Source organism: Canis lupus, chromosome 8 (genome assembly GCF_048164855.1).
Source record: "Canis lupus baileyi chromosome 8, mCanLup2.hap1, whole genome shotgun sequence".
Taxonomy (NCBI): Eukaryota; Metazoa; Chordata; class Mammalia; order Carnivora; family Canidae; genus Canis; species Canis lupus.
The window spans coordinates 62,011,812-62,082,328 of record NC_132845.1 but is presented as its reverse complement, the minus strand read 5'-3'; the positions used below and the strand labels follow the sequence as shown (position 1 = coordinate 62,082,328).

The 70,517-nt window shown below is 58.0% G+C and overlaps 1 long non-coding RNA gene across 1 annotated transcript; it reads right to left on the bottom strand.

The window, feature by feature from the left end:
* Positions 1 to 50,113: 50,113 nt before the first annotated feature.
* Positions 50,114 to 60,696, bottom strand: LOC140637662 (uncharacterized). Its single transcript, XR_012034724.1, has 3 exons — positions 60,561 to 60,696; positions 58,861 to 59,043; positions 50,114 to 50,236 (listed from the first exon to the last, which is right to left on the bottom strand). It is a non-coding gene; the product is annotated as an uncharacterized lncRNA (long non-coding RNA).
* Between the last annotated feature and the right edge of the window lie 9,821 nt (positions 60,697 to 70,517).

The following is a 70,517-nucleotide window of genomic DNA, read 5'->3' as shown; positions in this document are numbered from 1 at the left end:
ATAGGGGTGGTAGAGAGAGAGGGCCTGCCTTGCCTGGGCCCCTGACCCCAAGGAGCTGCAGGGTCCCCCCTGGGCCCTGCGCTGGAGGTGACCTGTTAGGGGGCACCCCCCCACCTCCCCACCCCTGCCTGAGCCTCTCCTCCCTGTCTCTGTCTTGCTCCCTCCATCCAGCTGCTCCCCACCCCTGCCCGGGGGCATCAGGCCCCTCTCAGGTCCTGACTGTCCCTCTCTGGGTCCCAAGGGCCCCGCGTGGAAGGTGGGAGTGACTGGCGCCGGGATGCCGCGGCTCCGTGCCAGGACCCAGCTCCTGCCCACTCCCACCCAGGCTGTGCTGCCCACCTCTGTCTGTCCTCATGGCAGCCCCGACAGGCAGAGGCAGAAACAGAGCAAGCCCATGGGGACCCCCTCCTCTGCTTCCTCTTCCCATCCCTCGCCACCTCCTCCTCGTGGCCCTGACCCACCAAGCTGCCGCCTTTCTGCACCCCGAGCCCTCGCCTTGCCCTCTGCCAGAAGCGTCCTCAGCAGGACTGCCCTTCCCCGGCCAGTGAGCACGGCCTGTCCTGCTCACCTCCACCATCACCTCCTCCAGCTGGAAGGTTCCCCAAGCTGACCAAACTGTGGTGCTTGGTGCACTCTGAGGCTGGGTCTCTGGGACCCTCGTCGCCTGCTCATGCCCTCATAGGGCAGGCTGGAAGGGAAGACCCTGCCTTCCGAGGCTCGCTCAGCCCTGCTAGTACTGCTGTGTGACTCAAGCAAGGCCCTTGGCCTCTCTGAGCACGTGGACACTGCACTGATGCTGCCCACAGCTCTTCTGGGCCAGCTGTTAGTGTCACCCCCACATCACGGCTGGGGAAACCGAGGCTCAACGCAAGGAAGCCACTCCCCGTCCTGTCCTCCTTCCCTGCCAGGGCCACCCACCGGTGCTTTCCAAGGGTGGATTTTAATTAAGCCAGTTTGTAATTACCTTGCTGCATCCCTACTTAATAAAACTCGAGGGAGTTTAAATTTTTTTGCCTTATTTAAAAATTTCATCACTGCCTGCCAACATGGGGGAGAGAGGTCCTCACTGAGTCGGCCCGTGTACCTGGCTGTGGGCTCAGGAGGGGCCTGGGGGGCCGGCTGGCAGAGAGGGGCAATGGGCAGTCCCCATGCCAGCCCATGTTAGGTGTCTTGCCCCACCTGGCTGTCACCCTGACTGGGGACTACCTGCCCCAGGGACAGTCCCCGGGGTCCCAGGCTCTCCCTCTCCCACCTGATAAGCCCTGCCTGCCTCCAGGAGACAGGGAGACAGGGAGACTCAAACTCAAGAATGCTGGTTCGGCTCACTTTGTCAGTGGAGACACAACACGTGCAAAGGTCCAGGGGCTTTTGGGGAGTGGGTGGCAGGGCGCTCAGTGAGAGTGGGGGTGTGGCCAGGCTCAGCCACAAAGGCAGGAAGGGGCTGGGTCGAGGTGGCTGCTCCTTGAGGTAGCGGTGTGTGCTCTCCTCTTGAGCCAGGTGTTCTGAGGACCCACATGCTAGGGCTGCTCACTCCCCACATGGGCTGTGGGCTCACCTAGCTTTTTAGAATGTGGAATCTGTTATTGAATTGAAAGACTAGGAGAGTTCCCGTGAAACTTGCTTTTCTTCTTCTTGTGAAAACCTGGCAGGCCCTGCAGAGGGTAACATCAGGCTAGTGCTGAGAGATGGCTGCCAGGTATGTTGTCCAGGTCGCATATTTGGTCTGGCAGGGCTTCCTGTCACAGCACGGTTCTGCTGGCCCAACCCCCAGCCACTCCTGGGGCCTCAGCATGGAGTTGCTCCCCAAATCTGGGGGCCCCTCATGCTCCTTCCCCCAGCAGGTTGCCCGAGCTAGATAAAGGCTAGTGAATGGTACTCAGGGCACCCTCTGCCCTCCAGCCCCCATTCACCCCAACTCAGGCTAAGAGACCTTAGGGCAGCCCCTAAACTCAGTCTTTAGTGCAGCCCAAGCTGGGGACACAGCATTCCTGGCCTTGGGAGTTGAGGGGGCTGCCCTAGTCCAGGGGGCTCCAGGAGCTGCTTCCCTAGAAGGCCGTCTGTCCAAGACCCATGGTGACAGATTGACATAGCAGGTTAATAAGTGCCTCCCTCCCTCCTAAAAGCTAATTAAATATTAATCGGCCTGGTGAGGTCAGCAGAAATCGCTCGGCGGCAGTGAGATGCTTTTAATTAATTCTCCTGCGGAGGGTCTGGCTGAGGGGCCCCGTACGCCCCCTAGCTGCCCTCCACACCCGCCTGGCCTCTGCGCCCCTCCCTGCTGCCTGGCACCCCCTCGTGGACTCTCACCTCACAATACCCGGAGGAGGTGAGCACACTGCCCAGCACCCATGAGTTTCTGCCTCCTACACTCCTTCCCGGTGTCCCTGACAGGGCATGAGGCCAGGCACTGCGGCCCCCACTGCAGTCAGGTGAGCCCGGCGGGGGGCTCAGGACGACCCACGGAGCTGGGGGACCTGCGATGTGCCTGAGCAGAGGTGGTCGGGCATGGCTGGCCAGGCAGGCCCCGGTCTCCCTGCCTGTCCACCATCTGGTTACTATCAGAGAAGCCTTATTGAGGGAAGACACCTGAGTCCCCAGCAGGGGTGCTCACTCAAGTGGGCTGGGCGGGAAGGAGGCTGGGGCCCACACATCTGCCCCCACACCGAGCCTGACACCCTGGCGCCCACAGGAGGGTGGGCAGCGTCTGCAGGCCAGCACCACTGGCAGAGATGCTATAATGTGACAGGTGGGTCCTGGGCCTGCGTCAGAGACCTGATGGGCAGCCAGCAGCTCCCCTGACTGCAGGCTTCCCCGTGGCACTACCCCACCCTGGCTCAGCACACCTCTGAGAGGCTGTGGGCAGCCCTGCCTTTGGGTCTCTGCTCCAGTCCACACTAATTTTTTATTTATTTGAAAGTGGGGCTGGAAGTGGTTTCAAAGTGAGTCTGGAGTAATTAGGAGCTCCTGCTGATGGATCGCACTGGAGGGACGCGGGGATTATTTATTACCGAGTCACTTGCCGGAAAGGTTAGAGGCTGAGAAGTAATTATTTTTCCTTCCTGTCTCCCCGACCCATCCTCTCTGCTGGAAGGGGATATTTTGCAGGGGAGAGCAGTTTGGAGGTCTGGGACCGGGCCCTACCCCCAACCTCCAGGAAAGCTGGGCCCACAGGAGAGCCTTTGCCAGGAAGTTCCAGGGGGTCACCCCAGCCCTGTCCTAAGGGCCCAGCCAGGGAAAGACACCAACTCACTGGATGCCCCACCCTGTGTGGGGTTCTGGGGCACACCAAGGTACATTGTGGAGCCATACAGACACCATGGGAAAGCAGCCCAGGCAGCTGGCATGCAAAGGCCCTGGGGTGGGAATGGATTAGCAGCCTGAGGGCTGGAGCAGGGTAATGAGGCTGAGAGGGCATTGTAGAAGCCTAATGGTGCCAGGCCATGCTAAGGACCCTGGGCTTTATTTCAAATGTTTTGAGACATTTTTGGAGGATTCAGAGTGGAGAACATGTGACCTATACCCACTCTCCTCACCTGATCAGGGTGGGTTTTCAAAACTGTAAAACTCAGTAACCCCATACCTGTTCCAGTCTGGCCTAGGCTTACACTCACTGCCACTGTCTCTTGGAGCATCTCTCACCTTCAGGGAACTGCCTTGTGCAGCAATGTTGGATCAGAAGCCAGCAGTAACAAGGGGGCAGACAGCGCAGCCCAGGTGGGTTAAACAGAAGAGGGAGTTTGTTATCTTCTAGAGTTGAACTATCTGGGATAGGTGTCTTGCTTCAGGCACGGCTTGATCCAGGGCTCACATGTCATCACCAGGATTCATGTCTGAACTCTGATTTTTCTGCAATGGTGATTCTACCCTTAGCCATCAAAAATTGACTGAGGATTTCCATTTCCATCCAAGATACAGTAACAGGGAGTAGATTTATGTTCCCATCTGAAACAATTATTTAAAAAAACATACAAAATCCAAGAAGCAATGACTGTCAAGATATTGTGCATCGGGTATCAAAGGACAGAGATTCCTGAGAGATGGGGGAGAAACAAGCCATGCCCTGCCACTGAGAGAATTTCCAGACCATGAGGAAGAAAGGGAGAACCCAGGTGTGTCCTGGCACACTCCTGGAGTTGACGAGACAGAGCTCAGAGTCTGGGGGCACTGAAGTGGAATCTGCAGGACAGTGTACCAGAAAGGAGAGACCTCCAGAGAGAGAAAGGACACCCTGGAGATCTGCAGAGGGTCTCTTGAGTATCCAGGAGAGTGCTGACTATTGCATGCCTATGAGGAAATTATCCAAGAAAGAACCATCTGAAAGGATAAGAGAATGATGCTGGAGCTCATGCAGGACTGGGGAAAGGCCTCTTCCTAACAGCTGGACTCCCGATGGAAAAACTCGTCATTCTCACGGCCTTGGAAAGAATATTTAGGAAGGTCTAGTCACAATGGTGGGGAGTAGCATAGAACAGCCCCAGAGGCACAGTCAACAAAGTCAGCAAGGCTGTTGCCCCCTGACTTCACTACAATCCCAAAACATAGGTCAAGTACATTTACAGAAACACAAACACAATCTGGAATCAAAAAGGCAAAATTCACAGTGTCTGGCATCCAATCAAAGATGATCAGGTGTGAAAAGAAGCAGAAAAACACGAGTCACTGTGAGAATAATACTCAATTACCTAACACTGACCCGATGCTGGAACTCACCCTACGCTGGAAGGAACAGACAAAGGCATTAGATTAGTTATAACTATATTCCATGTCTATTCCAACAGAGACATGGAAGCTACAAAGCAAACAAACAAGACCCAAACTGAACTTTTAGTCTTGAAGACTATGATGTTCCAGATGAAAAGCTCCCCAGATAATATTACTAACAGATTAGACACGATGGAGAAAAAGATTACTCAACTTGAAGACAGTCATGGAAACTACCCAGAATGAGAAAACAAAGCATTGTTTTTTGTTTTTTTGTTTTTTTAGTGAAAAAGGTATCTTCTGCAAGACCACTTACAGTGGCCCAATGCATGTGTCGCTGAAGTCCCAGACAAAGCGAGCAAGGACAGAAAAGCTATTTGAAGACCTTTGGCTAAAAATTTGCCAAAGTTGGGGAAAACTGTAAATGCATACATAAAAGTTCAACGAACCCCAAGCTTAGAAGGCATGAAGAAAATGACAACAAGGCATGTCGTGGTCAAACCGCTCAAAAGCTGTGACAGAGGCAGCCCCAGGGTGGTCGGGGGAGAGCCACACATCTCCAGGGCAATAAAGACAAAAGCACCAGCAGGCTTCTCCCGGGGATTGCAGAGCAAGAAGATGGTGGAGCAACGTCACCAAGCCAAGCTGGAATTCTATACCCAGCGAAGATAGCTTCCAAAACTGGAGGTGAAACAGAGGTGTTTGCAGGCAGGAGTTGAGAGAATTTGCCTCCAGCAGGCCTGCAGCACAGGAGTTGTGGAAGACATCCTTCCATCCTTCTGGCAGAAGGACAGCAGACAAGTGTGAATCCATGCAGGAATGACAAGCCCTGACATCTATAACCACGTGTGTAAACAGGAGATCTTTTTATCACCACCTGCATCTACTTAAACGATCATCGACTGCTCAAAGAGAAATAACCATATCTTGTGGAGTTTACACCACGTATATAAGGACCATGTGTAATAATAATAGCCTGAACACCATAAGGGTGAATGGAAGTAATTGTATGATCGCTATTGTAAGGTTCTTCTGTAAAAACTATCCAAGAGAGGGTATCGGTGTCAGCATTCTGCATTGCAGCTGAGGCCAGATGCCACTAGCAAGGAAAACCAGGTGTAAGGCACACTGTGCCATTTCCTGAAACTGCATATCAACCTACAATCATCGCTAAATTAAAAGCTCAATTTAAAAATTTCAAATTTAAAATTCTTAATTAAAAAATCAGTAAAAATGAATGGAAAAGGCTATGATGAACAAAATACCTAAGTGTTAAGTAAAGACAGGCTCGGGAGGGGAAGAACTGAGAGGGAGGGAGAGCGAGCGAGTCCAGGCCCTTCTCCCGACCACACCACTTCCAAGTATCTCCTGTCCTGACACTGTGAGCTCAGAGGACAACAGAAGCCTTGCTGGTGCCCAGCTTCTGTGTTTGTAAAATGAACATGAAAATCCCTGCTTCAAAAGATGGCTCATGTCTGCACAGCGGGACCCCATCGAGCCCCACACAGGAGGGGTGAGGCTCCAGACTGTGATCTCAGTGACACGGGAGACCACGTATGGGGCAATTCCATTTGTATGAGATGTCCAGAGTGGGCAGACCCAGAGACAGAATGCAGATCGGGCTGCGGGGGCTGGGGGAGGCAGTGGGGAGGTACTGGGTATTCCTGGGGGTGGGAACTGGGGCCAGGTGGTGGTTGTACAACACTGTAAACAGACTAAATCCCGCTGAACTGTTCACTCTGAAATGACTAGTGGTTCATTTTGCTACATAAATATTACCTCCGATAAAAAGAAATGGTGGTTGGGGGGTCGAAACGGAGGAGGGGACATGTGTGACCCCACCTGGCTGGCAGCAGCTGGGACTCCATCTACAGTGCCACTCACATTACTGTCCCACAAGGTAACTCCCTTCAGTTATCCAATGTCTCAGCTCGTGTTCCCCAGGACAATCCCATCACTGGGCACACACCCCCACCCTGTTCTCCAGATAAGCCATTGAGGCTTGCCCAAGGTCACACAGTGGGGCTGGGACCCGGGCCCAGGTTCCCCATTCCTGGTCCAGCTCCTCCCGCACACCCCACAAGGTGATTGAATTGCACTCTTATTTTGAAGGATAATTGTCATGCAGTGTCATACTGGTTTCAGGCGTCCGACATACTATCCAGCAATTCCATGCATTATTCACTGTTCACCACCGTGCGTGTGGTCACCCTGTTTGCCCTTCAAGGGCAAGGGGCTTTCAGTGTGTGACCCTCAAATCATCACGATCGTGGTGGATTCAGGCATGGCAATGTTGGTGAATGTACGCCGTCACCAAGGGCCAGCACAATGCTGGGGGAGGAGACTAATAAGAGGTCTATTCTCGGGACGCCTGGGTGGCTCAGTGGTTGAGCATCTGCCTTCAGCTCAGGATGTGATCCTGGAATTCCTGGATCAAGTCCCGGATTGGGCTCTCCTTAGGGAGCCTGCTTCTCCCTCTGCCTGTGTCTCTGCCTCTCTCTGTGTCTCTCATGAATAAATAAATAAAATCTTAAAAAGAAAAAAAAGAGGTCTGTTCTCTCAGGTGTGAGCACGACTGGGCAGCGTGAAGCGCTCAGGAGCCTTGCTAGGGCTGGCAAGGCAGGCAGGCTGCCTGGACCTAGAGCAGCAGGGAGAGGGCAGGCCCACCTGAGGAAACAAACCCCAAACCAGAGAGCAAAAACCAGGGGTGAAGCCAGCATCCTTCCTGGGGCCCCAAGCAGGCAGGGAAGGGTGGAGCCTGAGTGTGGAGGGGTGTGCTCAGCCCTCCCATCCACAGCACCCCTGCCTCTCACCTACACACCTGCATGTGGATTCCCCTCCACCCCCACCCAAGCCCCTTACAAAGGGTCCTTTAAAACATCGACCACACAGTGTCACACATTGTCCTCCGTGAGCCTCCTCAGTGGTTCCCACAGTTCTGAGGACAAAGCCTGCTGTCTCTGCTGCAGCACTATGCGTGCGAGGCCCCGACCCCTCTGCTCACTCGTGTCCATAACCCATCCTCCCACTCATTGCACCTCCAGGTAAGTTCTCCTGCCTTCTCTCCTGCCTCAGGGACTTTGCACTGGCTGTTCCAGTCACTGGGACTGCTTTTCCCTGCCCCCCCCTTCAGGTCCTGGCTCAAGCAGGGCAAAGCCCTCTCTGTGTCCTCCATACACGTGCCCGGCATGCCCTGAGGAAGTCAGTGGGGGCAGGAGTCAGGTGTGCTTTGTTCGCCGCCCCCAGCACAGAGCCTGGTGTGGCTGTAGAAGACATGAGTCAGCATGAGTGAGCGAGTGCTCAGTATCTGGGGCCACACTGGGCCTCAGCGGCAGACCACAGGTGCGGGGCCCTGGCTCCAGCTGGCCCTCCGCGGCCCTGGCTTCGTCCACTGATGGCCCACCTCCTGACGGTGGGCGAGGCCCCGGGAAGGGGAGCAGAGAGCTGGCCTGCCTCCTGAGGGCCCCAGGGGCTGGCGGGGCAGTGGGGGTGGCTTGGAGAACTGCCACCGCTCCAGGCTGCTTGGCTCTTCTGGCCTCATTCACCCTGCCTGTAAAATGGGCACAATCATGACCTCCCCTTGCATCGCTGACCCTTGTGCACTGAGCCCTTTGGGCCTGTGACCTCCCCCTGGAATCCCAGCTACCAGGCTCCCTGGGGGTGAGGAAGGGGAGGAGGAGGGTGGCCCTGCTGACCTGAGGACCTCCTTTGGCTCCAGGGAGACACAAGGCAGCCGGGGCAGGAGAGTTGGGCAGAGGCCCAGAGGCGCAGGCCCCTCCCGCCACCCAGCATCTGTACCCCAGCAGTGGCTGTCTGTCCGTCTGTCTGTCTGCACGGGGCGGCCTGCCCAACCGGGCTGGCGGGCGGCTGCAGGGCGCGCAGCTGCTTGCTGGGCCTTGTCGGGAACCAAACACGGTAACTGTTTAACGATTGAACCACACTAATGAATATTGGGCCAGATATTTTCGAGGCCTGTTCCGACTGATTACTTGGAGAGCTGAGTACGCCTCCCAATTACCCAGGCAATTAGGCGGCTAATTAAACACTTACCCTTCGCTTCATAAACAGGCGCGAGCGGGTGGGAGCAGCGCTGGCTCGGGCGCCTGCGGAATACTGGCTGTCGGAGCCCCATGCGCGCCCCCGGGTCTCAGCTGCCCTGCGGGCAGGCCGGCCCGTGGTCAGATGAGCGGCAGGACCGGCACCCAGGCTGGAGGGTGTGTCCTCGTTTCCCGGGCGGAGTCTGGCCTTCTCCACTCTGTGGCTGCCTCCCGCTCCAGGGACCCCTCCGCCTGTCCTGGCTCTGAGGCCCTCTGCTTGCTGACCCTGGGGGTCCTACTCCCGCCTCCTGGCCCTGACCACTGCCCGAGACCACCTCTCTCTTCCCCCGGCCACGCTTTGCTGCTCTGGCAAAGGCTGCTTCCATGTGCTCGGAGCCCAGCCAACAGGCCTCCCCGCCAGAGTGATTTTTCTGGAAAATCTGACCGTGTCAGGTATGGTGGTTGTAAAACATGGCCCCCCAGTTGTTTTCATATCCCTCTCGTCGAGGGGTTTCTATCGGCTCCCTGTAAATTGGGCCGGTTTGCGACAGCTTCAGGCAGTTGATGCTGTGTGCCTCCCCAGACCGGCTCGATAAGGCAGGCAGCTCGGCCCTGCTTCTGGAATGTGTGTGCCTGAGGCCTGGAGCCCACCACGCTGCACACACGTGCACGCATACACACGCACCTGCAGACACAGCCTGGGTCCACAGACCTCTCCTTCCGCTCTTTGTTCTTCTCAGGGCGCACCTTGTTCATTTGGTCGTGGCCTGTGTCGCCACCGGTTCACGGCCCAGCTGGGAAGGGCCCTGCAGCACCCAGCTCTGCCCAGGCTAGACACTGGGAGCTGCTCAGAGAGTGATGCCCACAGAGGAAAGAACGGGGGGTGGGGGAGTGGGGGGGCGCGTCCCAGAGGCCAGGGATCATGCCTCGCACTCACTGAGGCAATCACAGACGCATAGGGCCTCTGCTCCAGCCTGTGGCACATGCACACAGACACACCCCTTCCCATGGGAGCCTACCGAACAGGACGGGGTGCAGGGCAGGTATGGAGCAGTCTACTGTGGGGGGCAGCTTGGTGACCACTTCAGCTCCACCCAGGCCTGGAGGGAGGGTATGGGTACACATCATGGTCCCAGGAGCTCTGCTTTCCCTCCTGTCCCACAGACCCCGTTCCTGCCCCCGCATCTGACTCCCTTCTGGGGATACATCCCAGGCCTTGCAGGACACCGGAAGGACTCAGAATGCTGTCCCTACCTGGATCCCAATGCCACCTGGAAAGGCTGGGCAGGTGGGGGGATGTGTTCCCCAGCCTCACAGCCCCCTCACCCTGATTTACAACCAAGGCAGGAAGCCCCTGGAAGCTGGACTGAGCCCAGTCCCAGCAGGGACAGGCTGCCTGGCCCCCAGAGAGTGTGGCTCTCACCATGCCCAGAGACACCACGGGGCAGACAGGAGGGGACAAGGACAAACAGGCTGGGACCAGCATTCAGGGGCCCCTGCTGCCGGAACAGAGCGCCAGGTGGGGGCCTCAAACCAGCACACTCTGGATCCTCCCCCTGTTGTGGGGCCACTAGTGTGAACCCAAGATGTGCAGGTTGTGCTCCCTCGAGGGCTCCAGGGGAGGGTCCTTTCTGCCTCATCCAGCTCCTGGTGGTGATGCCAGGCTAGTGGCTATGTACCCTGCCTGTACCTCTGCCTCCATGACCTCTTGGTGGCCTCTTCCCTGCAAGTGTGTCCGCATTCCCCTCCTCCGTGAGGACCCCACGATGCTCCAGTGTGACCTCAACTTAACCATCACAGCCACAGAGTCCCTGCTCGCAAGTAAGGCCATGTTCGCGGGTACCAGGGCTTGGACATAGACTTATCTTTAGAGGCACATTTCAACCCCCAGTAGCCACCCTTGCATTGCACACCCTTGGGCCAGGGCCGGTCCCCGCTACATCTGTTTCCACACACATCAGGCTAGGGAAGCAGGGCCCTGGACCCTTTACTGGGCATGCCAGGAGCTCTGACCCCAGCCTTGATGTCATGGTCAGCCCTGGAGTCCCCAGCCAGTCTCTCCTGTCCTGAAAAACCTGTCCCTTAGCTTTAGAACTCCTCACCTGGACGCCAGCCTCACACACCAGCCCACAGCTGGTCTCCTATCCAGCTTGGGAAACAACTAGTTCCACATTTCCAAGAGGCTGAGTGGGGCATGGACCATGGAGAGGCCTCCCGAGGAGCCAAGGAACAGAGGGCTGGCTGCGCAGGGACTTACTACCACCTCCTCCTCCAGGAAGAATGCCTGGCTTTCCTCCACACCACCTTGACCCCATCGCATGTCCAGCCCACCCACAGGAGGCAGTTCTGGCCATCTCAACCTGGCATTCAGGGCCTCCAGAACCACAGCCAGGGCCCCAGCTCTCCTGCCTCTGGGCCTTTGCACAGCCAGGCCAACTGCCCAGGTGCCTCTGTGAGCTGCCACAGAGGGTGCTGGGGCCCTAGCAAGTAGCTGCCCTTGGGTGCCAGACCCGTAAGTTAACAGATATGGCAGAGAAAGGGAGGGAGGGAGGAAAAGCCGGTGTGTGAGTGACAGGAGCACATGGAGGAAGGCAGGGATGACAAGCACACGCATGGGTCAGCGGTGAACCTGCCCGGTGGGGGCCTCCCAACAGCTTGAGCACTGAACCTGTTTCCCCACCTCTAAATGGGGGCCACGCCGTCCCTGGCTCGGGGGTCTTTGCACATTACTGAGCCAAGGCTGGAGGGCTTGGCACAGAGCCTGGGGAGGGGCGCGGGGAGCAGGAGTGGCCCTGTCGTCCCGCTGGGGGTCACGCTGGCCACCTGCCACGGTGGGGTGCAGCTCCCAGGAGAGGGGTGTGGGCTCTGCCTTCCTTCTGGGTTTCCCTCTGGTCGGGGCTGGGCTGCGGGCCGGGCAGCCAGGCCACCCTGGGACGTGCCCCCACTCACAGGCGTCCGCAGGGCGCACCCCCGGACCCAGAGACCCGCCCTGCCCCAGCACAGGGGCCCGGGAAGCGGAGCCAGACAAAAGGCTCTGTGTGGCTGAGGCCGGCCGGTATTTATGGCGGCCGGGAGTTTAAGAAAACAGGGGCCTTCCAGGGCCTTCCGTCCACGGGCGAGCGCGGCCGGTGGGGGAAGCCCGGAGCTAATTAAATCTGCGCGGCCGGGGCCACAGAGGCCGATTGTGCAGCAAGAGGATGTTAATGCGCATTTTAAATATTTATTGTAACTGAGGTAGGTTATGAAAACAGACATCCCTCCTTTCAACACTCGGTGCGTCAGATTTAGGGCTTGTCTGGCCGCTGAGTGATTTCGCAGCAGTCGGCGAGGCCGGGAGCCCATCCATCAGGCCCGCGAGAGGCCGGCGGATGGTGAAAGATTAGCGCCTGATTTACAGCCAGCGGCCGGGTGGGGGGCGGCGCACACCTGTCTGGGTGCTGGGCGCCCAGGGTGCCCTGGGCCGGCCAGAGGCTCCGGGCCCAGCCTCCTGGGTCCTCCCCGGCCAGGCTGGGGGGCCCGGGCCCCCTGCTTCCCTCCGGGCCTCAGTGGTCTCATCCAGAATATGGGAACGGAGGAGCCGCGGACGGGTCCACGGCGTGAATACTCCACGCGGCCCCCGCGAGCTGCCGCCTCGGCGTCCCTGGAGGCAAGCGCAGGGCTGCGAACAATCAGCCCTTTGAGCGGTGCGGCCGAGCGGCCAGGGTAGAGCCTCCCGGGCACAGGCCTCAGTGGTGGCCGCCCCTCCCTTCCTTCTGTGCAACAGCTCCGGGCTCGCCCAAAGTGACTGGGCGTGGGGTGCAGAGGACCAGGCAGGCTGTGGGGACAGGGGCATGAGCCGTGGGGACGGGGCAGGAGGGCTGGGCTGGGGCCTGGGGGCAGTCAGTCCTGTCGTCCTCTGGACATTAATGTCCTCACCTGTGGCACAGGTTGTAGGGTGTCTGCTGTTGTTGGAGCCAGCACTGGGGGGTGGCCAGACTCCAGGGAGGGGGGGCTGAATTCTGGGATAAGGAGAGCCCCAGGCCAAACAGGCGATGAGTCTGCTACAGAATAAGGAGCCCAGCTGGGTCCTCCAACTTGCAGACCAATCTTTTGGGAGAGGTCTCCAGGGACACGGACCGAGCTTCCTGCATCCACCCTAGCACTGTGCTCAGCTGAGCAGATCCCTGACAGACATTTCTGAGGTCTAGCACATCTACCCTTAGAGCCTTCTTGCTTCATAATCCTCTCTCAGACTTCCCACTTGCACACCCCCAGTGATGGGCAGCTCACTACCTCCTAAGCAGCTCTAGTCCACCCGTCTCTTACTTGCCTAAGTGTGCAACAGCTCTCCAGGGGAAGCAGGCAAGACCTGAGCTCTTCCTGGGCAGAGAGAAAAGGTGATAAATGGAGTGGCCATCTTCCAGCACCTGCATCTACTGCCCCAATTGTGCCACTTCTGGGGCTTCCCTACCTTTTCGTGTCCTCTTTTGCCCTTCTGTACCAGGTTCCCAAGTCCCCTTACTACGTCCCTATTCCCCACTCTCCTTCCTGACCCTCCACCAACTGTGGGATGGTTCCAGGGTGCCTCTGAGCTCATGGCAGCATCCTTAGTGTGGGTCGGGACCAGAGACTCCCACGGGGTGCCCTGCTAATAGACCCCATCTGCCCACCAACATCCCTGCTGACTACCCTCCTCTGGGTGCTTCCTCTAGAAGCCAGCTGGCCTCTGACTGCAGCCCAAGGGACAGGATGCTGATGCTGGGTCCTAGCACTGCTCGAGCCAGGGTGGGCACAGTGGCTGGGCTCCCAGACAGGCACGCGTGGGCCCGTCCTGCCAATTAGGCCTGGCGGCACCATCAGATCTGCTTGTTAGTGGATCTCAGAGGGAGAGAGCTGGCGGTGCGGTGGGTCGATGGGGGACGTGTCGCTTGCCTGCATGCATGGCCCCCTGCCTTGAGGATCAATGCCCCCTTCCACGGGGCTGAGGGGACAGAGCAGAGGCTCCCTGAGGCTCAGGCCCAGAGGGAGGCAGCTCCCAGCCCCCACGCCTGATTCCAGGGTTCTCCAACCCTACAGGCCAGCCCTGAGTAGTAAGACAGGACTGTGTCCCTGATTTATGGAAACAGAACAAGGCTCAGAGCAGATGTCTTTCCTATGGTGAGGACAGAGGGACCATGCTGCTGGCAGGGGTAGGAGAGGGGAACGCCAGGGCGCTCAGTGGCCTGGGAAGATGGCATCTTACTGGCTGTGCACCCTTGGACAGGCCCACTGGCCTCTCTGGGCCTCTCACCCTCCTTCTGCTCCCCCCTACCAAGAATCTGGGGGAGGATGGCTTGAGGGATACTGGCCAGCGACCCCCAGCAAAGGCCATGCTGAGAACAGGCCAAACCCCAGCCCGACTGTCGTGGAGGGCAGAGGCCCAACTGCCCCCAAGCTGGGCTGCGGCACAGGGTCAGCAGCCTCCAGGGTTAGGATAGACTGGCTCTGTAGGGTCTCTCATGCCCACTGCCTCCCCCTTGCACACCACTGTACGTGAGCACATGTGTCCACACATATAGGCACATGTGCACTCAGATAGCACCTGAGCACCTCCCACCTTAGGAATTACCTGGGACTGCGTGTATACGAATGCACACCCCCGGGGGGTGGGGGTGCTCCTCACACCCAGGCCTACGTGTGCACACACACATACATGAACATCTGTGGGTCTGCACACAAGTACCTGCGCATGAATATTCACTCTCTCTTAGGCTCCTCCACACACACCCCCAGATGCCCAAGCTCCCTCCACAGTGTGGATATGGTCACAGACCACACATGTACAGAAACACTCACATGCGTGCACACACACGCTCTGGGGATGGCTCATTGTGTGCTCCCATACGTGCACACTGGGCACCCTTGCTCCCAGGCCGCCTGCCTGAGCCCCAGACTTGCACTTGCTGTGTTGATGGAAGACTGCCTGCTTGGGTGGGTGGCACCTCAATCTGCCTTTGGGACACTGTCCGGGCCATCTGCGAATCATGTCTGGGTGCAGCAGGAGCAGGGGCTGCAGGTGTGGACAGGAAGAGGCTGGCGTGACCCATGCCCACCATGGGGCCCTAGGCCCCTGTTCTGCTGGTATCTGCTAGGCCATCACTGGGTGACACTGACCTGCAGCCCCCAGCTCTCCTGGAGCAGCTACACCGGGGAGCATTGGGCCATCCTCGACCCTAAACTGTGGTTTCTAAGCCCCCTTTCTCCACAGAAGGGAACCAGAGATCTTTGAAGAAATGTTGGCATCGCAGGAACAGGAGGGGCTGAAATACTCACGCCAGGAAAGGGTGGGGAGATCAGGGGCCAAGCTGGGGCGACCTAAACACCAGCGTCATGGTGCCAGTAAAATTAGCAAATTTATTACAAACTGGAATAAATAAACACATGAATAGATGGGAACTTTGATGACAAACGGGATATTTACAGTCCCAAAATACCACCTCCCAAGAACGGGTGAATTACTGAAGGAAATGGCGTTATGGTGGAGCATCCTGGCGGATGCAGCATCGGTCAAATGATGGTCAAAGCAATGAGCACCAGCTTAGGGACAAGGACAAAATCAGGCCTCCCCAGGATCCACTGTGGATGAGCCAGCCCCACCTTGCCACACTCCTGGGGGATTGTCCTGTGCTGCTCCTGCCAAACCATGAAACTAGCTTTGGAGAAGCAGCAGACTTGAGTGCAGGGGAGCCCCACAAAATGGTCTGTGACTTCAAGTGTCATGGTCATGCCAAGGCAGGGAAAGGCTGCTCCAGAATGAAGGACATGGAACAGACCATGACAACAAAATGCAACTTGCAAGTCTGAACTGGGTCCTTCTGCTCTTTGGGGGCATCCCCGGGACCCCTGGTGGGGCCAGAAAGGAATGAAGTATCTGTGTGTTCCTGTCTCCTGTGCAACAAACCATCCCCAAACTTAACAGCTTGAAACAGTAACTGTTTTATGATCTCTCCCTATTTTGGGGTCAGGAATTCAAACAGGGCTCAGTCAGGTGACTCTCCTGTTTCTGTCACCCAAGATCACCAGCAATTCTCAACTCCCCAGGATGGGGCTGGGGCTGGTCCAGGGGCAGGTGCCCTGGGGCTGGGGCTGGTCTGGGGGTGCCCTGGGGCTGAGATGGTCGAGAGGAAGGGTGCCCTGGGGCTGGGGCTACTCTGGGGGTGCCAAGGTGGGGACAGATGGAGAGCTGGACTCAGGTGGGACATTTGGGCTGAGTACCCAGAGGGGACTTCTCCAGGACTGTAGCCCTGGGGTAATCAGATTTCCTCCATGACAGCACAGGCTCCCAGAGAGGAGTCCCAAGAGGTGGAAGAGGGGAGAAGCTGCAGGCCAGGCCTTCTCATGACCCAGTCTCGGGGGTCCCAGACGTCATGTCCGCCACATCCTATTGGTCAAGCAAGTCACCAGATTGAAGGGGAGGGGATTTGACACCGCCTCTCTCATCTCCCTGAGACCAAACTCCAGCCTGGCATGCACAGCTGTGGCCGCCCCCACCCCCCTCGCTCACACAGGCCGCCCGTCCACCCGTCCTGGCAGTCGCCCTCCCATCTCCACCGCTTCTGCTCAGGCTGTGCCTTCCTAGGAAGCACCCTCCAAGCCCCAGAGTCTCCTGGACACGGCTCTGGGTGTCCCCAGCCCCACCTGCCCTTGGTCCCCCCAAGTGTCCCAGAGGCAGGAAACGGAGGCCCAGGATGTCACATGACTGGTTTGAGGTCCCTGCAAGCAGACGCGATGACAACATCCAGAAAAATGTAATACAAGCCACACAGGTATGTCTCTTACGTTTCTCTAGAAGCCACAGGGGAAAGGTCAAGAGAAACAGGTGAGATTACCTTTAGTAATAGACCCCAAACCTGGCCACTTCAGTAGGTAATAAACCTAAGCAGAGTTGCTGCTGAAAGGTTTTGCACTCTTTCTCATACTCCATCCTTGGATCCGGCTCATACTTTGCAGGTAGCGCCACCCCGGCTCAGACACGCGCTCGCTGTGCCCCAGCCGGTGGCTTCTGGGGGGGCGGAGCAGGATGCCGTCAGCCCCCAGCCGCCGCCTGCTGCCAGGGCCTCTGCCCACCCCGTGGGCCTGCGGTGGGTGCTCTGCGAGGCCTGGCGCCTCAGCCGGAGGGCAGCGCTGTGCAAAGAGCCTCGGCTGCTCCTAATCCTTAGGAAAATAGCAACCGGGCTCAGAGCTTCAAACATGCAAACACCTACTTAGCATGGTGATCGGGAGGGAGCCCTCGCCCACCCCTCCCCCTCGCGCAGGGGAGGAGGCTCTCCACGGGGTCAGGCTGTGGGCGCCATCCAGGCAGTGCCAGGTGAGTGAGCCCGGTCCAGGGGCTCCCTGTTCATCCTGGTGACTTCAAAGCAGACGTCCGTTTTACTCCAGAACGCCCGTCATTCCTGGTGACGGGTTCTCCTCCCATCGTACAGAAGGAAAGACTGAGGGCCACCTGGCCAGCGAGCAGGGATATTCGGACCAGAGCCCAGGTGTGGCTGCTGACATCATGCAGTCTCCCTGGCCTGGGTGAGGGGACAGACCTTCCAGCGGGCCATCTGGGCAGCCGTCCAGCCTGGCCCTGCTCTGGCCCAGATGGGAGATAGAGGCAGGAGCTGCAGAAGCTCAGGGCCACATCCCCCACCACGGGGGTCCTGAGACAGGCCATAGACCCGCACTCAGAACCCAGACCTCCCCAGACCTTCCGACAGCCCCCAGCGTGCCCCACATTACCCTTGCAGACATAGCAGGGGATCTTGGCGACGGGACTCCACTCCCCCGGGGACAAGTAGACAGACGCACATGGTGTAGGCAGGCCAGCCCTGCTTTCCGCCTGTCGTCCCCACAACTTCTAGAGCTGGGCTTTTGGTTTTGCTCCAAAACCAATTTCTTGCTGCAACCTAACAGGCTTTCCCGGTGCTGCTGTCAGCATTAAGCAGGACCTGGCAGGCCACCCCAGTCCCTGAGTCCTGGCCCAGTGTGGGCTCCAGCACAGAGTCAGGTCTCTCTGGTCCACGCCCACGTGGCCCCTGGTGCCTATCTATCCCAGAGGGAAGCCTATTCCTTCATCACCTTGCCCTGTGGAGGAAGCAGGGTGACCAGAGCCCAGAGCACCCAAGTGGTGCTAGCACCCACTTCCTCCCTGGAATAAGCCACAGTGGACCCTATAGAAGGGTGAAGTTGTCTTGCAAAACTCTAACATCCCCATAGGTGGTGGCTCCACAGGGTTTTCTTACTGTGGTAAAATACACATAATGTAACATTTACCATCTTAACAATTTTAAGTCTACAATTCAGGGCCATGGAGCACATTCCCACTGCTGGGCTGCCATCCCCCCATCCACCTCCAGAACATTCTGTCCCCGTGATGCACTGACCTCACTCACTCCCTCAGCTCCAGCCCCGCCGTCTAGTCTCTGTGTCTGTGAGTCTGACACTGCCAGGACCTCGTGTGCATGGGGTCCCTGCGGGCATCCTTCTGTGTCTGGCTTGTGTCACTCAGCCTCCCTACCTCAGGATGCGTCCCCGCAGTGGTAGGTGTCCTTCCTTCCTTTCCAAGGCTGAATAATATTCCATAGTGTGGATGGACCACAGTTTGTTATCCGTTCATCCTTGGGTGGACTTCCACGTTTTAGCTCATGGCAATGATGCTGCTACATGAATATAGGAGCACAGATATGCATTCGAGTCCCTGCTTCCAATTCCTCTGGGGACAGACAGAGGAGTGGGATTGCTGGATCATATGGTGATTCCACGTTTAATTTTTTGAGGAATGTCCACACTGTGTTCGACAGCAGCTGCACCATCTTATGCCCCCACCACCCATACATGAGGGTTTCAGTTTCCCCATATCCTGGCCCAAAACTACTATATATATATATATATATATATATATATATATATATATATATATATATATATATATATATATATAAAATAGGTATCTTAACAGGAGTGAAGGGGTCCCATAGGATTTTTGAAATAACATATTTCTTAGAAAAAAACATCTTGATGCCCCTGCCTTGTCAGTACTAGAGACATGCTCTGTTCTGGTCTGCTCAGGGGCCCCCACTTCTTCAGCTCCCAGAGAGTCATTTCCCAGCCCTGCTTGCAAATAGGTGGGTCCTATTTGCTCTGTTCTGGCCCTGGGCCTCCTGCTCCTCCCCCTGCCCCCCAGGTGAGTGACGCCAGAGCGCTACATACTGCATGCTGCCGTGGCCAGGCTGCTGGAGGGGACACATCACAGATCCTGGAAGAAGGTGTGGTGCACAGCCCCCTCATCAGATGGAACAGGGAGCAACATGACCCAGAAACCCCTCCAACTCTGCTGTGCACACAAACATATATGCACATGCGTGCTCAGGAGCACACTTGGCTATGCACACGGGGCCCAGCTCCCAGTAGAAGCTGGTGCCCAGGCGCAGATCTGGTGGGGCAAGAGCAGTCCCTCTCTGGGCCAGCCCTATGCTCTGCTCGGTCTGCCAGTGGGCCGGGCTGTTGGGAATGTGGAACCCTGGCAGGTCGTGCCCGGGGAGCTCCCAGCTTCATGCCCACCTCACGGATTCTGCCTCACCCAGGCTTCTCCCTGCAGCCTGGCTCCCAGGGCCCGTCCGTAAGGGAGGTCGGGAGTGGCACAGGGGGTGGGCGCGCCGGCGTGCAGGCCCCCGGGAGTGGCCCAGCCGCTGGTCCGTCAGCCAGATGGTCGTTTCAGCAGGGAGAGAAAAACCTGACACGCCATTTCAAACCGATTTCACGGCAGGCCTCTGGAGAGCCCCAGCGAGCTCCTGACAATCCGATCTGTTGTGAATAAATATGACAAAATTGCCAATTACAGGAGGGAGGCCTCAATGTCGGGCAGCCGGGCTGGCTGTGGCTGTGCTCAGGAGCCGACAGCACCGGGGAGACTGCCAATGGACAGAGCACGGAGTCCAGATGAGGGGTAGCTGGGCCGCGGCCGACGATGCACCAGTGGCTCGGGGCCCTGCCAGCCTGGACAGAGGGTCCTCACAGCCTAGCTCAGGCTACTACCCTCGGCCCACACACCCCACATCCAACATTTGGCCCTGCCTGCCCTCTGTTGCCTGCAGGGGCTGCCAAGAAGGCCCTGGGCAGGGCAGGGGCTCCCTTAGGAAGGGGATGAGGACGAGTGGGGGCCCATGTGTGACCTGGCCCTCAGCTCAGGAACCCTTGCCAGCCTGGCACAGACAGCACCCACCCTTCAGCAACACAAGGCCTGGGTGTCATGACATTATGCTCTTTCCCCAGGGCCTCCTCTGGGAGGAGGCCCAGAACCAGGCAGGGACCCACTGCAGTGACCCAGTAGCCAAAGAGGAACAGAACTCAGAAGCATGTGTCTCCTCCTTCTGTCCTCGGCCCAGCCAACCCACAGGACCTCAGCAGTCCCCTCTCACCCTGCCGTAGCACCCCCGTGAGGAGCAGGAGAGCAGGCTCCCGTTAGAACCCAGAGCTGCCCTACCACATGGCCCTGGGCCAACCCTGCCGTCCTGAAATTGGTACCAAGATTTGTTCTAATCCGTTAGGGTATGGCAACAGAACTGCTTTGAAAAGAGTCATCTTTTATTTCCCCAGAGGAGAGGGCACCATGCAGGGAAGCACAGGTTGGTCAGAAGGCAGAAGGAGCCATGGATGGAGCATGGCCCAGAGCCTCTGTTGTGGCTTCCATGGGAAGGAAAGGGTGAGGCAGAGTCAGCAGCTGAGCAGGCTCAGGGTTGGGTAGTTTGAAGAATCTTGGCGGGCTCCAGGCCATAGGATGGCTGGTGACTTAGGGCTGGGAAATATTGGGCTAGGGTGCAAGAACCTGACAGAGGGAGTTGGAGTGTGGTCTTGGTTGGTTTATATGGGGGCAGACATACTTGCAGGGGAGAATCTGCTACCTCTAAGACTGGCCAGCCCAGGGTGGGCATTTTCTCCCTGGCCAGGAAGGCCTCTGACTTATCAGAGTGTCATAAAATACAGAAAGCAAAACATGTGGTTGATAGACCTGCCCCCTCCAGGTCTCAACTGCCACTTGCAGAATAGGAAGTTGGAGCACATGGACCTCCAGTCATCCCCAGGACTTTCTGCCTCAGCACCTTTTGTCCCCTTTGCTGCTGGCCTGAACCACACCCCCCGCCCCCATGGAGGGGCCATAGCTGGGCCATCCCTTATGTTTCCTTTCCCTCTGCTGGTGGAAAAACAGGTTCCAACCACACAGGCTCCAGTTCTAGCTCCTTACAGCCTCCCATGGGTTTTGGTCCAATCTAGGCACTGAAACTTAAGGACTTGGGTTATAAATCAGCCTTTACCAGCTGAATGATGAAAAGGGCAGGATAGCACTCACTATCCAAATAGTTTACCTGAGGGACTTAGCACAGTCCTGGTACACAGTGAGTACTGAGTAAATCATCGCTCTTGTCAGTGTGATCACCATCATCACCATTACCATCCTCAACATCATCATCACCATCATCATCATCACCATCATCACCACCATCACCATCATTATCACCTTCATCACCATCACTACCACCATCACCATCATCACATCACCATCACCACCATTATCATCACCATCAACATCACCATCACCATGATTATCACAATTATCATCATCACCTTCATCACCCATTATCACCATTATCATCGTCATCACCATCATCATTGCCTTCACCATCACCACCATTACCACCATCACTATCATCACTACCTTAATCATCATCACCACCACCATCACCTTCATCACCATCATCATCACCATGATCAATGCCTTCATCACTGTCATCACTACCATTATTACTATCACTAGCACCTTCCTCACCATCATCATCACTACCTTCATCATCATTGCCCAGACAGCCCTTATGAGGGTGAGAATAGGAATGCCCCCACATGAGGTGGTGTCCACCCCCAGCCACCCTCATACTCTCCAGCCCCATCCCCTCTCCTCCCCATCACAGAGCCAGAGTGATCTTGCTAGGAAAACATTTGGAAAATCCCAAAAAGCACACACACACAAAAAAAACTTACCCAGAATCCCACCATCCTGCCATAAACTCTAAATATTTTAATTACCAAAGTGATATAATACTTTATAGAAAAGTCAAAAACAGAAAAAAAATAGTCAATCAATATCTGTGTTCCCACCTCACCACCACATTGTCCTCATGCCGCTCTGTGTCCTTCCAGGCATTTTCCTGCTACATATGTTTTTTACATCATTACACCCTTAATGTACACATAATTCTATATGCTGCTTTCCCTCAACATGATATTGTGGATGCACTCGCATATTACCACCCAGTGTTTGTAATTATCACTTTTAATGACTGCCTAGTATTCCACTGAGTGTGTGTACTGTAATTTACTAAACAGCTCCCCAATTGTTGGACATTTCAACTGTTTCCAATTTCTTTTTGGTCATTAAAAATAATGTTGCAATGAATATCTTTGGGCCTGACGCTCTTGCCATATTTTGGATAATTTCCTTAGAAGAGCATCCCAGAGGTGGCATTACTGGGTCAAAGGCGCTGAGCATTCCCACAGTGCTTACTCCACACTGCCAAATTACTTTCCAGGGCTGGCTTGGCCTCTGGCACCCCCTGGCAGTGGGCCCCCAGCTCACTGCATCTCTGGGGATTTGTGATTTCAAGGACTTGTCTGCTATGCAGGAGGTACAGCCCTAGGATATCAGGGTCCAAACCCAACACAGGGCCCCATCAAACACCGCCCAATCCACTTGACTCTTACTATGTCCTGGATCACAGTAAATGAGGTGGGCACGGGTCTAGAGTCTGTGGTGGAGCTGGGGAGGGGGCAGCAACATTCAGGGACCCTGGGATGTGTCAGGAGAAAGGGATCTCTGGGGACATCTTTTTGCTGACAGTTCCTGACTTCGTGTCGGCAGCCCTCCTCCAAAGCTCATCTATGGCCAGTGGTTGAGCATCTCTACTTGGATGTGTGTTGGCTGTCCCAGGTTCCCAAGGGCCAACAGATGCCCGACTCAGGCTCTAATGCTCCGCCTGCCTTTGCTCTTGCACCCATGTCCCCATCCACCTGGCTGCTCAGGACAGAACCCTGGAAGGTGCTTCTGAGCAAGGTCTGGCAGCCCTACCTGTTTCTCTCATCACCCCAGCCCAAGCTGTTGACCTCCTGCTCATGAACGTCTCTAGCACCCTCTCTCTGGTCTCCATGCTTCTGGATGCCTTCTGCAGCAATTTGGTGAGTATTTGAATCAAGGCATTCCTATGATTGACATCCCCCAACATTTCCCACTGAACTCAGAAGACAGTCCCTACTTCTCATGTCGGGCCCCTGATGGCCTTGGCCGACTGACTTCATGCCCTCTCCCCTCTGCTCAGGACCTCCAGCTGCTTTGGCTTGCTGTCTGCTCTTTGAATATGAGGCCTCTGCACAGCCTCCCATTTACTCATACTGTTCCTCTGCCTGTGATGCCCTCCCCAAACCCTGCATGATTGTCTCTGCTTCATCCTTCATGTATCAGCTTAAATGACACTTCTTTGCGGAATCTTCCCTGACCACCTGAGTGGTCCTCTTCCCCTGATATCCCACCAATACCTAGTCCCCTCCTTCATGTATAATTCATAGATTTCTTTCCCTGTTTGCTTGCTTTTCTCTCCCATTGGCATATGAGCTCCATGAGATCAGGGGCTTTGTCTGTTTTGCCCATTACTGAACAATGAACCAGCACGATTTAAGTTGCTCAGTAAATGGTAGAGGGAGAGAGAGGAGGAAGGGAAAGAAGAATGGATGGATGGGTGGGTGTGGATTGATGGGTGGATGGATGGATGGATGGATGGGTGGATGGATGGGTGGATGGGTAGGTGTAGATGGATGGGTGGGTGGATGGATGGGTGGGTGGGTGGGTGGGTGTGGATGTGTGGATAGATGGGTGGATGGATGGATATATGGGTGGGTGGACCCAAATTAGAGCTTGTATAAAAGACTGAAATAAACTAAGGAGGAGAAGGGAATGAGGGGGTGTGTCACCCCAGGAGCTGAGGGAGATTCTGTTCCAAGAAGGAGGCTGGGATGTGGGGCCTACCTGTCAGGCCTGGCTGGTGTCTGACACCTCTGAAGAGGTAGACAGGGATTCATTTGCTTGGAGTCCTGCCCAGGGGCTGAGAGTTCAGTCTCTTAGCTTAGAATTGTTTTATTTTTTTGACTTTTTATTTTAAAATAATTTCAGACTTGAAAAATAGTGCACCATCTTCCGGTCCACCCTCAGCCAGCTTCCCCAATGTCACATCTTATAGAACGAGTGGTATGCATGTAAGCCAGCTCTCAAAAAAAGACCCTGCTTTGTGCCTTTTGCTGATTTTCATGGTGTGAATACTCCCACCAGAGCCAATTTCAATAATTTCCAACTGGCTTGCAAAATCCCTAGATATGTAACAATCGGCTCTTGCAAGACCGTATGAGCTGGCTCTGGCGACCACGGTATAAAGAATGAACACTGATTCTGACGTTCTTGGTTGTCCTACTAATGTCCATGTCCTGTCCCCAGCCTCACGCTGCACGGAGCAGCCACGTCTCCTTCATCACCTTTATTCTGGGGCGCTTCGTTTGGTCTTTATCTTTGGAGACAAGGATGTCTTCTCCAGTGCTGCTGGTTACTCTGCAGAACACCTCTCGTGACGGGGTGCGATCTTGGCAGGAGCATCACAGCAGTGACGCAGTGTCCCCCCGGGGCCTCGTGTCAGGAGAACCCAGGGATCTGCCCCATCACGGGGGATGTGAACCTGGCCACTTGAGGATGCCTGTTGAGTTTCTCCAGTTTAAAGTCACTATCCTTCTCTTTGCAATGAGAGTATCTTCAGCCTTAAAGAGGAAGGGAACTCTGCTACCTGCCACGGCAGGGACGTGCCCTGAGGACATGAGTGACACAAGCACTCGTGTCACATATACCCCATGTCACACAAGCACTGAATGACAGATGCAGAAGGATGCAGGCAGGGACCCCATGCACACGAGGTCCCGGCAGCGTCAGACTCACAGACAGAGAGAGTAGACAGTAGGGCCAGGACTGGGAGTGCAGGTGGGGGTCAGTGGACGGTCACAGGGACAGAATGTTCCAGAGATGGATGGGGGACGGTGGCTCAGCAGGGGGAATGTGCTCAGTGCCCCTCAACTGGACACAGAGAAATGGTTTAAATAGTCAATTTAATGTCACATATATTTTACCCCCTGAACAAGTGAAGACAAGTTGAGTGAGTGAGTCGGTGTGGGCACTCGGAAATATTGTGGTTCCTCGCGTGTCAAACCTCCACCCCGTAGAGCTGGCAACCATCGCTGGCTCTGACATGGGGCCTTGGTTCCCAGGCATCCCAATACCACCCTGCATCCTTCTCCTCACACCGAAAGCCAAGCGGCTTTACCCAAGAAGACATGACCCTGATGGCGACGCAGGAGGCAGGACGGCAAAGTGCCGCGAACGGTGGTCATCCGCCGCGGACTAGCGGTGCCAGGCCCTCTCCACCACAGCTTCCTCCACCCCTCGGCAGATGGACAGCGGGCTCCAAGCTCCTGCTGCCTTGCTGGGATCACACAGCACCCACGGGGGCGGGGGGGGTGTTTCAAAGGAAGCCAGGCCCCTGGGTCCTTGGTGGGTCAGCTGCTCTGGCCTTGGCCTCGGGCCCAGCCTCTGGCCAGCATTTCCAGAGGAACCATAGCCTCTTCTGAAGGAAGGAAGGAAAGAGCCGTGCAGAGGGACCTCTGAAGGGGGACCCCACGGGCTCCTTCCTCACCCCCACGGGCCCTGCTCTACCCAGGACACAACCACATCTCAGGGGGCCACCTGAGGCCTTTGCACTCCACTGGGGCCACACACACCCTTCACTGCTGGCCTGTTTGCCTGGTCCCTCCCACTTGCCCAAACATTCCAGAAAGTGTTCTCAGAAGCCCTCCAGCGTTCTCCAGCCCCTGCTGCTGTACTCAGGACAATGGCCTCTGGACAGACAGATGGGCAGATGGGCCAGTGGCCTTCCTCTCTTCCATCCCGAGTCTTCAAGACTCTGTCTGGGTTCTCAGGAGCTCCACCTCTGTTCTCCCAGACCTTCAAACCAACTCTACAGCCATCCATCAGGGCCAGATGAAACCCGTACTGAATGTGAGCTGGCAGCCAGGTGATGAAAGGCTCCGAGACCCTGGCCCCTCCCCACAGGCCACCGACGTCCCGTGGAACGGGAACTCCATCTGTGACAAGCGTGACAAGCACAACACACCTTGTATGCTCATCTGGACCTGGCCTGGGTCTTGGGTCCTAGCTGTCTCATTTCCCCAAAGTCCCCAGGTGAGGAGGAAGGTGGCTCAGCCCGGAATCCTGGAGGAAAAACTGAGGCCCAGAGGGGCAAAGCCACTTACCCAGTGAGTTGGTGGCAGAGCCAAAGAGCCTAGCTCCGGATCCTGCTTGGGGTCCTCCCTCTAGGCTGCTGCAGCCATGCCGTGGGAATGTCCCCAGGGGAGTGATTGGAGAGACCCCCAGAAACCGGGCCTGGGAGCTCTGAGGGTGCCCAGACACGGAGCCCATCATACAGACAGGAGCTCCAAGCGCAAAGAGGGCCGAGGACGCGGCCCCCAGCGCCCTCCCCCAGGCGGGGCCTCACCACTGCAGCTGGGTCACACGTGCTCAGACAGGCCGGCTACTCTAAATATCAGTTGTCAGTGGCCAGAGGGCTGGCGGGCTGAGGGCGGGCTGGGTCATCGTTTGTTCGTGAGAACTTCCCGAGGCTGGCCTTCTCACCTGCCTCTGTCGCCCTCCCCCACTCCCCTGCACCTGACCCCACCGCACCCACCCCCCAGCTGGCCAGAAACCTTATCCATCCAGCCCTGGGAGCTGCCTCCTGGCCATGGGGGAAGGGCTAGACGCAGGGAGGGGTGCGTGGGCCCCCAGTAGAGGCGCCCGGGCTGGGGGCAGGAGGCTGGCCTCTGTCTTGGCTCCATTGCCACCAGCTTCCTGTGTGACCTTGAAAGGCTCCCGACCCTCTCTGGGCCACAGTTCTCCCATCTGAAAACCAAGGTGGAGCCCATGGTCTGCCCTTCAGGTGAGCACCTGCAGGCTGCCTGGATTTTGGGTCCCAGAGGGTCATTTTACTTGTCAACCAAGATCCCTGGCAAATCCCACCTTTCCCTGAGACTGTTTCTGCATCTACTCAATGGGACAAGGAGTCCTTTCCTGGGCCTCAGGGGAGCCACAAGATACAGGAAACAAAGAATTTGCAACCTCCAGGGAGCCCTTCCTGGCCTGGCTTCCGCCCCAGCACCCCACTGAGTGCTGTGCTCCTGCCTTGCGAGGGAGGGGGACGGTGGGGGGAGGGAGCAGCCTCTGACCTGGATTTCCCGCCAGGCTCCCTGGCCTCCATCTCTGTGCCTGCACGTGCTTCCCACAGCCCCTCCCCATGGCACACCCCTTCTCTGTTCTGAGGCCTCCCGCCCACCTGCTGAGCTCACATGAAACCCACCATGTGTTTTTTTTGGGGGGGTGCTAATCTGCTGGAACAGGGGCCTCTCAACCAGCCTGGGGGACTGCCAGTTCTCAGAGCTGCCAGAGTCAGGGGTCAAGAAGGTGAGGACAGGGAGGGTTCTGGGGCCCTACAGGGGCTGGAAGCAGGGGTCTGGGGGCCCCCAACCCCGGAGGCTCTGCCTGGGGGTGCCCAACACCGTGCATGGAGCAACCAGGCACCCCGTCCCCCTGAGGGAGCCTCAACACCCTAGCTCTGGGCCGAGCTCTGTCTGCCTCCAGCAGGCCTTGCATTCTTCCCAGGACAGGCTGCTCAGCACCCAGGGTACACATCTCAGGGGCTCCCCACCTGCCCGCCCATGGGCCCGTTCCGTTCCACTCTCTCTTGGCTCCTGTGACCTCCACACGCCACGTCCACGGAACTGAGTAGAAGGCCCCAGCACAGACTGAATCTATAGGATTTGTGTCTACATCCGGACTACACAGAAAGCTTATCTGCCAACCTTCTCCCATCCTACCGAGGCCCCTGCAAGACCGCCCCACCAGAGGGTCAGTGTCTGGGCTGTAGACTTGAGGGTCACATAGCCTCTTGGGGAGCTGAAGTGCCCACAGCATCAGGCCACAAGAGAGGAAAGGACGGGAGGTTGGGGCCCCGTGCCATTGGGACAGGGTCTCAACCGCCATTGCACCTGGCTCAGGCCAGGCCAGAGAGGGGACCCACAGGCATGGGCAGGAGGGGCAGCTGGGTCCCTAGGTAGAAGCCTAGCCCCCTACTACCCCAGTGCTGGGCCTCAACCATCCTAGACTCTCCTGTTTCCTCATCTGGGCAATGGAGCTGGTGACCTTCCTTGGTAGACGGGAGGGACGAGAGAGGTCATGCATGCAGAGCATGTGTGGGTAGGGCTCTCTCCTGAGAAGGCGAGGTGCTCCCCTCCTGCATGGCTGCCAAGACCCCACTGCTGCCTGGGTCGGCTCCCACAGCCTCTCCCTACCGGGCAGGCCTTTCCTCTCCTGGGCGTGGGCAAAGGAAGGGCCAGGGCTCCTCTGGCTCCCTCATCCCTTTCCTGTTCTTGCTGACCTGCCTGGTGGCCAGGGCATTCCCACAGCTGGACCGCTACACCCACCCCTCCCAGGGGCTGACCCTCTGCTGGGCCCATGGCCCAGCACAGATAGGGGAGGCAGGCTTCTCGCCGGTAGAGCACTTCCTACACAGTCTTAGACCATTAGGACCCCAGGAAGGCCAGCAGCCCCTGGGGTCCAGGGGAGGAGCTCTTCACCTGACCGATGTGGAGAGAGATCAGAGCAGACTTCCTGGAGAAGGTGGCCTCCCAGCTGAGCTCAGGACCCAGCCACCCCTGACTCGGGGCCCAGCCACCCCGCACCCACTCAGACCCTCCACCTGTACACAGCCCTGCCCTCCACTTCCAGAAAGCATGTCCACTGGTTGAGTCAGACTGGATTGATCATAAACCAGGTTTATTAAACAGAACTGAGCCAGGCATTCCCACCTACTGCATGCTTGGGTCTCAGTTTCCCCATCAGTAGAAGCAATGGTGAACCAGCCAACCCCAAGTCCTTGTGCTGACCATTAGAATTCTGCAGGCACAAGTGGGTTGCTGGCCCAAGACAGGGCGCTTCTGTCCTCACCCCTAGGACGCCCCTCTGCCCATCCCTCACCTTGGCCTCCCCCGCAGCAAGCACACCCACACTTAGACTGGCCCTGGAGCCACCTGCTCATCTCCAGGACCTGGTTTCTCTGCCCCGATGTCCCCTCGATCTGTGTCCCAGAACACAGCGGGGCCCCAAGGGTCTCACCTAGGACAGCTGCTTGAGGCTGGAGACCAGCTGTGAACCTTGCGGACCCCTAAAGCTGTGTCCTCCTCTGTGCACTGAGGACAGGAGTAGTACCTGCTTCCCAGGGCTGTGGGGAGGGCTCAGGGAACTGTGGCTCTGTAAGGGCTCCCAGCCCCAGGCTGTGGTGTCAAGCATCACATGCTCAGGTACGACCTGAAAACCGCCTCCAGGCAGCCCACCTGCCTACATCCTCCACACCTGCTACCTCCACAACTCTACTTCCTTGGGGACATGTGACACCTTTGGCCTGACTTACGGGGCCACTCAGGGGCAGAGAGTGGGGTCCCAACCATGCCAGCCAGGCACCCCTCACAGGGCCCCACAGCCTCCAGCGGGAGAGCTAGGGCAGCCGTGGACACGCGGGCCCTGGGGAGGCTGGCGATGCCAGCAGGGCCGAGGCGGCGGGGGGCCCTCCCCGGGCAGCCCTGGTCCCTGATGCTATTTCATGCCACACCACCTCAAAGGTGTGTTTTCACAGCCCTCACCACCGCTGGGAGGTTTTGCATCAGCTTCCAGGGAGGAGGACAATCTCACGATATGGAGAATGGGCTGGTGACGGCTAATTGATTTTACAGCGGTACCGAAGGACAGACAATGAAAGTGCCATCAATTTAATCCACTATTTAATGGCTCCAATTTAGCCTCTGTAAATGCTCACTAAACTAATTTCTCTGGGTTCAGCAATCTGAAAAGCTATCATATCTCTAATCTCCTTCAATATATTCATCTGGAAAAGGGAATTTAGCCAATTCTGATGTGCGGAGATGATCTGTTAGCACAGTGTAAATGTTTATAACACGGCAATCGAGTTCGTTTATAAGGATATGAAAAGTTTTATTGGGGAGGGCACTGGAGTGGAACCGGCGGATAATAGGCAGTTACCCAGCAGGCTCCGGGCGCCCGGGAGCGGGCAGGCATGCAGAAAAATACTCGGATTTGCTCTAATCCCAAATTGTGAGCTAAAGTTCGGCCCCGTACACAATGCGCCTGGAACTTGGCTGCACAAAGGAGTCCGTGCGCCCCCCAGGCCCGACCCGCCCGCCGGCCGCGCGCCCCCAGCACCCGCACAAAGGCGGCGGGCCCAGGAGGGGTGGCAGGGGACTCGGTGCCCGCTTGGGGCGCGCCGTCCTCCTGCCAGGGCCCAGGCCCGTGAGCCTCCCGGCCTCCAGCGGGTCGTCCCGGCGCGGTCGGCGGGATTTATTGGAGGGAGAGGCGGCCAGCTGTTCTCCATCTCTACTGAGGGCCGGCAGGGGGAAGCAGGCTTAAGTTACGGGGCAGGATTTAGGTTCCCCGGCCACAAAGGGTTTCCTCCCCGGGAGGGGTCGGGAGGCCTGTCCCCCTGGGAAGTGCCGCCTCCAGCTGACCTTTCCCAGGGCGGGCACCCAGCAAAGGCGGCAGGAGGAAGCAGTCCCCGGGGAGGCGCCCGAGCCCCGGCTGCCCAGGAGCCGCACGCCGTGGTCCGGGGGACCCTGGGCCCCGGGTGCCGACTGTGCCCCAAGGATGGCAGCCCCGTCCGGAGTGCTTGGTGGGTGTTGTTTATTTTTGTTTCCTAGCGGTGTGGTTGAGGCTCGATTATTCAGTGCTAACGAGCCAGCCCGACCCACACATTAAGTGTGGTTTTGGGGCATTGTTGTTTTTCTCATATCCATCCTGTTTTTAAAGAAAACACTCCCCACGGCAGCACATAAATCAGGAGGCTGGGAGTCTGGAGAAATGCCACCGGCCTCCTGCAAATTTAAGAGTGACCAGGCGACTCACGGGCAGGCAGAGGGGCACAGCCCTGGGAGAGACAGCAGGAGGCAGGATGCTGAGCGGGCAGCTGCCCCTGGGCCTGACAAGGCTGCCCAGAGAACCCTGAGGCCTGGGGACCCAGGTGGCCCATCTTGGGCCCAGCCCCTCCCCAGAGCCGGGCTGATGAGGACAGAAATCAATTGGCCACACGGCCGTGACTGCCTCCTCTGTCCCACCCTCAGGAAGGGGACCCCCGGAGGGCAGGGGCCACATCTGGTCCTGAGGGGTCCAGTCTCCAGATTGGGGCTTGGCATGCGAAGGGAACTCAGTACAAGCTGGGTAAGTAGGCAGATGGGTGCCTACGTGCTTGCTCTTGCAGGGGGGCAGAGAGTGGGGGGCACCGGTCAGAGACGGGCCGCCTGGGCTGTGATCCTGGACAGCCAGTCCGTGCCTGGGCCCTCCTGTGTCCCTCTGCCAGGTGGTGTGTGTGTGTGGGGGGGTGCTGACCCCCCACTGCTGCTCACAGCTTGGCACCTGGTGGACGGTGACCCCAACCACCTCCTAAAATCTACCCAATGGGCCCCCAGCTGGACCTGAGCCCGGAAAGACAAGCCCATCCAGGGACATCCATGCTGCTGACCCTCCCTACTGCCCAGGATCCCCCTGGCCCCTCCAGCCTTGGTGGTTGTGCCCAAGATCCTTTGCCAAGACTGGCCTGGGGTTGGGGGCACTGGTGAACCACAGGGACAGGGCCACCACAGACCAAAGAAATGTGCTCCAACCCATCCCCACAACGGCCTAGAAGCCCAGTGCTCAGGCCCCTGGCCAGGCTGGATACCCCCAGAGTGGAGGCAAGGCCATCTATCCCACTTTTAGTAGCCCTGGTTGGGGCTGCACCCCAGGTACTCAGTGCCAGGGGGAGACACCCCCCACATTCAGCCCATACCCGGTTCAGGGAGGCAGGGTTCACAGCCACCCAGGCACACACTGACCCCTGCCGCCCCCAGGTGACACACAGGTGTGGGTACACCCACAGAGACACTAGAACACACTCAGCCCACTAGTCGGGGACCAGTCAACAGCCAAACCACACACGCCCACACAGACACCTACATCCCCCTACCCCCCGACACACACATACCCCTGAAATGCAGGCTGTGTGGCTCTGGTTGGCAGGGCTGCTGTGCTGCATGGATGTCCCCAGGTAAGAGCTCTACCTGATGTCAGCTGCTCTCCCCATAGACCTTGAAGGCCAGAAACTCAGATTCTAATTGGAACTCACTGTGAATCAGGTGTGTGACTCTAGGCAGCTCCCATCCCCTCCGCAACACTTTCTAGGCCACTGGATTTCCAGGGTCAACAAAGACTCTGGTTGCACATTCCACAGCCAGAGAGGGAGGGAGCTCAGTAAAGGATCTCATTCTCACTACAGTGTAAATGACTACCAAAGGACCTTTCCCGTTAGGAAGTTTGACTGGGTCCCCTGGCCCAGGGCTGGTGTCTCCGGGGAGGGAACTCTCCAGGCCTGCATTGTACCTGGCCGTATTAGGAGGGAAGGGCCCCACGACGAAGGCCAGGTGGGGCCAGGAACTGGTTGGCACTGCGGTGGCTACTTGCAGGCAGATGATCCTTCCCTGAGTTCTGCTTAATCTGAGTTTTCCAGCGATGCCTGAGTACGGGACCAATTTGGCAGCCACAGCCGGCTCCAGACCTAGTGGCAACACCATCCATTCCAGGAAGGAGAACCGTGCTCACACCTGCAGGTAGCACCGGCCCCAGTGCCCGGCCAGCCCACGCCAGGTCCAGGAGAGGGGCTAGTGGAACTCGGCCGCCTGGCACCCTGACGGGGACGTTGCGCTTGCAGGTTTATGATGGCAAGGAACATTCTTTCCACTGTAAATTATATTTAACATTCCACAGAACTTTATTGCATTTTGTGTTTGGGTTTATGAAAAAATCTGTATTTAACTTCAAGCCCTGGTAAACATCTTTGCTTATGTTGTTATGCGATTCCTTATTTGAGTATTTGGATTTAATTTCACAGTCCATATACCTTAAAGTTTGGGCTTTCCCCCTCCCCTCCCCGCTCACTCGCAGATGCCAGCCCGGCCTTGCCCCGCCTCAGATGGCTTTGGTTGGGGGCACGGAGACCCCTGGCCCAAGCTTGTCCACGGAGCCCGCCATCCCGGGGTCTGCACCGTGAGGCAGCCCACCGGCCCCGGACAGATGGTCTGGACGTCTCCCAGGCATCAGGCATCCGGCAGGAGTAGACACAGCAAGAAGAGCAAGGAGGGAGCCAGGAAGCTGGGTTCAGGCCGTGCCTGACCTTGACCCCCTGCGACTCTGTTTCCACAGCCTCGGAGGGAAGGGAGGCGCTGGGGATGCTCCTGCAGAGCCTGTCAGCCCCTGCTCTTGCTGTCGGGGGTGGGAAGGACGAGGAGAGGGGGCCAGAGAGACGCCCAGCACCCAGGACCAGCACCTCCGGAGGGGAGCTCCAGGTGTGCGGCTCCGCTGCTGTGCCCTCGGCCAGCATCCCTCTGCCTGCCCAGGGGGCTTCCCGGAGGCTCTCGCAGGGCAGCCGCGGGCAGGTTCTGCTCCATCTTCAGGGCAGCTTTGCAGAGCCCAGCACCTTACCCCAGCCATTCTGAGTCTGAGGGATGGGTGAGGACTCTTTGGGAAGAGGTTAAGACCCCAAGAACCTCTCTGCCCAGGGCTGGCCTGGCCTCAGCCTCCCCTCTGTCATCAAGCTGAGCAGATGGGGAAGGCTCCCTCCGCCCGGGTTCATGGGCCAGCACCCCGCGTACATGGTCTCTGCTCTCTGCCTGAAAGTGAGAATCTTCTCATGGGGTATCGGCGGCTCAAAGAACCCCAGGGAAGGTAAGGACATGCATGTGCACTGGCCAAGCTGCCCCCTGGCATGGAGCACCCCTGGCGGAGGTCCTCCTGGAATAGGTACAGCAACAGCCAAGCAGCCCCCCCATTCTTGTGGATCCTGAGGCTGGGAGCTGCCACCCAGGCTCCACGTGGCTGTCCAAGAGGGAAGGAGGTAGGTTGAGGCTCTGGATGTTCCCAGGGTTCACACCTGCAGCTCTGAGACGTCCACTCACTTGCCCAGGATTGTGCTACAGCTCACCCTTCCCCATCTTCCCACCTGCATGTCGAGGTTCTTCCCCGTGGACCTCCCAGGGGTCCCCTCAGAGCCCCCGTTCTGTGGCATGCCCCCAACGCAGGCTCCTGCTCAGGCTCACAGGTGGCCCCAGCTGTCCATCTTTACAGACCTGGAACAAGAGAGCAAGAGGGCCCCAGGTCCGGCCCCCCGAGGCGTCCCCTGTGTCACCTGCTGGGCTATGCTGACGGCAGGCTTCCTGGGCCTGTGGTGCCCAGGCAGTGCTCAAGGACCATTCTCAAGGACTGTGCGTAAAGGGAAGAACGGCGACTGCAGAGGTGGATGGCCAGCGAGCCTGGGCTTCCCAACAGCCCCACATGGCAGCCTTCCGTTGCAGACGGTGCTAACCAACCTCTGCCCGCGTTCTCACACAGGATCGCGGAATCCTTCTTGACAGAGTGCCCTGGAAGCTGTCCTCCATCCACAGTGGCAGAAGAAAAGAAATGTCTTGCTGGCTCTGGACTCACCAGTTGCTACACAGGTCCACTGAGGTCTCCCTGGGGGCTGCCAGAGTGGCTCACCACCCATTGCCACAGCACCACATGTTCCTCCCATCAAAGCACCCTGGGCGCCAGCCCCCCAGATGGACCCCACATACAGCCAAGTGGGAAGAGGAAGGAGGTGGTAGATACACGCTCCAGTGATGCTCCCCAGCACCAGCCCCCCCCAGGGACGCTTTGGCCAGCACTACACTTCAGTCTTATCACTCCCCGGAGGGTTTGAGATGCTCAGTAAGAGAGACGCGACACTCAATTGGGTGAATGTAGAGAGAAGGTAGAGGTAAGGACAGCTTTGAGACAAGTGCACCATGGTTAAACAGGCTGTGATTGGAGTCTGAGCTTCCTAGGGGCCAAGGCAAAAAGTAACACCCACTGCGGTGCATCCACAGTAACACCCGTGAGAGAAAAATAAGCCAGGCCTTCAGGAGGATTTTGCCTTTCCCATTCGGGAGGCCTGAGAAGCTTCTAGACATGGCTCTACAAAGTGGATTTCCTGAGATGCTCAGGCAGCCACTGGAGGCTTTGTGGTGCAGGGCCAGGGATGTGAGCCTGAGTATCTAGGTGATAGCCCAACCAGGGAACGTTTGCTCCTTGGTCTCAGTTTCCCCATCTGGGAACCGGGCGGTGCTTCCTGCCGTGCGTAGGCTGCCGGGAGGTCCTGGCGAGGTGCCCGGCTTCCCCAGCTGCAGGAGGCTGGCTGTGCAGCCCTGGACCGGGAAGGCTGCCGCTCGCCTGCCGCGAGGCATGATCACTGCGCGTGTAACTCAGCATCATTGTTTCATCAGTCACAAAATCCAAATGGAAAAACAGAGACATAAATACGCTCGCCCAGGGAGCTGCTGGACCGTGCATGGGCCCAGAGGAGGTAAGTGTGGGCGCTGCTGAGGTGGGAATTGCAGGTCCCTGGGGCCAGCGCGGCCGACACCGGTCAGAGGCTGAACCCTGGCTGGGCGGGGTCCCCGGAGCCAAGACAGGTGACAAGGGGGTGGCCTCGCTCCGAGCAGCCAGCCCTGCAGCAGAAAGCCTGGAGGGGCAGCGGGGGGGGCACCGCGGGGCCTCTGCTCTGTCTTCACAGACTTGCTCACTCCCCAGGTGGCCCGGGGAAAATCCATGGCCTGAAAAACCAATTCAGATTTCATGGCCAGCCGGAGCGCAGGCCGTCCCCGCCGGACAAAGGGGTGGGCAGCCCCTGGGGTGGGGGGAGGCCGAGCCCGATGCAGAGCACTGCAGCTGGCGGTCACTCGTGGCAGAAAGGGGGCTTCAGGGATGTGTGGAGGCAAAGCCCTGAGGGAGGAGCCCCGGCGCTCTGGCTCTGGGACCCTGGGCAATCCCCACAAATTCCCTCCTGGACTCAGTTTCCCCGTCTGCTAAACAGCAGTCATGACCCGAGTGTCTGGCTGGTGGGATGAGAACAGGCACCTCCAGCTGTGCAAACTGTAAGGTGGGGGGAGGAGGCCTGCCAGCGCCCCGCGGTAACCGTGACGACGCGGCAGTGAAAGGCGGCCGGCTGTTCCTGGACCGGGGCTGTGTGTTTGCGGCTGTTGTGTGACACCCACACCCCGCCAGACTTGTTTTCAAACGGCATTTTGTTAGCCAGCGCGAATGCGTCCCCACGCGCGCCAGCCTCTGCTCTCCTTGCCTGCCAACCTCAGGGGTGGCACCGCGGCTTCCAAAATCTCATTACCGCCACCGTTCCCCGTCCTCCGCGGCTCCCTCCTCTGCGCCCCCCCCCCCTTGCTTTTGGAGGATAAATTTCTGTAGCAGCCAATTACAGCCGTTTGATGTGCGTAATGATGAAGCCGTGGAAATTGGAATTGACACCTCGAAGGATCGCGGTGGGGGGAACCACAAGGTGCACAGATCCAGCATTTTCTCCGACTTTTCTCCCATTGACAAGGACTGCCGGGGCCGGGGGCCGGGGCGCGGCCGCGGGAGGGGGCGCGGGGCCGCCCTGCGCCTGCTCCTAAGCACCGATCAATTACAGCGCAGACAAGCCAGTGTCACATGTGATTCACAATGTCAATTTCATGCTCGTGGTAACCATTTAAGAAAGAGCCGGGCTGGTTTTACATTTGATAAGAAATCAGCAGCGTTTGTGTTTGTAAAAAGACGGATCACAGAGTGTGACAGGTCCCAGAGATTGCCAGCCAGCGTCGACGGCCCGTCTGGAGTCTGTCAGGGACCCGCAAGTATTTATTTCAAATGGGTTCCCCCCCGCCACCCCCCTCGAGCCGGGACGTGAAAATAAACTGTCAGTCTCTATTTACAGCTGTACAAGCTGGAAATACAGAGGATTTTAGGTTAAATTGTCAGTTAACAGAATTCAAAATAGAAAAAAGAAATGGGCCTCGAAGCTTTTATTGCACACTTTGATAGGGAAAGTCATTTCTGCGTTTGGAGGGTGGAAGGAGACCACAGAGGCAGGGCCAGGGAGGGCCTGACAACACAGGACAGAGGACTACGTAGCATTAGGGAGAATTAGGGCAATATTAGGGCTAATTACATGGAGGCGGGACCCTAATGGAGTTGTGTCCTGGGCCTGGCCAATCTGCAGAGTGAGTGTCTAGGAGCTTGGGCACGGCCGACCTGGCCAGGACACCATCCTGGGCGCACTCGGCTTCTGCTGAGGAGGACTCAGGTCTGGACAGGAGCCCGTGGGCCCTTGCTCTGCCACCTATGCCCCAGGTGGTGTGGGGCATCCTGCTGGATGTCCGGGGCCTGCAGAGACAGGAGGGCCTCGCCTCAGCTCAGGGGTGCAGAGGCTCAGGGACAGCCCTACGGTGCCCCTTTCTGTGAACCTGGGGAAGACACCTGGGTCTCGGGGCCAAGCACCTGGGACCCATGGTCCAAGTTGGGGTCCATGGAGCTGGCACTCCAATTGCCCTATTTACTTGCTGGAGCTGCGACTGGCTGGATGTGGGTGTAGAGGGACCCGGCACAGCCCTGGCAGTGGGACAAGGAGGCAGGCCTCTCTTGGCATCTCCAGGGCAACAGCGGACAAGCCGTCTGGCTTCTCCGGTTTCTAGGCACCCAGGCTCCTTATGGAGAGCCTGGCGGGCGGGGGGCTGCAGGCCCCCAGGAGGCTGCCAGAGTGCTAGCTGCTCCAGGGCACAGTGGGGGTGGCGGTGCTGGAGGGCGGGGAGAACATGGGGCCTGGGAAGGGGCCTGGGCTTGGGGCCTCCATTTCCTTATCTGTAAAACGGGGATGAGATGACCTACTTCACAGGTCACTTGAGGACCCGAGGAACCCCTATCAGCGCCTAGCAGCCCCTGGGTGCTAAGAAGAGGGGCCTCCAATGCACGTGACCTGAGCCCTTCCCTCCGCCCACCTGAGGAAGGCGGGTGAGGCTCGGGCTGTGATGGCAGGTCCCATCCTTCTGTTGGAGGGAGGCCCCCTGCCCAGCCGCTGCTGGGAATCAGACGGCTCTACCCCGAAGAGAGCCTCCTTCAAGGACCCTGGGATATGGGGCACCGAGCACAATGGCTCGTGGACCCCAGGAGTGCCGTGGAATGAGGGCCACTGTCCTACGAGCCCCCGGGAGAGCCCTGCACAGATCTGCCCGTACTCCGTTTCTGTCTGGACGCGTGGGTCACCGGGGTTCAATGCCCAGGCCTCACTCGGCGGCGGGACCCCGCACCATGGGAAGGAAGCTGCCCCAGGCATCCTGGGGACCCTGCCCACTGGGGTGGGGGTGGCGCACACACAGAGATCCCCCAATGCCCCGCACCTGGTTCCTGGGGGCCCCAGATGTCCAAGAGGGGCCATGGGCGCCCCCAGACAGGCCGGCCTAGCAGCCCCGTGTGCCTCACAGAATCCTGCGTGACTGGCAGAGGCGAGCACACAGTTGCCTGGGCTTTGTACAGGCCACTCCTTGCACAGAGGGCAGGAATCACAGGGGGTGGGGGCGTCCGGAGAGAGACAAGTCACACCAGATGGGAAGCAGAGTCTGAGTGCCACGTCCCAGCCACGTGGCGTCCCCCGGGGCCGGCTGGGCAGGCGGCCCACCACGCTCTGCCACCAGTGAGGGAAGGGGATGGGACAAGTCTCATCCTGGACAGACACATCGCTCCGCCCCATGCTCATGCACAGCCCTCTACAGTTTGCAAACATCCTGTCATAAGATGTCCGACGCGCCTTCATGCCCCTTAGGCAGACAAGGAAACTGAGGCTGGGTCACAAGGCCTGCACCCCTCGCCCCCTGCCCCTAACCCCCAGTGGCCCAGCGGGGAGGGCTGGGGAAGGGCCTAGCTCTGAGGGAGCCCGCAGTCCACGCAGACCCCTCCCTCACTTCTCAGCTCTCTGCTACAGACCCTCAGAAGGGCCATGCGCACTGTGTCCTCCTGCCTCGGGCGCCCGCAGTTCAGGTCCAGGTGCCACCAGCCCACGGCTCCCCCCACCCACTGGCCGAGATGGCCAGTCCGCAGCCGTACCTCTCAGAAGGCTGGGACACAGCCTGCCAATCCCTCCTCCTCCACGATGTCCCCCTGGCAGCGCCCAGAGCCTCCCAGGGACCGAGACACCAGCTGACATGCCCACTGTCCCCACCACATGTGGCCAGCTGCGAGCTCCACGTGGACTTCCAGCTGGACTGAACTTCACATCTCAAGTGATGAAGTACGTGTCTCCCCTCCACACAGCTGTGTTGCTGGCGGACGGGCCCTAGGAGGGCACTGGGCAGTGCCTCGTCAGCACAAAAAGGCTGCAGGAGCCCTCACCTGCGCTCCGTGCTGACGGTGTGTTGAAGCAAGAGCAGTTCTGATGTATTGAGTTAAACAGGATACGGCACTGAAATTAATGCTGTTTCCTTTCATGTTTTTTTAACACGGCCGCTAGAACATTAACCACCCTGAACAGGGCTCATGAGGTGCTTCTCCCAGACAACGCCACCTCCCCCCAGCCGCCGCCACCTCCCTCCCTCAGTAGGTGGTCGGTCACTGTCCCCCTGCCTCTCTGCCTCCATCTCCGCGTCTCTGTCCCCGTCTCCTGCCCTGCTGCTAGAATCCCACTCCACTCTGGCCCCTCCCAGACCCTGAAAACACCCAGGTCCTCCCTCCCTTGGGGCCTTTGCACCTGCCGTCCTCTCTGTGTTCCCCGTACTCCATATCCAGGCCCAGCATAGGACTCCACCCCCCCACACACCATCCAGGAGTCCCACAGGTGTGACAGGGCCTCTCCTGGAGATGGATCTGAGGAGGAACCCAGGGAGGGATGTGGTGTGGGGTGGCAATGCCAGAGACCCCTCAGCTTCAAGGAGAAATGTAAACAGAAAACCACAGCCTGGCCTACCAACAATGCTGAACCGTGTCCACCCCAGACCCCCCTCCCTTTCCAGGATGGGCAGAGGACGCTCCCCCAGGCAGGAAGACCCCACCTCTGAGCTGCCACAGCAACAGGGGGGGCCTTCTGCTGCCTCTACCAAGCCCTTGATTTCCCCTGGAAGCTGCCCACAGGACCCCACCCTTGAGAAGCCTGAGCAGCCCTGGGGGGCAGGTGGGGGCTGGCGTGTGTGCTTTATTATTGAGTCAATGCAGCTCATCGATTTGTTAAGAGCTTCTGCACTTCCCTCGATGGGCCGGAACCCTGGGCAAGAGGGCCTTTCCTCGACACCATAAATTTCCATCTAGGCCTCTCGGCAGCCTGTAAACAAGTGTCTGCCCAAGTGTGGGGGCTGGGAGGGGGCATGCTAAATGGTCCAATGGCCCCTCTGGGTCAGGTTAGCCGGTGCCACTGCTGAGAAAATCACCCCCGAAACACACCCACGCCCTGCAGGCCCCAGGTCAGACCTGCAGCATCTCTCCAGGAACCCCAGGGACCCTGGAGCAGAGCTGACCAGGTCACGCCCTGACCCCACAGAGCTACGGCCAGGACCAAACTGGACCCCAAAGCTCCATGGACGGCCCCCTACCTCTCAGCCTTCTCAAACACCTCACCCCCAGACACCCCTGACTCAGCGGCCCCCTGTCCCCATTTGTCGCCTGGACTACCTACCATCTGTAAGACCCGGCCCCCGTGACCCTCCTGCAAGGCCTCTCACGGTAGGGAGCCTATGTGGCTCTGCCTCATACCCTGACCCCACCCCATGGTGCACAGTCTCAGCCTGTTTGGGGATCCCATGCCCCAGAGAGGGAGAGTTTCCTGGATGGCGGACAGAGCCTGAAGCTCCTTCCCTAGACTGGCTTGGGGCCAGGAGTCACATGACCACACTCACCAGCCCTCTTGCTCATCAGAGGAGGGCCTCGTGGGTTCTCTGCCTGCAGGGAGGCTGGGCTGCCCCAGGACCCTTCCCAGCCACAGTCCTCTGATGACCAGAGACATGGAGGCCCAGAGCAAGGAGGGTCCCTGCCCCAGGCCCTGCACCTCCACCCAGGGGCTCTCTGCCGAGAGGGAGCTCCCTGCTCCATTGAGGGCAGCCCTGAGGAATGGGTGCCCCTCTGAATGGGCAGGTGCCAGCTCCACTGCTCACACTCCTGGCTAAGCACCCCCAAGGCTGCTTGAGGCCACAGTGGTGGGGATCCCCCAAGCCCCCACAAACATCAGGTGTGAGATGAGATCAGAGGGAGGCCGAGCCAGCTCCCTGTGACCACCCCACTGCTGGCAGCCTCCAGGCTCCCTAAAGAAGCTGCACCAGTAGCTTGGAGCTCCAAGGTCAAGACCCGGATGACCCTGCTGGAAACCCTGCCCCATCGGGCTAGGCTGACGGTGACCCATAGGACCCTCCCAGGTCCTGGACCCTCCCAGGACCCTCTAGAGGCTTCTAGAGGCTTCTGCTGCTCCAGGCTCACAGAAGGAGCTCCCCACTGCTTCCACCCCACTCCCCATGGTCAACCAGTTCTGAGGACATCCCAGATTTCCTAGGCCTGGGGTGTCAGGGCCCAGCTTGCCTGGAGAGGCCCCCGAAACTTCATGGAGCCCTGGCCCCTCACTGTACTCAGGATAAGGCCCAAGCCCCTCACGGGCAGAGGAGCCCTTTGTGCCGTGACCCAGTGGCCCCCCACTCATACCTCCTGATGCCCCTCAGCCCAGGGCAGCCCCTGGGAGTTGAAGAGGCAAGGGTGCTCGGTGGAGGCTTGTCAGTTCACTCAGGTGAGGGAGAGATGGCCAGTCAGGTCTCAATATGTGAAGAGCTGAAGGCAGGACCCTGGTTTTCTTTTCCGTAATTATATTTTTTATACTTAAAAGTTTTAGTCCAATAATTGGAGAGAGGTGTTCAAACAAAGACCCACGTGAGGGGCACCTGGATGGGTTCTTGATTTCAGCTCAGGGTCATGGGATCGAGACCTGTCTTGGGCTCTGTGCTCAGCAGGGAGTCTGCTTGGGATTCTCTCTCTCTCTGCTCCTCCCCCCACTCATGCTCACTCTCTCTCAAAATTAAAAAAACAAAAACCTACGTGGTATTTGCAGCAGCTCTATCAGCAATAGCCAAAATTTGGCAGACGTACCCAGACATCCACGATGAGCAGGTAAAGAACCAGCTTTCCCCATGGTTGAATATTATGCAGCCACAGAAGGGAGCCAAGCACTGGCCCACCACACAGCCCGGGCCAGCCTTGTGCATGTCACACCAACATAAGAAAAGCTCAACACGACAGACCACGTGCATGGTTCTATGCATGGCCACATCCAGGGCAGGCGGCTCTCAGGGATGGGAGGTGGGCGATGGGGCACCAGGACCTGGGGACAGCTCTCCTTCTCGAGCCAGATGCAGGCGATGCTTGTACAAGGCCCTACATCCCAGCGAACCTACACTCTGAAATGGCTTGAACGGTGACTTTTATGTCACATGAACGTCACCTCATTTTAAACAAACACACAAACAAAAGCCAGCTTTAATCCAGTTGGAGATTGCTCTGCAGTCGAAGACAAGGACCCAGCCTTGTATTTCTGAGTCTGCTTCCACGCCTTCTAGATCCATGTTCTCCAAAGGGAAACACACGCACCCACAGAAGTGATCGCTAACTTCCTGGTAGCCATAACAAAAAGTAAGACCAGTGACATTAATTTAAATAATTTTTAAAATTTAACTTAATGCACCAAAAAATACAATAATTCCCACCACATTGTCAACATAAAAATATTGATAAAATCACTCATGCTCGGGCAGCCTGGGTGGATCAGCGGTTTAGCGCCGCCTGCAGCCCAGGGCCTGATCCTGGAGACCTGGGATCGAATCCCACGTTGGGCTCCCTACATGGAGCCCGCTTCTCCCTCTGCCTGCGTCTCTGCCTCTCTCTCTGTGTGTCTCTCATGAATAAATAAATAAAATCTTAAAAAAAAAATCACTCATGCTCTTACGAAGTTGTGAAGGACTTCACACTTCCTGTGCCCTGGCCACATCTAGAACATATGACCACAGGTGACCAGTGGTCACTGTTCTGGGCGGCTCTAGACCATCCCCTTGACACCCCGGTTGGCTCTGAGGTCACTGGGCAGGCTCCCTGCCTTCTGACTCGTGTGTCAGGAGGGGAGCCCTGCCACCCCACCCTTCTCCATCCTCCAGAACCTTGTGTTCATTCCTCCAGGATCCTGAGGCTGGGGACTGCAAGAGCAAGGCAGGCACAGAGGGGCAGTGTGGTCAGTGAGCATTGCCCCCTCCCCACCCAGGACTGCAGCACCGGTCCCCGTCAGATGCTCAGATCACCCTCAGCCCCTTTTTCTGGCTCAGTGTCCAGAAGACAGCCTCATCATCCTGCAGCCTCAGGCCTCAGACATCAGGGACACCTTGCTGGCCAAGAGCTCCTCCTGTCCCCACTTGGGTCTTCTCCCAGGGGCAGGGGTGGAACCAGGCTTGGGTACAAGTCCTGTCCTTCCTCCCATCATTTCCTCTGCTCCCAGGTGTCATCACCCCCACTTCACTGACATCCATGGAGCACCTCTGTTGTCTGGGGCCCCATGTGAGCATGACATGGTCCAAAGACTGAAAAAAGAGTCCACACCAATTTACCTTTGTGGGGGCAGACCAGGGAGTTGGAGAGGCCTTGGCAGAGTAGGTAGTGTTAGGGATGCAGAGCACAGCACGTGCAAAGGCCCAGGGGCACAAGTGCCTTGGTGCCCTCAAGAGGCCGGAGGGTGGATGTGAGTAGGATGTGGGAGGAGGAGGGGTCAGCAGGACTGACCAGCCCTGGATATCCCGAAGACTTTAAACTGGGAGCGGCAGGATCGGGCCTGTGTTCTGACTTCCTGTAGCTCCTGATTTTAATCCATGTTAACATAAGATTCACTACTTTAAAGTGAACACTTCAGTGGCATCTAGCACAGTCAGAGCATTATGCATCCACCCCCACCATCCAGTTCCAAAACATTCTCATCTCTGCAAAAGGAGACCCGGTGCCCAGTGGCAGTCACTCCCTACCCCCCGCCCCCGCCCCACAGTCTGCTTCCTGCCTCTGTGCATTTGCCTGCTCTGGACATTTCATACCAACAGAATCGTAGAACACGTGGTCTTTCGTGTCTGAATCTTTCACGGAGCATAATGTTGGATACAGCTCTTTATTTTTAACTTTTTACTTTGGAAGACTTTCAAACTGAGAGGGAAATTGCAAGAATGCCACAAGGAACCCCACATACCCTTCGACCAGAAGGTTCGTTGTCTCAGGGGTGTCCTTCACAGCAAAGGACCTGATTACACAGGGACACAGGCTGCATCTGGCTGTCAGGACGTGTCACCACCTGGGTTTCCCCTTGACCGTCATAGCTCTGCCACTGGTGAAGGTGGCAGGCCAGTCACCTTGTAGAACGTCCCCCGTTTGGTTTTGCGGACGTGTCCTCACGATTACTCCGTGGGTGTGTGTTTTTGGAGGGAACATCGCAGGGTAATGCTCTGTCTCGGAGTGGCGCCTTGGACAGGCAGGGTCTGTCCCAGCTTTGGCGAGGCTAGGTGGTCAGCTTGGCTCTCGTGGCATCCGTGGCTTCCCCGCCAGAAAGGCACTCTCCCCATGCGCTCCCTGCTCCCTGACTATGTAAAACCACGCTTCTCACCCGACACCACCCGCTAGTTCTGATGTCCATCATTGATTCCCGAAGGAACCGATGACTACTGTGGTGGCCGACAGACGGTGGGCTGGAGCCCTAACTTCCCTCCTCCCCGCGTGTTTATTAGCTTATCGACCGCATCGCTGTGGACTCACGGTGGCTACTTCTTTGCATGGGTTATAACCCCGGTGTGTATTTGGTGTTGGACTGTCCCCGTGTGACTGGTGGACACCCCACAGAGCAGGCTCCCGATCCTCTTTCCCTGCCGCAGCCCGGGCCTCAGCCAAACCATGTCCCTTCCCACGGAGGGTGGTGGGCACGAGGCGTGCCTGTTGCTGCGGAAGGGAGGGCATGGGGCGAAGCCGTTGCCGTCCCCTGGCCCCCTCAGGGTGACATGCTGCGTGGGGACCTCTTCCACACACACGGGTGTCCACGTGGACGACATTATGTCCTTACCTACCTTCATGCGATGAAAGCCAATTTCTGACTCCACAATGAAGAGCTTGTACTTGCTTCCCAGGGCCATTCTGTGTCACCATCGGTGACAATGGGGAGCCTGGTCACAGGGGCCTTCTCGAGAGAAGCGGGGATGGGGGGAAGACAGGCCTCCTGCTTGCATTTCCCAAACTTACCTGGCGGGTGTGAACACTGGGTGGGAGGTCGGGCGTGGGAGAAGTTTCCAGAGATGAGCACCTATGGCCCCAAAGGACGCACATGAGATCCACTGTTTCAGGACAGCCGAGAGCTGGAAACAGAGGCGGGTGGGCAGGGCAACAGCCGACAGGATGGAATAGTATGCAGCCGTGCAAAGGCCCGACTGCAACGTACACAGCAGTGTGGACGCAAAGAACAGTCTGTCCGGGTCACGGGATGTTCGGGAGCAGCCACCTGAGGGGGATCGTGCACGCCGCACAGCAGGCACGGAGGGGCTTGCTGGGGCGCTGGGACATCCTGGCCCTGCTTGGGGGGCTCCGTGTGTGAACACACAGGTAAACACGAACCACACCCGCATCTCCACACTTGGGGACTCTCTGCATGTACATCGACTTAAAAGGTAACAAGAGTAAGAGTCCAGTCTTACGGAGTCCAGTCCCCCCAGGGTCCCGTTCGGCTCCGATGCTCCCTGTCTGCGTTGGAGCCCCGTGTGCCGAGCGGGCGCATGTTCCAGCCCTGCACCCCAGGGCCCCCTCCCCGGAGCCCCTCCCCCCGGGGCCCCGGCCCCCGGCCCCACCGAGCGGGCAGGGATGCTGACCCTGCAAGGCCAGCCGATTAGCACGCCGTGGGCTGTTTTGCGAGCGAGGTGCGGACAGGCGGGCGAGGGAGCGGGCAGAGGAAGGGTTTATAATGATGATTAGGCCCGAAATTGGCGGAGATTTACAGCGTGGGCCGGGAACGGAGGGAGAGGGGGCCGGCGCTGGGAGCGGCCTAATGGATCCGTCAGCTCGTTCTGCTGCTCAGCGGGCCGAGGCCGGTCACCCGGCTTTCCGCTGGCAGCACAAAGCACTTCAATTTCGTTAGGAAATGTATCAATTTAACTGACTTGAGCGGCACACTGAAAAACCTAATGAATCTGGACTCAATTTTCCGCCACACTGCTCCTGAGAACTGTCGGAAACAATGTCTGTGGTCGGAGGTGACGGGGTGGCCGCCGATAGGCCGCCTGGGCGCCCCTGGCCTTCCCGCCCGGCTCCCCGGCCCGGCCCTGTCAGGGTTAGTGGAGAGAGACGGACCTGTCTCCACAACCTGGTGACAGCCCAGCCGCCACTTCCCTAACAATGATGTCATTATAGGTAAATTGGCCTCTCTTTCAGCAGGATGATGGTGCTAATTGAGTGGGAAAATATAATACTGGGAGCTGTTGTCTGCAGCTCAGGGGAGGAGGGGACGGGCTAAATGGCCTACCATTGTTGGCGGCCGGGCGGGCAGATGTTGCTTCTGCTGATAACTACAACCCGCACATCTCGAGCTTGTCGCCGCGGCTTCTGCCCGGAGACTCACGGCTCTGGTGGCAGATGGCTTCGCTCAATGGCCGAAGAGGGTCCCGGCAGCCTGGCGGGGTAGAAGGTGGCCTCCCAGCAAATAGGAGGGGCTCTGGGGCACTCCCCAGGCTCCCTGGGACGTGGGATACGGGACTTTCTCTGCTCGGTGCTGGGAGCCCAGTGCCCAAGGCCAGAGCTGGGGCTGCTGGAGGGTTCTGGAAAACAGTGTCTGGGGTTGGGGTGTGGATCCCCGTGCTAGGCAAGGCGGATCCGCTGGGCTCCGAGCCACCCTGAGGGATGGTGAGAGAAGGCAAGACCTCTGGGCCTCCCCAGGTGCCCCCAGCACCCCCACCTGCCCCAGCACGGCCACTGTGGGCGACACACTGGGTCTCAGTTCCAGAGCCCCGGGCTGGCCTCCAGGACACAAGGCTCACCTGATCTCAACCCTGGGACCTCTCACCCCCGTGGGCACACTCCCTCCAACCTGTCCCAACACCCTCAGCTCCTTCTGATCTACACCCATGGCCAGGGCATGAAAGGCTCCTCCCGCCGCCCCCTAGACATTGGTGGCTATATCTGCAGAGATCAGGTCTCCCCCGTGATGCTCCATCTGGCCGGGGTACTCCCCAGAGCCAAGGTACCCTCCAGCTGATGCCCTCAACACGGCCTGGCCACTGGAGCCTCAGCTGCAGCAGAGGGAAACCTAGCCTGAGTCCACCTGAGGGCCATCCAGGGGCCAGCCTACCCCCACCCAGACTAGGTGACAGTGAGGTCTTCATGGGCCCAAGGCTGAGTCAAATGAACCAGAGAGGGCTGCTCCCATTTCTGGGTGCTCCTGGCAGGGATTCACCAAAGCCAGTTCTGTGGCTGGCTCTGGGCTGGGCCTTGCTGGGGACACACAGGGAATCAGATGAGCGAGGCCCCTGCGCTCAGGAGCACCAGACCTATGGGCAGGACAGATTCCCTAACCATCAGGCCTGCCAGCACAGAAGCATGCCCTGGCAGCTCTGGGAGCCCAGGACAGCAGGAGAGGCTTTCCAACAGTGGCGGTAGTAGAACAGGCCTTGAGGGATATGTAGGAGTTCAGGGGTGGGTAGGGGGAGGGTACCCCAAGCAGAAGATCTGCACAACATGAGCAGGGGGGATCCCTGGGTGGCACAGCGGTTTGGCGCCTGCCTTTGGCCCAGGGCGCGATCCTGGAGACCCGGGATCGAATCCCACGTCGGGCTCCCAGTGCATGGAGCCTGCTTCTCCCTCTGCCTGTGTCTCTACCTCTCTCTCTCTCTGTGACTATCATAAATAAATAAAAATTAAAAAAAAAAAAAAAAACATGAGCAGGGATGTAAAGGCCCGGGGCAGAGGCCCTCAGGGGCAAGTACGTCTGGTCCACACCTGCCTTGGGACCTACAGGAACCCAGGAGTAACTAGCACTGTTTACGGAGCACCTACTGTGTGCAGACACCCAGTGCCCCCAGCACTCCTTCCTGCTCACACATGCTGGCCACCTCATGTCCCTCTCATGGGGAGGAAGTGAGGCCAGTAGGGGAGAGGGAAGAGCCAGATGTGAGAGCCACATCCACTGCCTACTGCAGGGCAGGCTGCCCCCCAGCCTCGGCTGCCCATCTGTAGAATGGGCAGGATGAGGCCACGTGGGCCCCATTAGTTCTGAGTGAGGCAAGAGTGGGCACACTGGAGTGTGGCCTGAAGCACAGTGGGTGAGGGGCTGTGGCCTCCAGTAGCCCCCACATCTCCCCACCAGCACTGTCCTAGCCCCCAGACCTCTTTCTCTAGGCCTCAGACATTCTAGAACACCCTTCTGTCATTCTAAAACATGCTGGGGGTGCCTGGGTGGCTCAGTAGTTAAGCATCTGACTTGATTTTGGCTCAGATCATGATCTCAGGGCTGTGGGATCGAGCCCCAACGTCGGGCTCTGCACTGGGTATGATCCTGCTTAAGATTCTCCATCTCCCTCGGCCCCTCTCCCCGCTCTTCCTGCACTCATTATTAACTCTCTCTCTCTCTAAAAAAAATAAAAATAAAAAATAAATAAATAAATAAATAAATAAATAAATAAATAAATAAAATGAAATTAAATAATAAATAAATAAATAAAATAAAACCATGCCAGCCTCACCCAAGGCTGGGGTTCAGAGTCTGGACTCACGGGCACATCTGCCGATTCCATAGCTGTGATACCAACAAGCCTGCTCACAGTGCCAGCCTCCCTAACCTTGCCCCTGATCTTGGTTGAGGGCCCCCACATGGATTGCTGAACCTCTGAACCTCCGCATTCTCATTTGTAAGTTGGGGGCAGCCTGACACCTGGTTCTCCAAGGATGGCTGAGAAAGTGACGTAGTGGTAAGTAATGGGCCCCAGAAGGAGGTCCACACCGCCTCCTGGGGCTTCTCTGTGTCCACCCTCAGCCCCATGCTGGCCTGGCTGGGCTGTGCTGGACTGGGTTTCCATAGAGCACTGCCCAGCCAGCACAGACCTTGCACCCACCACCTGACCTCCCTTGGGGGCCCAGAGACCCAGCACATGGCGTCTGGTGAGTGGACAGGGCTTGCAGGGGCTGGCAGTGAGCCCTGCGGGTTTGCGCCCTGGCTAGGTGTCCAGTGGGAAGAGCCGTGACGTGGTGACAGCTCCCACATTGGCCACACCTCCCAGGAGGCCGACAGGACAAAGTGTAGAGTGCTGCGTGATGGACGAGGGAAAGCATCATGAGGTAGAGGCAGAAACGACATCCAGAAAAGAAGTGTCTGGGACTGAGCCCCAGAAAGCCGGGTGCTCAAGCAGGGAGCAGAGCTAAGGCTGCCCTGGGGTGTTTGGGGTGCTAGGGAGGGCAACAGTGGGACCTGAGACCTGGGGGCACTCAAACTCGAGTCCTGCCACCTGCACTGCCCCCTGGATCTGGGAGCCATGGAAGGTTCTAGCACAGGGACAAGCCCAGTGAGGGCAGCACTTTGGGAGCCAAATCTGGGGGAAGGCTGACAGACGGGCCGGCGGCTGGGATAGGATCAGGGGCGGGGGGGCAGAGTCCTGGGACGCTGGGGGCAGGGGTGAGGCCCCGCCCAGCCGGTCTGGTACTTAGAGTCATCAAGAATGATTCAATTGACAGGTTTGCGTGCTGTTTGTTAATTTACTCAGATTCATTCATGGGAACAGCTGGCTGGGTCCCAGCAGGGCAGCCTCACCGCCCACCTGCCGCCAGCCAGCCGGCTCGGTGCAGAGGTACTTACAGCTCAGTGGGCGCAGCCGTGGCTGGCCAGGGACCCCAGCTTCTCTGAGGGTGCTGGCTGGGACAGGCCAGGGAGGGGGTGCAGCCCAAGACCCAATGCCCCTACGTGACAGCTGGGCGGGGGTCAGGAGGAGGCCGGTGGGAGTGGGTGAGACAGCCCCGGAGTAGGAGCTGTGCGCCCATCCACTCGGGGGGCCTGGGGCCTGGTGGCTCCCTTGGCCACCAAGCAGCAGGGGAGGCAGAAGCCGGGCAGGAGTCGCGGGGAGATGAGTCCTCGTCCCTCCCTTGGGGCCACCAGAGCCGGAGGGTGGAGGGTGAGGCCGCACAGGCCGCAAACAGAGTGGACAGTCTCCCCCTCTTCGCTCTTCGTCTCTAGTCCCCAAAGCTTTGTTGTCTCAAGTCAGGTTAAGGGAAAGAAAAAAACCCAGAGACAGGTTTGGCCGGGGAGCCCGAGGACAGGAAAAGTTAGAGATATTTATTTGACAGGGTCAAGGTTGGCGCCTCTCTCCTCTTTCTCCCCAGGTCCCATAGGTGTTAGGCTGAGAGACATTTAATCGCGGGAGTAGCGGTTTCATATCTATAACAAAAATCAAATAATGCAAGATGATTTACTCCCCCTAGCAACCGCGGAGCTCACCCTTAGCAACCAGGCTAGCCTCGGGCTGCGGTGTAATCAGCTTGAAAATATTTCAATTATTGTGTTGATTTTAGTGGATTTGAGAAGCGCTGTGTGGAGAGCCGGGCACATTCTCCCCGCGACCCGGAGAGGAAGATATTGATTTAAACAGGTGTCAGGGAGGGAAAGTGGAGTAAATTTAAATGCGACGGGAGAGCCGCACACCGTACGCGGAACAGGGCCGGGATGACATTTTGTGCGCTGCCGTGAACAAAAGTGACTCAACGGAACTAGAAATTTCACCTTGAGAATCACCTCCCATCCACACAGTTAGGGGGGCGGCCGGGAGGGGCCCAGCTGACCCGGCCCGGGGGCCTGGGCTCAGAGCCAGGAGTGGGTGGCGCTTGCGGGAGGCCTTCGGGGTTGGGGCGGGGGGCGCAGGGAGCAGCCCGGGTGCCGTCAGCCCCTGACCCAGCCCCAGGCACGGCTCCCCAGACTGGCTGTCTTCTCTGAGCCCCGTTCCAGGGTCCCAGACCTCTGCCCCGGCTTCCGGGCGCCCCGACCTTGGCCACTGACGGCTTTCATTGCTGGCCTTCACCATAGCACTTGCTGTGCAAGAGCCATCCGTCTTCTTCCCCATCCTGTCCTCTGCTCACTGCTGGCACCCCACACCCAAGAGGACAAGAGTGCTCCTGAGAGAGGCCCCCAGTGCTGTGGCCTGTCTCCTGTCACTCCAAACCAAGACTGGTTGTGCCCCCGTCCCCAGCACCTGGCCTGTTTCTGCTGTGGAGAAGAGGCCTAGGAGGTGTCCAGAGGAGGAGAGTGAGCTGCTGACCATCCCTTGGCCTTGGCCATGGAACCCTAGCCCACCACTTCCCTGAACATCAGCTCTCCCGCTGAGAATCAGGGGGATGATGGGAGGAAGGCCCTTCCCAGGGGTGCATGTAGCTCCAGGGCGGGCAGGAAACTACTCAACTCTTCTCTCCTCCTGAGACATCCTGTGCCCTTCTGCGCCCTCCTCTGCTCTGGGGTATGTCTCGGGCTACTGCAGGGCACTTAAGGCCACTCGGGTAGAAAAATCACTGTGAACCCCCAAATCCTGGGCAGATGCAGAAACACCCCCACATAACTGAAGGTCTGCACTGGGTTAGGCTCAGGCCTAACCTGCAGCTCAGGCCTGCTGCACTGGGTTAGGCTCAGGCCTAACCTGCAGCTCAGGCCTGCTGCGTGGGGCTGGCTCCTGCCCACCTCTGCTGCATTAGGGTCCCTCCAGGGCAGCAAGGAGAGGACAGCGGGTCCCTGATTGCAGTGCCCAGGCCTGGGTGTGATCTTTCTCTGGCTGGCTGTGGTTGTAGCTTCTCAGGGAGCCCCAGTAGAGGATGTGGGAGGATGTTCCCTTGGTGAGCATAGGCTTCTCCTCAGGCTGGACACTCATATCCCATCCTCTCCCAGCCTGTAAATGACAGCAGGCCGGGGCAGGTGTGCGCCCCCCACCCCCCTCAGTGGGCAGAGGGCTGTGTAGTGAGATCAGCACCACCCCTGGATGGTCCTGCTCCTGATCCAAAGCCTCCAGGTTGGCCACCAGGAGCTCAGCACCCACCCCATGGCTCAGCCCTGGCCAGCTCAGGGTCAGGCCACCAGCCAGGCCTTGGCCTGGATCACAAGAGTGCCTTCTCCATTCCTTCCCCAAAGGATGAGTGAGGCCTGGTCTCTTCCCTTCAGGGGTGCCTACAAGGCCCCCCTCACAGATGCAAAGGGCCATGCAGGACAGAAGACTGGTCTCTGACCCCCCCAGCACAAGGTGAGTGGACCAGATGGAAGGAAGAGTCAAGAGCTTCCAAGAGGAGCCAGGACTCAGCAGGGATGCCAAAGTTCCAAGGCTCAGCACACAGGGAGGAATGAGAGGAGCTCCAGAGGGTCCTACATGGGGTTTGGTGAGCAGTTCTGGGTTTCCAGAGGCCCCTCTGGGTGCTGTGCAAGAGGGCTGATGGTGGGGGCAGTGGAGGTGGGATGGGCAGCAGGTAGGGAGGGAGGGTGGGCAGCGGCTCCAGGGGACAGGGGGCATGAAGGGAGAGGCTGGGGGTGCTGGGCTGCAGCAGGAGCTGGGTGGAGGGACCGAGGACCCCCATGTGCACGTGGGCGAGCTCCCAGGCCCCAGCCATGCAGACACTACCTACCCTTTCAGCTGTACAGAGGGGAGCAGCCATTTCCTGGCTACCCCTCAGATCACCAGAAGCCCAAATATGGCCTGCGGTGGGCCTGTGGGTCAGGTGTGACCTGTCACAGAAGGGGGTGGTGGGGAGAAGTGTCACAGAGTACCAGCCCCAGAGGGACTTTGGATGTGGTGGTGTTATTGGTTGTTGTCATGATGGGGGTGATGGGCACTCCTGCCTGGGGGGTGGGTGGAGCCAGGGGTCAATGCCTAGGGCAGCCCACCTGCCCACCCACCATGTCTGTCTAAGTCAGGCACCTGCACATGCCGGACTCAAGGGAAGGACGGGGGGTGGAACAGAGGAACTCCTTGGCAGGACCCATGTGACATGGGGCTTTCCTGGGATGGTGTCCAGGCAGTGGAGAATGACAGAGTCCCCGAACTCAGGATCCCAGGGTGCCCCGGTCCTGGGCCACGCCCAAGGAAATGCCCCACACTCAGGCTGTCCTGCACATGGCCTCAGTGACCATCCACAAGGGACTCAAGAGGAGCAGATGCAGTATACACATGCTGGGAGGGCCCAATCCTTGGCCCCCACCCCCGTGGGGCCCTCAGGCCATGTGCTGGCAGCTTTCCATGGCCCCTAGAAGGAGAGCTCAACTCCCACATGGTGCACCACACCCCTACAGTCACCTCTTCTCTGCACTCCAGCTACACAGGCCCCTTTGCTGTGGCCGTGCATGCAGGTCCAGGCCATTCCAAACCTCAGGGCCTTTGCACTTGCTATTCCCTCTGCCCAGAAGGCTCCTCCCCAGACCTCTGCAAGGCCCACAAACTATAACTGCTGACATGACACCTGTCACTATATCTGCTGTGCATCACCCCCACAAACTAGATCTGCTGACATGTCACCTCCTCCTGTAAGTCCTTTCCAATGCCCTGGCCAGAGCATTGCTGTGACTCGCCTAATTTTATCTTCCATGAAGCACCTCTGACTACAGCGCCTAGAATGACCTGGTGTTATCAAGAGTGCTCCTCTTACCCCTGAGACCCCGCCTGGCAGGACCGACAAGCGACAGGGTGGGAGGCCTGGGGGGGTGGGGCTAAAGTCCAGCTCCCTGCTGAGCTCCCCAAGCCAGCGGCGCCTGCGCACAGGGGGCTGCATTATCCCAGGGGCAGGAACCCAAGGGGCTGGGCAGGTGGGGTGGGGTGGGGCCAGGACCAGTCACCTGGCATCACTCTTTCTCCTGCCTTCCACTTGGGACAGCAGAGTCTGAGAATTCGGTCAAATCTGGAGGTTCATCCAAATCAGACCCTCCCCAAAGTCACCACAGAAGAGATGGCAGCAAAGGTGCCTCCTCCAAGCCCCTCCATAGCACACGGTGTGGATGGCCAGCCGAAGGTCTGGGATTCTGAGACTCAGGAAGGCAAGAGGCCTGGCCATGCCCCAGCTCTTCTTGGGGAAGAGCTGTCTCCTGTGGAAGCCTCAGTCTGCTCATACAAGGAAAGGGGCCCACGCTGGCAGCAGCCATGGCTCATGTGGTCAAGTTTATTTGTGTTTATGTCTGAGCCAAGCATTCTCAATCTGGGATGCTCTCGAGGGTGCCCTGAAGTTATGCATAAATGCAGGAGTGAGGGTCCCAGCACTCACATGGGTCTCTAAGAGGACTCTGGCCTCCCAAGGGTTACATTCCACAGATCACCCCTAAAGATGGGGAAGTTGCCTATCCCTCACATGTGAGGAAATGAGGCCAGACTCCTCGAGAACCAGACTTGAAAGTTACCTATAACCAGGACCCAAACCTGCTGGCCAGATGCAGCTGTGGCACAGCAGCATCAGCCCCAAGTGCCCGTTCACCAAGCTGCCGAACCCCTGGCCACAGCCCTGTGCCAGGATCAACGCTGGCTCTGAATCTACAGCAAAACTCAGTTCTCTCCAGGTTTCCCGGCCCCTTTAGAACAGCAATATGCTACTTAAATGTGTATTTTTATTACTTTCTCTATTATAAGTAAAAATATTGTAATGCCATCTGATGATCCGCCAGCTGTCTATGTGGGAACCGGTGGCGCCATTCCGGAGTGAAACTCGGGCGGGCGGGCAAGCGCGGTGTGCTGTCTGGGGAGGCGCATTTGGATTTCTGCTTAGGTTGGCCCCACATATGCCAGGCCACATGTTCCCAGTCTGGGAACCGGATAATTGTGCCCATTTATCTTGTTGTAGTTGAAAGTGCAAACATTATAAAAATCACACGAGTGTTAGTGGTGGTTTAGGGGGAGGTAGAGGTGCAGACAGACCGTGCAGGCAGGACAGCAGCCGTGGTGCTGGTGAGTGCAGGGGGGCATGGGGCACCGCGGCCCGGACCCCTCCTCACCCCGGCCCTGGCAGTACCACCGCGAGGGCGGCTCCCGGACAGACAGCTAGGGTAGGCACACTCCTGACAAACGGATCTGCGGTTAATAACGGGAAAGACGGCGTGGCCGTGGCCAAGTGAAGACAACGGTTTCTTATCTAGACCGGAGGTTGCAAGCCGAGCCTGTAGGACAAATCTGGCCAATGCGAATTTTTTTAAACATCTTTGAAATAGTTGCCAACATTCGGAAATCAAGAGATGTTATAAACTCATCTAGACTTCTGATTTCTCTCAAAAAGCCCAAACCACTGGCAGATCTGAGCCCTGGCCTCTGCCTGACGAAAATGAGCCCGTCTCCCCAGGCCCCATCCAGCCTGAGGGGAGGTGACCAGGGCGCCAGCCCCTGGGGACCAGAAAGGAACCCGGGGTGTCCCTGTGGCAAGCCTAGCCTCAGCCCTGATTCACTAAGGGGTCTCGGGGGCCCTCAGCAGGACACAAAGGACCTCCAAGGTCAGCCCCACCTGTTGGGATGGCTCTCCGTTCCCTGCACCCTCTTCCCGGCCCCCAGACCCTGTTGTTTCTCTGCCACCAAGGACCAGGATTCTGGCCTATTTGGGCTGATGGCTACCAGCCCCTAGAACACAATCAGTGCTCCATCAGTGCTGTCTAATGGACAGCTCTCTTTCTGGCTGGCGCACCCAACAGGCACCACCCATCTGTGAGACTTGCCTGACCCCAGTGGGTACATGAGTTTATGGCCCTGCTCTGTGCCAAGACACCCATTTTACAGATGGGAAAACTGAGGCCTTGGGGGCTGCAGATGGTACAGGACCCAGTGTAGGCCCGAGCCTCTGGACTGAGAGTCCCCTCCCCTGTCCTCACCATTCTCTGAAAATCCAGATGGAAATGCATGTCCTCCCACACTGGGACAAGGCCGACAGTGTGGCATGCCACGCCTGTCCCCAAAGGCCTGGGGTGCAGTGAGGCAGGAATGGCCTATGTCGCTAATAATGCTGGCAGATAGGGCCGGTCAGGGTGGGCGGAGGGAAGGAGCAAGGAGAGCATGGATAACAGTCCCAGCCATCACTTTGATGTTCAGCCCATGAAACTTCTCAAATTATAAAAGAGAATCACTTTTGAGCCTTTAAGTGGCTCCGAATAAACCGACTGTCCAAAGATACAATGAAAAACCGACACCGGCTCTCCGTAACAAGGCAGGAAAAATTGTCAGTGCTGAGATGAATATTAAAAGCCCTATCCGTGAAAAACACCCTGGAAATATGTTTTAAAGGAGCAGTGTGAGGCAGACGATTATCTAGGCGGCTGGAAAGGCGGCTGGCCGGCCCCACGGAGGCCCCCGCCCGCCCCGGGATGAGGGGTCCTCTGTGGGAGAGCAGAGAGGTCGGTGTTGCTCCCTGCACTGGGCCGGAGGCCCCACTCATCGGGCTGCAGGTGCAGGAGGAGGCCTGGCTGGCCCCAGGATATGGGGTGACCAGCAGTCTCATCGAGGTGTGGGGCACAGCCATGCTGTTGTGCTGACCATAGGCTCGTCTCCACCTGCCCCTCAGGCTGGGCCACACCAGTCATCGGTTCCCTCCTGCCTGAGGTCCCCGAGGGAACAGGGAAGGGCAGGTATGACATGCAAGGCCTGGACCCCCGGCAGGTGGCTCCTGCTAGAGAGGAGCTGGGACGGGCTTCCCAGGAGGAGGCAGGCCCCCTGCGAGCACCCACTTCTTGCTGTGTCCAGCACCTACAGCCTGTCCAAATCCAGGAGCCCCCGTGCCCCTGCTGATGGGGGTCTCCTCACACCCATGCCACACCTGGCCTCCTACGGGGCTGAGCTCACTGTCCACACAGTCTCCTCCCTCCAGCACCCTGTGTCCCCTCTGACGAGGGACCTTCAAACCCCCTCACCCAGCACCTTGGTACCGGGTGGGGGCCCAAGGCAGTCCCCTGTGTCCCCTCTGACAAGGAACATTCAAACCTCCTCATCAGCACCCTGATACCCAGTGGGGGCCCAAGGCAGCAGGCACACAGGCATATAGGAGGAGGATATAGCTTCCTGCTTCCAGGGTCCTGAGAAATTGCGACAGACTCCAAACCTGCCTGCTGATGGCATGCCCACTGTGGAGGTCCTGAGGAGGAATTCTGGAAAGCTGGATCCCCAGGGAGGGGCCCCACGCCATTCCGATGCCTGGCCACCCCTTCCTTACTCACATGCACAGTGCCCCTGGACGCCCTCAGGGATGTGGAAAGACAAGAAGACCCTCTAGTCACACCAACAGGCCACCACCTCCCAGCTCTGCTGGCTCCCCTGGGAGCTCCTCTCTGGGCCCCTCCCACCCCCCCCACACACACACCCTCCCACCCCACCCCCCGCCACCATGTACTCTGGAGAGGAGGCCAAGGAGGCTTCTAGAGGTGAAGTCATTGCCCAGGTCACTCAGGTTGGAAATGGGGTCCTGGCCTGCTGGCTCTGTGCTCATGCTCCTTCCACCCCTTGGGGCTCAGGTCACAGCCCAGGTGTCCAGCACCTGCCCCAGGGCACAGACTACACTCCCCCACTGCTGGCATTCCTCTGAGGGCCCTCGCTTGACCAGAGCAAGCAGCGAGTGGGCCTCTGGAAGCCTCTGGGGCCTGGAAACTAGGGTGGCTGGGGGGCTGGGGGCTGGGGGGCCAGGGAGGCAGGGGAGGGGTGCAGTCTTGTTTTGTCCTCAAAGCTGCTTCCTTGTAATTAAGAGTAAACTTTGTAGCAATGTCTCTCTCGCTGTTGTCTCGCTTGCCTCCCAAATGATAAATTGTTAATGAGCACCTGTTACAATGCTAATGAAAGTGGGTTCGTGTGTAAATAAAGAAAATTTAATAACTTAACAAGGTGGATTAAATGCCCCACCTCCTCCTCTGCTCTAATCCGGGCCAAGCAGCAGAGCTGCCATCTAAGCAGGGAGCAGCAGCTAATGCATTCACCTCAGAACACTTTCCAAAATATAATTAATATTTTAAAAATTTATAAAACTGAAATCAGAGGTCTTGATTGTAACAAACAAAATATCCATCTTTAATCTGCTACCCAAGGGCCAGTAGGGCCTCCCTCCCTGGCACCCGCCCCTCCATGGTTCCACTGGGAAAATGCAAACAGGATCCTCCCAGGGGCCGGGAGGGCTGTGGTGTGGGGACGGGGAGGCGGCTGGCGCCAGCCCTGCAACAGGAGCTGGGGCAGAGGCCCTGGGTGCCACTCAAGGCCCTAGGTGAGACTTTCACTTAGCCCCCTGTGGTGGGATAAAGTCGCTGGCCTGGTCTCCAAAGCCAGCTGTTCTAGAACATGTTTGTCCAGCCCCCAGGCAAGCATCTCTCCCAACTACTTCCCTCCTCTGGACTCTGACCTCACTTCTCAGAACTTCGGGGTGAGAGTGGGGGTGGGGGGGACAACAGGAGCTGCTGGGTGGTCTCAGACCCCATGCTACAGAAGAGGTCCCTGTGGGCAGCTCCTAGCAACTGATGGATGGGGCCTTGGGCAAGGCAGTCGACCCCCATGAGCCTCAGTTCTTCCCTCTGGAAAGTGGGAATGATCCTGGTACCACAGGACCCAGTGAGTGCTTCACACCTCAAGGCTCCCCTTTGCAAGGACTCCCAGTGCTGCTGGGGAGCCCTCTGGGGCAGGGTCTGCTGAGAACATGGAGACAGAGCCTCTCCTTTGTCCAGCTCTGGACCTGCTTCCTTGTGGGACTCTGCTCCAGGCAGCACCTGTCAGGGATCTCCTGCTGGAGTACTGTCCTCCCAAGGCAGGAAGGGGCGTCGAGCTCTAGCCCCACCCTTGCAGCACCTGCCCTCTGCCCTGAGCCCTAGTTGGCTGTCTCCTGGGCAGGGCCCCTAAGCCATTGGCTGTTCCCCCAGCCCTGACCCGTCAGGAAGGTGGGCATCTGTGGGGCAGGGGCGGGGCTCTCCTGAAGCCAGTCTGCAGCCAGGACGCCTCTCCCTGCAGTGTCCCTCCAGCTATTCCAGAGCAGAAAGGACAACACACTGCTTCAGATGAGACTTTCAGGGTGAGGGACCCAGGGCCTGTCTTCTGGGTGTCCACTTACCAAGAGGAGAGAGGGAGAGAACACAGAAGCAGATAAGCTGGCGGTTCAGCTCTGCCCCTCATCTGTCTCTGTCTCCAGGGGGCTCTGGGCTGGAGGGACATCCCTGTGGTGCTCAGCCTCCACTGCACCGGCTGTGTGCTGGGTGCTGTCCTTGGTGCTGGGGACACGTGGGACCTTGGCCCTCTAGTTGAAGAGATAGACAATTCAGTATAAACTAGAACACCGAGCAGTGAGAGGTACTGCCCAGAGACCCAGGCAGGGAGTGGGACAAAGAAAACGGGCCAGTGGGGTGGGCAGATGGCATCATAGCCAGTGTGGACAGGCAAGGTGACATTTGAGCAAGATCTGAATAAAGCAAGGAAGGAAGCCAACCAGGTATTGGGGGAAGAATATTCCAGAAAGAACACATGCACAGACCCACAGCAGGATGGATCTGGTGTGTTTGGGGAAAGCAAGAGGGCAAGGGGGTGGTTGGAGGGCAGGGAGCCCCTCAGGTGACAATGGTGGCAGGAAGGGGGTGTCCCTGGGTCTGCCCAGCAACCTCGCCCTTACTTGGAGACCCTCCTCCCAGGGTGCCCCACCACGCTGCCTCCATGCTGACACCAGAGCTTCCTGCCCGCCTGCCTCAGATCTGCCAGCAATTTAATGCATCATGGTGTCACCGGACATCCAGCCATTTTTCATGGCTTGACCTCACTTTTAATTAGAGACTAAATTATTCATGCTGTTTGATGGGAGATGATGCTTGTGAGGTGCCTGGGCCCTGGGCCGGCTCAGCCAGGCTGAAACCAACCTTCAAATCAAACCTAAGTGGCCAGGAGGAAGAGAACTTGCCTACGTGGCTCCTGCACACCCTGCATCCATCACCCACCTGCCTGCGGGCGTGTGCGGGTTTAGGGGGAAGCCCTGTCTGTCCTGGAGGACCCGGAGCTCCTGCCCCACTCAGAAGCACCCAGGGCTCGGGGTCAGGCACATACCCCAGCCCTGGCTCCTTCTGGGTTGAACCTGAGGGGCCTGCGTGAGCGCCCCCCGCACCACCACCCCTCCAGCACACCAATGACTCCCTTCCAATCTGAAGCAACAAACATTCTCTGAGCACTAGGTGGGTGCAAGGCATCTCCTGGGTGTGACCCAGCTGTGACCTGAGCTGCTCCTGCTTCTCTGTCCAGGAAGGGCCCACAGAAAGGAAATGCCAAGACGGCAGAGGGGGCCATGGGCACACTGAGGGTGGCCAGGTGGTCCCAGGAGGCTTCAGGAGTGTGCACAGCTGGCCTCCTCCCCCCATGCCAGTAGGTGTAGCTCCCCTCACAGGCCCCACCCCCAAGCTTCATTCCATACCACCTCCTCCAGCTGGGGTGGCCCTCTGGCAGATCCAGGCTGTGGGTGTCTGGGGTCTGGGCCATAGGAATGCTCCCAGGCCAGTCCATCACAGTCTTGGCTTCAAGAGCCATGGAGTAGGGGCAGGAGAGATTTCCACAGCATGGGGGGCTGGGGGGTGGAATCCGAGAGGAGATACAGGATGGGGAAACAGGCTCAGAGCAGGTAGGGGACTTAGATCACTTGAGAAGTTGGTGACAGTGCCAGGATAGGGATACAGAAGTTTCCTGGCACCACCCTGGGCCATCCTACGTCCTCACCCCCAACCACTTCTCGCACCCCCTGGGACAGGACTGCCCCCAGGGCCCCCAGAAGCCACCCACCTGACCGCTGCTCCAGGTCCATGGTCTCTGGTCTTAGGTAAGTCTGTGGCTACTTTGAGCCTTTTTCTGCTCTGCGGCCTGGGGTGCCGATGCTTCCTACACAGGGTCACATGAGCATGAGAGGCAGGACCCCAGGACACCGCAACCCTCAGGCCTGACCCTCATCAACCTGAGGCACAGCCAGCATCCATGCTCATCTATGACCATCAACCTCACAGACTTGCTGGGAAGACCATGGGAGCCCCTGGAAGGTTCTGGCACACAGTAGGTACGCAGCATAGGCAGGTCCCAAAGGTCACCATCTACCTGGGTGTTGCCATGGTGGGCAATGTGTAACAAGGAGCCCTCTTCGAGGAGCAAAGCCCTGATTTGTAGCATTTTCCCATTTCTGTGGTATAAATATTCTATTGCGGCCACTTTCAAGTCAGCAAGGTGAGGTTACCAACAGTGACATGGCTCTCCTGAGCTGAGGGGAGCTGCCTGTGACACACCCCGGATTCCCTGGGTCTCAGGTTCCTCATCCCTAAAATGAGAGACGTGTCAGATGAATCCTGCATGGTCTCAGCCTTACCAGAGCCAGGGTGGGGAAGGGAAGACAGCCCCAAACTCCTCAGGGGGCTCAGGCAGATGGGCTGGGGCCATGCAGCTCGGCCATGAGGCAGGGGCAGCAGGAGAGGGCAGGGCAGGCAAAGGCTCTCTCCCTTCCTCTCTCTCTGGCACTTCTGTCCCCACACGAGGGGTCCCCAGGGCTGGTAGGTGGCTCTCAGGTAGCCAGCAGTGCAGGGGCTTGTCATTTCAGATGAGCACAATTGCCCCATGTCAGAGGCAAAATGGATGATGGGGAGAGGCTGCTTCTGGCCCCGAAGTCTAGCTCAAGGACTGCCCTGCCCTGCAGCCCTATCCAGCCCCAATCTCCCCTCACATGGTCTATTCCAGCCTCCGTTCCCTGCTGTCAGCCCTCCTGGCAAGGCAGAGTGGGGAAGGCATCTTCAAAACCCTGCTCTGATATTGCTCTGCTGTGTGTCTCCCAGCAAGTGTCTGACCCTCTCTGGGTCTCTGCTTCCTCCTCTGTCAGCCTCTCAAGAGTGGAATAGGGCCAGGACAGGAGGATCAAGGGTTTCCCTTTCGGCCAAATTGGGGAGAAACACTGGGCAGGAGCTCACCCTGGAGGAGGGATGTGGGGTCCCAGAGCACCAGTGTGGGGTCTCCGGCCCTGGTGCCGGGAGGGCAGGAGTGAGCAGTGTGGGAAAGGAGAGCCCGACTGGGGGTGGGCAAGCCCCTGGTCCCCTGTTCCCCATGGGAAGATCCCCCATGTGGTCTGTCACTGGGCCCCGGGGCGGCGGCGGCGGGGGGGGCGGGGGGGAGAAGGGGGGAGAGGGAAAGTCGTCTGCCGGGGTTCCCACGGAGGGCTCCTGGCCAGTCTGAAAATGGATCAATCGGGGGATGCAAGCCCCTGGGCAGGTCTCCTCAGATGGGTGGGTAGTCCCCTGTGGGGGACAGGGGTATCCTTGCCTAGCAGGAGTCAAATTTGTCCAGACAGAGCACCTAGGCATTCACCCTTCTCGGCAGTATTCGGAAGAAAATAAATTAAGTGCAACAAGATTGTTCCAAAGTGCCGTCCCCGCAGCGTCATAGTGCTAAATGACAGATGTTTCGCTCTGAAAAGTGGCTCTAATGTCTGTGCAGTAACTTTGTCTCAAATGATTTCAGCAGACGTCAATAGAGGGGGACTCACAGCACAGTGTCACCAGCCACTCGCCTGGCACAGATGCCACAGGAGGCACAGAGGGCGGGGCAGTGCCCCCACGTCCTGGGAAGAGCAGAGGGAGAAGCAGCGCCCAAGGATGGGGGTTGGCCAGGAAACACGGGACCCAGCCCAGCAGGAGGGGCCAGACTCGGGCATCCTGAGCCGCAGGCCCCTAGGACACTGTCTTGGGACTCGGGACACAAGGGAAAGTGTCCACGCTGGGGCGGCAGGAGGCCCGGGTGTCAGACCAGTGCAACACAATGCCAGGATGACCTGCACAGGTTGATGCCCCTCCCTGGACCTCAGTGTCCTCATCCACAGGTGTGACCTCACTGGTGGGATGCTGGCCACATGCCAGGCGCAGGGCCAGGGTGAGCCCCATGACGGGTGCTACCATGGAGATAAGAACTGACAGCCAGGGCCTCTCAGGGGAGAGAGGGGGCACCTGAGGGAGGCCTTCGAGGATGAGTAGGAGTTTGCAGGAAAGGCAGCAAGAGCGGTGTGACTCTGTGTGGCCAGATGCCTGCGGAAGGGGAAGGGCTCCAGAGGACCAGGTGTGAGGGGCCCAAGTGCCCTGGGCCTCATTATGTGGTGACCAGCAAGCCACAATCAGATCTTGGAAAGTCAGGGGTGTTTTTCCTTCCGCTTTACAGTTCCACCTTCCAGATGTGCTGTAAAGCACACAGACAGGTGAATCCGCTGATCGTAAGGAAAGCAGATGTCAGCAGGACTGATGGGAAAGACATCTTGAGCAGAGCACCGCCAGCCTCCCATCCCCGCACTCCCACACAGGTTTCAGGAGTGAGGCAGCACCCTCCTGGGCACTCTCGCATCCTACCCCTTGCAGGGTGGGGACCAGCTTTCTGGGGGCAGGAGGGAGACACAGTGAAAGCGAGCAGTAGACCTTGGGACCCCACCCCCATTCCTCTCTGGGCCTCAGTCCTCCTTCCTTAAACAGAGAAGGCTGGCCTCAGTGGCCGGGAAGGCCTCTTCCAGTGTGCACGGGATCCTGTACCCTGAGGAAAGCAGACTTACAGGGGGACACCCCACAATGTTCTGGGAGGTTGCACCTCAGTGGCTTCTGAATTATGTTGGGGATGGGGCAGCTCTTTCGTCCCCTGTAAGCTATTTGTAGCAGCTCATACTTAACAGAGCAAGCGCTACCCACAGGTCAGGTGCTGCGTAAGCACTTTGTAGCATTACCGCACTCAGAGCTCCCCACCAGCCTACTGGGCCTTGCATCATCTCCATTTCACAGATACAGAAAGCCAAGCACAGGGGGGTTAAGCAATTTGTCTTAGGTCACACAGCAGGTAGTGGCAGGCCTGGACCCAGACTCCTGACCGTAGCCACTGCGGCTCTGTCCCTCCGCTACCCAGGTAACTGAGAGCTCACCAAGCTTGCTGGGGGGTAGGGGGGTCGGGGGTGGGGGGGGGTAGGTGGTGGGGGGGACAGTTCTGGCCTCACCACAGGACACTGGGACCAGAAGACCTCACCAACTAACTCAGGGGCTCCCATAACACTCTGTGGAAACCCTAAACCTAGTGATATTTATAGGACTCACTTCCACAACAGCTGTCCCAATAAGATAGCTCGTGACTCAAGGAGCAGGGAGTGACGGGGACACAATGGCTTAGTTTTCTTTCTCCTTTTCCCTTAAATCACGGTCTTATTTTTTCAGAACAGAGCGACCACTTGAGTCCCTGACTGGGCAGCCCCTGGCATCTCTGAGTGCAGCACCTAATCCTCCAGCGCTCTTTATCAAATACCCCGGCCTTTAAAGTGTTATTAAATGCCTTTTTTTGGATTATAATTTTTACTCTTGATTATATGATGACTATATAATCAAATATTCATTGGATAATGATGATTAAAATATATAATCCCCCAAAAGATGTTTAGAACAATTTAGGCTACCATTGACTTAATTAAGGGAGTTAGGGGATTAGCAGGGAAGTAAAGGGCTAATTTTTTTAGAACTAATTTCGTGGTTCTTGTGGCTCTGAAATCAGAGGGAAAAAGGGATCGATGGGGGTGATAGCAGGCAAGGATACAGTGGTCACCTGCACCAGGGGACCTCCATCCTTCCAGGCGGCAGATTAGGATGATCCCACTGGTGCAGAAGGAGTGGGAGCCCTCCAGGTGCTGAGCAAGCAGGGGTCAACCTGCAGAAGCTGAGTGCACGGGACCCGTCTCCATGCCGACTAGCACGCCTGGTGTCCCAGCCCAATGTGATGTTGCTCATGCTGCTCATTAAACCGAATGACATTCACACTCTCACTTCTGTGCAACCCTGAGGAAGCCTCTGGGGTCCACTGCCTCCCTGGGTCCTCCTGGGGTGGGGGTTGGGGGGCTCTCACTGGAACCAGAGTCTGTCACCTAGCAGGGCCGGCTCCCTGTTCATGGGAGGCTTGGCTCTACATGCCTCTCCAGACTCCGCTTGAGCTTCAGCTGAGTGCATGCTGTCGTCTTGCATCTTTCTAAATCAGAGGTGGTAGAGGACAGAACCATGCCCTTGGGTTCCAGGTGACAGGCTTTACTATCCTTGTACCATGCCAAGGCCACCATGCAGTGCAGGCCACTGCTTCCTCAGAGCTTAATTTGTGGAGCATGTGACTCTGGCTCTCAGGGTCATGAGCTCGAGCCCTAGGTCAGTGGTACAGTTTACTTCAAAGAAGAAAGAAAAGGAAGGAAGGAAGGAAGGAAGGAAGGAAGGAAGGAAGGAAGGAAGGAAGGAAGGAAGGAAGGAAGGGAGGGAGGGAGGAAGGAGGAAGGGAGGGAGGGAGGGAGGGAGAAAGAAGGAGGGAGGGAGGGAAGGAAGGAAGGAGGGAGGGAGGGAGGGAAGGAAGGAAGGAAGGAAGGAAGGAAGGAAGGATGGAAGGAAGGAAGGAAGGAAGGAAGGAAGGATGGACCTGCCCAGAGTCACAAAGCCAGAAGACACTGGCCGAGCTACTGGGCACCTCTTCTCTCCCCTGCCCCTGGTGGCCGCATGTGACTCTTACCCTGAAGCTGAGAGAACCCACAAGGGAGGGTTGGGAAGTTCCCCCTGGTCTGGCCCGCTGTGCCCCCCCTTCCCTTCCACCCCCTTCCAGGCTGAGTGGGGCGGTCTGTTGCGATGCCTAAGCCCAGCACACAGTGAGATAAGTAGACATTTGCCTGAGAATTAACTGCTGCTCATTGACAGGCTGCAGAAATCCACCCACCAACGGGCACTAATGCCCAGTCTGCGCTGGGGTAGGGGAGGAGGGGAAGGGAAGGGAGAATTGGGGCCAAATTCCATAATCCATATTTACATAAATCTGCAGCTAAAAGCTGGGAACAGCCCTCCACCCCACACGCCAGTTCCCTCCACAGAAACCGAGGCCAAGGCCAGCCCAGCCTTTCTCTCTTTCTCTCTGCCCGCAAGGAGGGCTCCAGAGATAGAAGCATGCCCCCCGATAGAGACATCTGCCCGGGCCCTGACGGCTCAGCCAGAGAGCGGGCCTCCTCCCAAGGGAGCCAGCCAGGCAGGAAGGGGGAACAGCCCTGACTTCCAGACAAGGACATGAGGCCCCCCAGCCCCCCGCCCCGTGGGCCTGGGCTACTGGATCAGAGCTGGGGGGTGGGGAACTAGGCCTTGTTCCTGGCTTTAGTGTCCTGAGGGGGAGCAGACTTGTCCCCAAGTCTTGGTGAGACCCAGTGGGGTTCCCTAGTGAAGACACTGAGGCCTGCGGGTGTCAGAACCCTCACCCCAAAGTCACCCCAGGCCCCAGGTGAGACTGTGCCCACCCTATGATGAGAGGTAGTGAGTCCACTGGTGCTGCCAGAACAAATATCCCAGGAGGGGGTGCTTAGACTGCAGACACGTATTGTCTCTCGGGGCTGGAGACAGAGAGGTCCGAGAGAGGCCCGAGGTGGAGGTATGGGCAGGGCTTGTGTCTCCTGGGCATGAGGACAGCTTCCCCATGTCCCCATGTGGTTGCCCCTCTGTGCCTGCCTGTGTCCTTATGTCCCCTTCTCATAGGACAACAGTCCTCTTGCAGTACAGCCCACTTCATGACCTCATGACCTCCTTGTACTTTAAACCCCTCTTTAAAGACCCTGGTCTCCAAAGATACTCACATTCTGAGGAGTGAGGTGGGTGGCTGGGGCTTCAATGTATGAATTTTGAGGAGAGGGACACGGGTCAGACCATAGCATATGCTATCCCCTAAATCCTCACCACCACCCTGGCAGAGATAAGACAGGTGGGTATACCCGAGGGGCTCAGGCCCCAGGGCCTTCCCATGCTGTGGAGACCCTGAGGTCCCCTGCTCACCCCCCTCTCAGCCTGCAGAAAGAGGCATCTAGAAGCCAGTGCCAGTCAACAAGCCCGGAAATCAGCTCAAAGAGTGGGAAATCAGCCTGACCATCCTTCCACCTTCTCCTGACTGCTGCTCAGCCCTGGAAGCTCCCACGAGGTCAAGGTCAGGAGACACAGGATGGGGACTCCCAGGTGGGCTGTGGGGAGCTGAGGTTGCTGCAGACACTCCCAGCAGCGCAGCCCCACTCCCAGTCTTGTCAGGCTGTGGCCCAGAAAGGTGCTCAGGCAGTGTCCAGACAGCCCCAAGTCCCCCTCTGAGCAAAGTGACCCCCCGTGGCTGCCCTCACAAACCCCACCTAAGATAGGTCATCCTAAGTGCTATGACAAAGCTCAGGGCCCCTCACTGACACCCAGTAAGGTGGCACCTCACCTTACTTCTGGACAGGCATACAGAGGGGCCGTATGTGCTCGGCTGTGTGCTCTGGGCCCAAGCCCACCTTCCACAGCATGTCCCACAGAAGCTCTGCTCCCCAGCTGTGGCCCCTCCCTTTGGCCTTGGGCCATTACCCCCCCTCCCCATCACTGTATTTGGGACAGTGGGTAGTAATGGATTTGAACCTTCAGTCTCCCTCACCCACAACAAAGCTGGGGGTGTGGGGCAGGTGTATTAACCATGTCTTCTTATTTTCTGTATTCCTTTTTTATTCTCTTTTTAAAAATTGGTTTATTTATGTATTTATTTATTCATTTGTTTTAAGTATCGCTGTACTCAATATGGGACTCAAACTCATGACCTGGAGATCAAGAGTTGCATGCTCTAGTGGCCCAGCGCCCCTTACTTTCTGTACTCTAGATGCTCTGGCATCTGCTACTTCAGTGACTCAGTGACTCAGGACAGAAGGTTCCTCCCCAAAGGAAAGAACTTGCCCCAGGACCATTCCTTTCAAATGCAAGCCAACCAATCCAGAGCCCACACTGGAACCGCCTCCTGTCTCTAGCTCTTATGCTCCAGGAGGCATTATCCGGCTGCTAATAGCTAACCACCCAGAGCCAGCTACCCGACAGACAGGGACAACCTCATGCCCTCCAGCCTCCCAAAATTATTCAAACTAGCCAGTCCTAAACTTGCTCAAATTCACTGATCTCATGTCACACACTTCTTCCCTTGGACACCACATAAAAGCCCTGGGTCCTGCTTTTTCCGTGGCCCCCTCACATCCTGGTGCTTCCCCATATGGCCCTGCGTGGTGGGCCTTCTCTCCTGGATCCAGGAATCCCTGTAAACTTCTTCCTTCATGACAGTCCTTTCTGTGTCTGCATGTCTCATTGTTCATGATTAAAACAAATCCCGGGTACACTTTAGCACCCATGTCTGACCATTTCTCACAGGATCCTGGGGCGCAGAGGCCTCCGCGTCATCCTGGAGTGTGAAGATAGGGAGTATGTGTGCCCCTAGCATGTCGTTGAAACACCTGAGCAGGGGCAGGTGGGAGGGATGATGACAGTGGCTAGCAGGGTAAGACAAACCAGTCCAGGCCTTCCCCCACACCGGGATTACAATGCTGTCCCAAGGCTCCTGGGACACTCCCCACCTGGGACAAACACCCTGCCACTCAAGTGAGGAGAGCAAGACTCAGAGAGACCCCAGGGTGGGTCCTGCCCTGCCCTCTCTAACCCTTCTAGCTCAGGATGTTGTGCCCAATCCCTCAAGCAAACCTGCAAAGGCTCCTAATGAACTCTGTTCCTGCTTTTCCTCGGCTCCCTCTGACCTCTCTGCTCTGCGTGGAGCAAGGTGGCTGGCCCAGTCCTCCCTCCTGCCAGGGTCTGTGGGTCTCAGTGACTGTGGCACCAGGGGTCCCAGTGCTCCTCAACTTCAGCAGCAGCCTATCACCTGCCCCCAGCACCCAAAGGACGCTGGGTGAGGTCCTTACTAGGGTCCCCTGGGGTGGGGGCTGCTTTCCTTTTCCTCCCCAGTCCCCAGCAAAGTGGCTGCTCTAGACTTTCCAGGGTCAGAAGGAATCCCATAGAGCGCTTGGTGGGAGGAGGGACAGGGCCTGAAGGGAAAGAGGAGAATCCAAGGAGGAGGAGTAAGGAGGGAAGGAAGGGGAGCCCCCAGGGCAGAAAGGAGGAGATGGGGGTGCCTGTCTATTCTGAGAGCCAGGACATGAAGCCCCACAGCTAGTGTCCAGCTCTAGAGGACCAGCAACAGGATGTCCTGCTGCACCCCTGTCTTCCCACACTCAGTTCATCTGCAAAGCCCTGTCTGCTAGGCCGAGTGGCCTGAGTAGCATCTGCAGGGCACCAGGGAAACCAGAGAGGAGCTCTGCAAGCTGTGAGGAGGTGGCTGGGGAAAGAAGGCGCAGGGAGGGGGGAGGCTGGCCGGCAGAAGGTAGACTACACCTCACGGGGCTCCAGAGCTCCGTCCTCCAGAGCTGCCCCAAATGGAGGCCCAGGGACGGCCTTCGTATGCTTCATGTATGCTTCATCCCGGGCAATGCCAGGGAAGGCCTCAGCTGGGGGTCCTTGCAGCAAGGGAAATGGGTGCCCTTGTGGTGACACATTGCCACCACATGCCCTGCAGCCAGTCTTGGAGACCCAGCTCAGATGGCGACCCTCCAAGCTCCCAGCCTGCCTTGTTCAACCTCAGGGCCCTGAATGACTGCTCCACACCTCCTCCTCGCTCTCCCCGAACTTCTGGCTGTGCCTAACATTGCTGTGTGAGACAGGCCTCACTTCACTCTCCTTAGAAGGGGGACAGTGAGAGCACCCATCCCACAGGTTGTTTCAAATATGCTTGAGGTGGTGAATACAGAGTCCCAGAACTGACCAGTCCAGCGCCCCCTGCCCCCTGCAGGTGCCCCGCAGGGCTCACCCCGAGCCCTCACACCCTGAAGCATCTGTGGGAGCAAGGGGACAACCTAACACACCACCTGGACACAGGGAAGCTACGCGCCAGGAAGTAAGATCACCCCCTTCCTCCCCCTTCCTAGAAAAGCCCCCGGATATCTGGAGGTGCTGCTGTCCTGGCTGTCAGAGGAGAGTATTTCTCCGCGGCCCCCTCCTGGGGGGTGGGGGTCAGGGGCTGGGGACCCTGCCGAGAGAGGAAGCTGCCTCCCAGCGGCAGGAGGTAGAGGTGGACTGGGAAGAGGGCGCCTTTGAAAATCCTGCTTGTGTACCAGCCCGCTGGATGAGGGCAGTGTTGGGAGCTACACTTTTTAAATTAAGTGAATAATTAAGAAGTAGTTGATTATCAATTAGCTAATTAAATAATCCATTTTACTTTCATATTCCAGCTTTCCCCCTATGTTTTCTTCCTGACTTTTTTCTTTCCCCTTTTTCCTTTCTTTTTCTTTTTCTCTTTCTTTCTTTCTTTTTTTTTTTTTTTTCTTTTTTGGTTAATCACTGTGGCCGCGGTAATGAGCCGCCGCGGGTTGCCAAGCAACCGGCTCCCAGTTAAACAGTCCCAGCTGCCTCCCGTCCGCGCCCCGGCGCCCGCGGGGGGCGGGGACCCCCTGCAGCCCCTTCTGTGCTCGGCCACTGCCGAGACCCCGCACGCGGCGCAGGGGAGGGGCGGGCCGGGGGTCCCGCCAGTGCGCCCCCCATCATCCACTCTTACCCCTCGCACCCCAGAAGGAAAGCTCAGCTGCCCGCACCTTCCCGGGCGCCCCAGCGGCGGCGCCCCGGGGCCTCAGTTTCCCCGCTGCACAGCCGCCAGGACCCACTGCGGAGGGCTCGGGCCGCGGAGATAGGGCCCTGGGGGTGGGGAGGAGGCGGTCCGCGGCGAGGTCTGCGCGCCCTCCGCCCGGCAGCCGAAGCGGGCTCCTGGGCGCCAGGTGCCAGCCGGGAGGGCCGGGACCGGGGCGGGGGCGCACGCCTCCGTGGGGCCGCCCTGGCTGCCGCCGCCTCGGGGTCCCCGGCAGGCCCGGAC